This window comes from Macaca mulatta, chromosome 1 (genome assembly GCF_049350105.2).
Source record: "Macaca mulatta isolate MMU2019108-1 chromosome 1, T2T-MMU8v2.0, whole genome shotgun sequence".
Classification (NCBI taxonomy): domain Eukaryota; kingdom Metazoa; phylum Chordata; class Mammalia; order Primates; family Cercopithecidae; genus Macaca; species Macaca mulatta.
This window is the reverse complement of record NC_133406.1, coordinates 132,130,296-132,194,293: the sequence shown is the minus strand read 5'-3', so window position 1 is coordinate 132,194,293 and position 63,998 is coordinate 132,130,296. Positions and strand designations below refer to the sequence as shown.

At 40.6% G+C, this 63,998-nt stretch overlaps 1 protein-coding gene across 1 annotated transcript; it reads right to left on the bottom strand.

The window, feature by feature from the left end:
- Positions 1-18,286: 18,286 nt before the first annotated feature.
- LOC694928 (NBPF family member NBPF4) lies at positions 18,287-38,328 on the bottom strand. The gene is given in 14 exon segments (XM_077952261.1): positions 18,287-18,368; positions 21,313-21,527; positions 23,575-23,811; positions 26,822-26,994; positions 27,736-27,787; positions 28,809-28,978; positions 29,799-29,850; positions 30,827-30,966; positions 31,825-31,876; positions 33,356-33,567; positions 34,419-34,479; positions 35,534-35,748; positions 36,611-36,710; positions 38,124-38,328. Coding segments are annotated over 13 exon segments (1,848 nt in total). The 5' UTR covers positions 38,302-38,328; the 3' UTR covers positions 18,287-18,368; positions 21,313-21,321.
- Positions 38,329-63,998: the final 25,670 nt, after the last annotated feature.

Here is a 63,998-nt window from a genome sequence, read left to right as displayed (position 1 = left end):
TGAATGGGAGTTCACTCATGGTTTGACTCTCTGTTTCTTATTGGTGTATAGAAATGCTAGTGATTTTTGCGCATTGACTTTGTAACCTGAGGCTTTGCTTAAAGTTGCTTATCAGCTTAAGGAGTTTCTGGGCTGAGACAATGGGGTTTTCTAAATATGCAATCATGTCATCTGCAAACAGAAACAATTTGACTTCCTCTCTTCCTATTTGAATACCCTTCATTTATTTCTCTTGCCTGATTGCCCTGGCCAGAACTTCCAATACTACGTTGAATAGGAGTGGTGAGAGAGGGCATCCTTGTCTTGTGCCAGTTGTCAAAGGGAATGCTTCCAGCTTTTGCCCATTCAGTATGATATTGACTGTGGGTTTGTCATAAATAGCTCTTATTATTTTGAGATACGTTTCATCAATACCTAGTGTATTGAGAGTTTTTAGCATGAATGGGGCGTTGAATTTTATCGAAGGCCTTTTCTGCATCTATTGAAATAATGAGGTGGTTTTTGTCATTGGTTCTGTTTATGTGATGAATCACATTTACTGATTTCTGTATGTGGAACCAGCCTTGCATCCCAGGGATGAAGCCAACTTGATCATGGTGAATAAGCTTTTTGATGTGCTGCTGGATTCAGTCTGCCAGTATTTTATTGAGGAGTTTTGCATTGATGTTCATCAGGGATATTGGCCCATTTCTGTGTTGTGTCTCTGCCAGGTTTTGGTATCAGTATGATGCTGGCCTCATAAAATTAGTTAGAGAGGAGTCTCTTTTTTTCTATTGTTTGGAATAGTGTCAGAAGGAATGCTACCAGCTCCTCTTTCTACCTCTGGTAGAATTAGGTTGTGAATCCATCTGGTTCTGTGCTTTTTTTTTAGTTGGTAGGCTATTAGTTACTGCCTCAATTTCAGAACTTGTTATTGGTGGTATTCAGGAAATCGACTTCTTCCTGGCTTAGTCTTGGGAGGGTGTATGGGTCCAGGAATTTACCCATTTCTTCTACATTTTTTAGTTACTTTGCCTGGAGGTGTTTATAGTATTCTCTGATGGTAGTTTGTACTTCTGTGGGATCAGTGGTAATGTCCCCTTTATCATTTTTATTGTGTCTATTTGATTCTTCTTTCTTTTCTTCTTTCTTAGTCTGGCTAGCAGTCTATCTATTTTGTTAATCTTCTCAAAAAACCAGCTCCTGGATTCACTGATTTTTTGAAGGGTTTTTCATGTCTCTATCTCCTTCAGTCCTGCTCTGATCTTGGTTATTTCTTGTCTTCTGTTAGCTTTTGAATTTGTTTGCTGTTGCTTCTCTAGTTCTTTTTTTTTTTTTTTTTTTTTGGAGACGGAGTCTCACTCTGTCGCCCAGGCTGGAGTGCAGTGGCCGGATCTCAGCTCACTGCAAGCTCCGCCTCCCGGGTTCGGGCCATTCTCCTGTCTCAGCCTCCTGAGTAGCTGGGACTACAGGCGCCCGCCACCTCGCCCGGCTAGTTTTTTGTATTTTTTTAGTAGAGACGGGGTTTCACTGTGTTAGCCAGGATGGTCTCGATCTCCTGACCTAGTGATCCGCCCGTCTCGGCCTCCCAAAGTGCTGGGATTACAGGCTTGAGCCACCGCGCCCGGCTTCTCTAGTTCTTTTAATTGTGAAGTTAGGGTGTCGATTTTAGATCTTTCCCCCTTTCTCATGGGGGCATTTAGTGTTATAAATTTTCCTCTAAACACTGCTGTAGCTGTGTCCCAGAGATTCTGGTACGTTGTGTCTTCGTTCTCACTGGTTTCAAAGATGTTATTTATTTCTGCTTCAATTTCGTTATTTACCCAGGAGTCATTCAGGAGCAGGTTGTTCAGTTTCCATGTAGTTGTAAGATTTTGAGTGAGTTTCTTAATCCTGAGTTTCAATTTGCACTGTGGTCTGAGAGACTGTTTTTTATGATTTCCGTTCTTTTGCATTTGGCGAGGAGTCTTTTACTTCCAATTATGTGGTCAGTTTTAGATAAGTGCTGTGTGGTGCTGAGAAGAATGTATATTCTGTTGATTTGGGGTGGAGAGTTCCGTAGATGTCTATTAGGTCTGCTTGGTCAGGAGATGAGTTCAAGTCCTGAATATCCTTGCTAATTTTCGGTCTCATTGATTGGTCTAGTATTGCCAGTGGGGTGTTAAAGTCTCCCACTATTATTGTGTGGGAGTCTGAGTCTTTTTGTAGGTCTCTAAGAAGTTGCTTTATGAATCTGTGTGCTTCTGTATTGGGTGCATATGTATTTAGGATAGTTAGCTCTTCCTGTTGCATTGATCCCTTTACCATTATGTAATGCCCTTCTTTGTCTTTTTTGATCTTTGCTGGTTTAAAGTTTGTTTTAGTGCCCTTCTTTGTCTTTTTTGATCTTTGCTGGTTTAAAGTTTGTTTTATCAGAGACTGGGATTGCAACCTCTGCTTTTTTTTTTCTTTCAATTTTCTTTGTAAATATGCCTCCATCTCATTATTTTGAGCCCATGTGTGTCTTTGCACGTGAGAAGGGTCTCCTGAAAACTGCACACCTATGGGTCTTGAATCTTTATCCAATTTGTCACTCTGGGTCTTTTAATTGGGGCATTTAGCCTATTTACATTTAAGGTTAATATTGTTATTTGTGAATTTGATCTTATTTGTTATTTGTTATTTGTGAATTTGGTCGTTATGATGCTAGCTGGTTATTTTGCAAATTATTTGATGCAGTTTCTTCATAGTGTCAATGGTCTTCACATTTTGGTATGTTTTTGCTGTGGCTGGTACCAGTTTTTCCTTTCCATATTTAGTGATTCCTTCAGGAACTCTTGTAAGGCAGGCCTGCTGGTGACAAAAATCCCTCTGCATTTGCTTGTCTGTAAAGGATTTTATTTCTCCTTTGCTTATGAAGCTTAGTTTGGCTGTATATGAAATTCTGGGTTGAAAATTATTTTCTTTAAGAATGTTGAATATTGGCCCCCATATTCTTCAGGCTTGTGGGGTATCTGCAGAGAGATCCACTGTTAGTCTGATGGGCTTCCCTTTGTAGGTAACCTTACCTTTCTCTTTCGCTGCCCATAACATTTTTTCCTTCATTTCAACCTTGGTGAATCTGACAATTATGTGTCTTGGGGTTGCTCTTCTTGAGGAGTGTCTTAGTGGTGTTCTCTTTATTTCCTGAATTTGAATGTTGGCCTCTCTTTCTAGTTTTGGGAAGTTCTTCTGGATAATATCCTCAAGTCTTGTTTTCCAAATGGTTCCATTCTCTTAATCACTTTCAGGTACACCAATCAAATGTAGGTTTGGTCTTTTCACATAGTCCCATATTTTTTGGAGGTTTTGTTCATTTCTTTTCTTTCTTTTTTCTCTAGTCTTGTGTTCACACTTTATTTACTTAAGTTGATCTTCAATCTCTGATATCCTTTCTTCTGCTTGATCAGTTCAGCTATTGATACTTGTGTATGCTTCATGAAGTTCTCGTGCTGTGTTTTTCAGCTCCATCAGGTCATTTATGTTCTTCTCTAAACTGGTTATTCTAGTTAGCAGTTCCTGTAACCTTTTATCATGGTTCTTAGCTTCTTTGCATTGGGTTAGAACATGATCCTTCAGCTCGGAGGAGTTTGTTATTATCCACCTTCTGAAGTCTACTTCTGTCAGTTCGTTAAACTCATTCTCCATACAGTTTTGTTCCCTTGTTGGAGAGGAGTTGTGATCCTTTTGGGGAGAAGAGGCATTCTGGTTTTTCAAATTTTCAGCATTTTTGTGCTGATTTTTTCCTCATCTTCATGGATTTATCCACCTTTGATCTTTGATGTTGGTGACCTTTGGATGGTGTTTTCGCATGGGCTTCCTTTTTGTTGATGTTGATGTTTTTGCTTTCTGTTTGTTAGTTTGCCTTCTAACAGGCCCCTCTTCTGCAGGTCTGCTGGAGTTTGCTGTAGGTCCATTCCAGACCCTGTTTCCCTGGGTATCCCCAGCAGAGGCTGCAGAACAACAAAGATTACTGCCTGTTCCTTCCTCTGGAAGTTCCATCCCAGAGGGGCACCTGCCAGATGACAGCCGGAACTCTTCTCTGTGAGGTGTCTGTCGACCCCTAGTGGGAGTTGTCTCCCCGTTAGGAGGCATGGGGGTCAGAGACTCACTTGGGAAGGCAGTCTGTTCCTTAGCAGAGCTCCAGCGCTGTGCTGGGAGACCTGCTGCTCTCCTCAGAGCTGGCAGGCAGGGATGTTTCAGTCTGCTGAAGCTGCGCCCGCAGCTGCCCCTTCCCCCAAGTGCTCTGTCCCAGGGAGATGGGAGTTTTATCTATAAGCCCTTGACGGGAGCTCCTGCCTTTCTTTCAGAGATGCCCTGCCCAGAGAGGAGGAATCTAGAAAGGCAGTCTCGCTACAGCTGCTTTGCCGCACTCTGGTGGGCTCCGCCCAGTTCAAACTGCCTGGTGGCTTTGTTTACACTGTGAGGAGAAAATTGCCTACTCAAGCCTCAGTAATGGTGGACACCCCTCCCCGCAACAAGCTCGAGTTCCAGGTTGACTTCAGAGAACTGTGCTTGCAGTGAGAATTTCAAGCCAGTGGTTCTTAGCTTGCAGGGCTGCTTGGAAGTGGGATCTGTTGAGTAAGACCACTGACTCCCTGGCTTCAGCCCCCTTTCCAGGGGAGGAAACGGTTCGGTCTCACTGGTGTTCCAGGTGCCACTGGGTTATGAAAATAAACTCCTGCAGCTAGCTTGGGTGCCTGCCCAAATGGTCGCCTAGTTTTGTGCTTCAAACCCAGGCCCTGGTGGTGTAGACACCCCAGGGAATCTCCTGATGTGTAGGTTTTGAAGACCGTGGGAAAAGCATAGTATCTGGGCCGGATAGCACTGTCCCTCAGGGCACAATCCCTCAAGGCTTCCCTTGGCTAGGCAAGGGAGTTCTCCCGCCCCTTGCACTTCCCAGGTGAGGCGACACCCCACCCTGCTTCTGCTAGCCCTCCGTGTGCTGCACCGTCTATCCAATCCCAATGAGATGAGCCGGGTACCTAAGTGGTAATTCAGAAATCACCCGCCTTCTGTGTTGGTCTTGCTGGGAGACCAGAGCTGTTCCTATTCAGTCATCTTGCCCCACAAAAGATCTCTAGAAGGATAATTTTATGGTGCAATAAATTTTGAATTTGGGTGTCCTAGTAGTCTTTAGTGAAACAATCATTTTAAGTTTTGGCTCACTTACATCACATTAAGCTAATTGGAAATTCCATCAGGTTTTCCAATTCATTTAGGAAATGGAATTCCAGGTAAAACACATTCCATCTCTTGCTCTGCCTATCTACTAACCCCATTCCATCCTCCAAAATAAATGCAAGCAATTCTCAACCACAAAAATGTGGCTCTTAGTTACTGGAAAATTGCCATCATCACTAAAATATATAAATACTTCTTATTTCAACATAGTTGTGTTAAATTCAAACTGCCTTAAAAACCACATACCTCAGCATTTTGAAATGATTAAAAAGACTATACTAAGACTGTTTCTAGATTTTCAGAATTTAAATTATGTCCTAAAGATTGATATATCTAAAATTTAAAAATGTACTTCCAAGAATCAATAATCATGGAACTTGAATTGATATTTTACACTTATTTTTTATGTATAAAGCCCCCACATCCCTACTTTCCTTCCTTCCTTTCTTCCTTCCTTCCTCCTTCCTTCCTTACTCCTTTCTTTTTTCCTTCCTTCTTTCCTTCCTTCCTTCCTTCCTTCTTCCTTCCTTCCTCATCAGATTAAAGTCATTAGGCAGGCTCGAATGAGAAAAGCTGCTCAACCAGAGTCAGAACTCAGGGCTGAGAAGGGCAACAGCCTAATAAGGCTGAGGGATTGGTTATAAACAAGGGGATTGAGCAAATAAATATGGTGAGGATATTGAGAGCTAAGTCAGAGAAGTGAGTTACAAATATGAAAAGAGTTAAGATAGAATGAATCCCATAGTGTTGGATTATAATTAGTAGTTTTGGTGTGAGATCATGGTTTTAAATATTTGTAGATGTAGAAATATAAAGGGATGTGTGTGTATGTGTGTAATGTGTATGTATGTATGTACACACTTACATACATATATTTTCTACCTCTGTCCACTGACAGGGCCTAGTAGCAATGAGCACATCCAGTACCCAGATCTTTCTTTCTAGATATCACTCTCTGAAAGAAACTAGGGACCCTTGGAGAAATAGCTGATTCCAGGATAGGGAGAACAAAGGTGCAAAATAAGCCCAGAACATCTTGTTTCACCAGATAGTAAGTGCTCTAAGAATGGAGTAGTGTCGAAAGGACACAGAGTCAGCTCGAAGGGGCTCTCCCTGGAAAAACCTAAGACAATTTGCACATCAAAATAAATAATGTTAGCAGATTATATCACAGTAGATGAAACAGGAATCATCAATCCACATAGATGTCATACAAAGGGGATAAAAGAAATTTCTTCTCTAAAGTTGAATGCCAACTAATAAATGTTAGTGGAATGATGGAATTAGGATATCACCATCTGGTGATCATCATGGTAAAAGTAATTAATTCAGGCAAAAAACATCAAAAATTGCAAACATTCAGTGGGTAAGAGTTGAATAAGAAGTGTGATATTTACCTTGTTTCAAACTGTCTCAATAAAATATTATACATTACAAATGGAATAAAGAATTTATAGTGAAGAAGCTTAGCAAATACTTGCTTACTCAAATGACCAAATTTAACATCACCAGTAACAGGAAAGAAGATCCTGGGTCATGTGATAGAGAGAATATCATTTCTGTGATAGTCCCAACAAAATGCATAACATGAATCGAATCATGAGGAAACATCAGAGAAAACAAACTTGAGGATATTTTACAGAATAACCAGCCTGTAACCTTCAGATATGTAAAGTCCCCAAAGATCAGGAATGACTGTGTTGTTCTGAGTTGAAGAAACTGAAGAAATCTGACAAGTAAGTGTAATAAGTTGTTGGGACATTTGGTGTGAAACGTGGATGGAATCTCTGGGTGAACATATATAGGCATTCCTTAAAGTGTGCTTGCAACTTTTTTGTCAATTAATTTTTCTTATTGTACAAACTTCTAATGCCCTTTAAAAAGCCCTCCCTAACTTCCTCAAATTGTACCACTCCTCAGGTTTGCCTGTGATATATTTTCCCCTGCAAACTGCCTCTGTGTGATCTAAACAAAACCAACCTATAATACTGTATCAGACCAGCAGTGCACTACAGCAAAAGTGGTCAAAGTGATGCTAGACTGATGGAATACCTGCCGTTGTTGCCTAGTTTCATGGCCATGACTGAAGTTTATCAGGGGAACCTGCCACCGATAGTTAACGTGGGTTCTTTTCTATTTCCCTAAGTGTCAGCTGGTTTGAGAAATAAAGGGAAAGAGTACGAAAGAGAGAAATTTTAAAGCTGGATGTCCGTGGGAGACATCACATGTCCGCAGGTTCCGTGATCCTCCCTGAGCCGTAAAACCAGCAAGTTTTCATTAACAATTTTTAAAAGGGGAGGGAGTGTACGAATAGGGTGTGGGTCACAGAGATCACATGCTTCACAAGGTAATAAAATATCACAAAGCAAATGGAGGCAGGGCAAGATCACAGGACCACAGGATGGGGCGAAATTAAAATTGCTAATGAAGTTTCAGGCATGCATTGTCATTGATAACATCTTATCAGGAGACAGGGTTTGAGAGCAGACAACCTGTCTGACCAAAATTTATTAGGTGGGAATTTCCTCATCCTAATGAGCCTGGGTGTGCTATAGGAGACCGGGGCTTATTTCATCCCTTTGGCTTTGACCTTAAAAGATGGCCGTCTCCAAGGGGGCCATTTACAGACCTACCCTCAGGGCGCATTCTCTTTCTCAGGGATGTTACTTGCTGAGAAAAAGAATTCAGCGATATTTCTCCTATTTGTTTGTGAAAGAAAAGAAATATGGCTCTGTTCCGTCTGGTTCACCGACAGTCAGAGTTTAAAGTCTTATCTCCCTTGTTCCCTGAACATTGCTGGTATCCTGTTCTTTTTTCAAGGTGCCCAGATTTCATATTGTGCAAACACACATACTCTACAAATAATTTGTGCAGTTGACGCAATCATCACAGGGTCCTGAGGTGACATACATTCTCCTCAGCTTATGAAGATGATGGGATTAAGAGATTAAAGTAAAAAACAGGCATAGGAAATCACAAGGGTATTGACTGGGGAAGTGATAAGTGTCCATGAAATCTTCACAATGTATGTTCTTCTGTCATGGCTTCAGCAGGTCCCTACATTCAGGGTCCGTGACTTCCCTCAACAAAGTTACAGCAGATAATTTACCTTCCTGCAATCTCTCCACTTGTGATGCCCTCTCTGATGCTGCTAGCATCACGGAGAATGGGTTAGAAAGCTGGCATGAAGACGGCTGCAAAGGTGAGTGGAAGCAGTGATTATTCCATACCCACAAAGGTCACTAAGGGAAAAGGGAATTGTATACTAGGTGCATAGCATATGATCCATCCTTAACCAGACAGAATCACAAGGTAAGATTATGCTGGCATTCGTCCCAAAAATTCCCTCTGGAATACCTTCCTTCTGCTTATTTTGGGGCCAAATGTGTAAAAGAAAGGGTGAACAAAGAATAAACCAAATTCCCGTAATACTCACATTTCTTCCTATTTGTGTAGGAGACATTTCAAATAAGCACTGGCAAGATGCAATGTATGTAATGGGCACTGAGCTTATTTGATGTTGTTTCTTATATACTTTGAGAATATATTCTATGGAAAAAGTTCATAAAGACTCCAAACTTTCCCAGCTTTCATTTGAAGATATCATGTGCCAGGAGAAAAATGTGTTCTATTTGTTAGGTGATACATGGGGATAACACCTCATTCATATGAAGACGGAATTCTCAGCTCCACACAAAGACTGTGCACTGAAACCCTGATTTTTGGTTCTTATTCGGAGACATATTCAATTTTATTTAATATCTGGCTCTTGTCATATTTGCTTAATTGCTTTCCAGCAGAAGAGCAGAATCATAGCAGGAAAGCCTCAAGGGTAGCTGGGGAGAGGTCAGGAACGTCTGAGCCAGGCACAATGACAGAAGAGACTAGTGTGTGGAGGAAGAGCTAACATCCAAGCTAGAATTTCATTACAACACAAGGCAATCATAAATATTAAAACAAACAGAAAGCTTAACTTCAAAAAAGGCTAATTATTATCTACATTCTTTGCTTGAGAGGACAGGGGAACTGCTACTACATTAATTAAAAGTTTAGATAGGATTATTTAAAGAGAAGCACAGTTACATGAATTCTCTTATATAAACTACCTTCCCCCAATCATTTTAGATGTCTAAAGTTTTACAAGAAGAGATCCAAACACTGAAGAGTTAGGTACCATATTATAACAATGGTGATCAAAGTTCTAAGAAGAAAAGGGCTCTAAGTAAGATGGAAATGAAAGGATAAATCACAAGTGGTTCCATAGTAAACTCTTCTGTGCTTTTCAACACGCAAAGCAGGTGTGTGTAGACATTTCTTCCTACATACTTTGTTCCTTCAATTATTAAATATTTATTGAGTGTCTACTATGTGTCATACGCAGATCTTCATATAGGGGATGCAGCAGTAAAGAAAACCAACACAATTCTCAGTCTTCCTACAGCATATAATCTAGTCAAGGGTCACACTTAAGGGTTTTATAGCTAGAAGAAATTTGGGTCATATAAATAACAATTAACCTAAGAATCTATAAAAATTGTTCCCCTAACATTCATTTTAACAGCTAACACATGCTGCAGAGAAGAATTTTAAATGCACATTTCTTATTTTGAAGTATCTATTACTCATTTTTAAAGTAGAACTTTTTGTTATTTTCCTTCATGTCTTTCTGCTAAAAACACTCAAAAGCTGAATGTCCTTTACATTAAAGTCTGATTGTATCTTCAAACTCATGACTACTTGTTTCTTTGCAGTAATGTGGCTGTAAATGTATAATTGTAATAAGTTTCAAATAGTTTGAGAGCAATTGGATTTGCAGAGAGTTCATCTCTGTAGTGCATTGTCAAAATATTATTTTGAAAATTATATTTTACTTCTGGAAAAAAGGTACCTACTAATGGAAAAATGGCCACAACGTAATGTTGCTAACAGCTCAGCAGAGGGTGCTGTAACTGAAAGCTGAAGAATGGCTCTGGACTAGATTATTAAAGCTGAAAGGTGAATGCAGGCTGAGGGGGTAAGAGGAAAGAAAACTAAGTGGATCTTTCCTTTTTTATTCATCACTACAGTTATAGAGCCTTAAAATACACCAACAAACAATACAGAGCTAAAAATATTATGATTTAAAACCTGAGCGTAGCACTTTTTTTGTTTTAAAAAATATTCTCTGTCCATATTCACTCACTGTGCACTTCAGTATTACTAAAAAAAAGAAAAGAAATGTAACACATTTATATTTGAAAATTATATTTTATATTGCAAAAACGATTACATCAGCATCCCTCCAACAATAATAAAATTAAAGGTTCATATTGAGTCAGGACTTTTGTAATTCCTGTAAATGATTTATCCATGACTCAGTCATCTATTTAAGCCTGAAGTGTATAATGCAATTTTATGCTGCAAAAATGACATAAGATGGTTAAAGTTAGTTTTCTTTTCTTTTCTTGTTTTATTTTATTGAGACAGTGTTGCCCAGGTTGAAGTGCAATGGCATAATCATGGCTCACTGCAGCCTCAAACTCCTGGGCTCAAGTGATCCTCCTGCCTCATCCTCCCATGTAGCCAGGACTACAGACGTGCACCACGATGCTCAGCTAATTTTTAATATTTTTTTGGTAAACACTGGGTTGCACTATTTTGCCCCATCTGAGCTCTAACTCCTGGGTTCAATGACTCCTCCCACCTTGGCTTTCCAAACTGCCTGGATTACAGGCATAAGCCACCATGCCTGGCCTTATTTCTTAATTGTGGTAAAATGCACATAACATAACATTTACCATCTTAACCATTTTTAAGTGTACAATTCAGTGGCATTAAGTACATTCACACTAGTGCAACCAAACTCTAAATCTCTTCATCTTACAAATAGGAAACTTTGTAGCCATTAACACTAACTCCTTATTCCTCCCTCCTGGAAGCCCCTGGCAACCACCATGCTACTCTATTTATGAATTTCACTACTCTAAGTACTCATATAAGTAAATCATACAGTACTGGTCCTTTTCTGACGGGCATATTTCATTTAGAATAATGTCCTCAAGGTTCATTCATATTGTAACACGTCAGAATTCCTTTCCTTTTTCAAGTGGAATAATATTCTATTGCATGTATACACTGCATTTCTTATCCCCTCTTCATGACAGACACAAAGCTTGATGCAATTGTCACAGGTTTTGAGGACACAGTGAAATAATTAAGAAAGGTCAGCTAACAGTTCTCACAATAAAGTGAAAGAGAAGCTGCTGCCTTGGGTGAGTTTCTCACTCAGTTTGTTGAAAGAAAGAATATATGAATTTTTCTCCTGTACCAGATGTGGACTGTGCAAGACAGCCATGGTGGGGTTGTCTTGGATTTTTTTCTGAAGAGAATCTTCTGGAAGAAATACAGATTTCAGCAAGGGAAAAAATGTTGAGGCACCATCAGACGTCTAGGACCTGAAAAAGGAGACATAAGTGACCAGCCAGGGAGGAGAGAACCTGATCCCCACTAAGAAACTACATGAGAGATCCATAGTAATGGGTGGGGTAAATCTCCACATAACTCCCCAAAAAGAGTCATAAGAGAAAGAGAGGGTTTTAAAAGCTCTCAGGGCAGAGAACGTAGTGCAGCTCACAATTGTATGAGTAAAGTGAGAACCTGCTGACTGCCCGCTTCCTCTCCTCTCTACCCTGTTGTGACTCTGGTGTGGTTAGAGAGCCAGAGAAGGAACAATCCTGGAAGGAAAAAAAAGAAAAAGGCAACACATCCACTTTCTCCGCTGCAGGCTTTTGATCTGCAGCTAGCCTGAGTGGAAGGAGAAGAAGTTTTAGCTTGAAATTGAGGTTGAAGTTTTGATGACCACCCTGGGTCTCACATATGAATTCCTTTTTTGAAGAACCTTTCATTAACTGGAAGTGATAAGTTGTAGGAGTTGCCTTTCATCTAGAGCAAGGGAAGAATTTATCCCACAGGAGAAATTCATGGTGACCCAGGGAATCACAGTTAAAATTGTCTATAATTGCATCCCCCAGTCATGCTTGTTTCCATGCTTAAAATATTCAGCTACAACTGTCTCCTCAACATGAAGATATTTAAGAGAAATGAATGGAGATGGCTGTTAAAGAAACATCCTAAATTCTAGATGCTTAACATGTATTATTCTTATTTAAGTCTTATAATATTTCAAAAAAGATGGAATTAATAACTTTTTTTTTCATATGTGAAAACTGATTATCAGTGAGATTGAGTGACTTTCCCAAATAACAGAATCATGACTCATATCCATGCTTGTCTGGTTCCAACCACCTTGTCCTTTCTGAATATCATCTTAGTTCACATTTCCTTCTGTTAGACATCTTCAACTTCAGGCAAATTAACTGAAAATCTCTAAGTTCCAGTTTCCTTATGTACAAGACCAAATTCATAATGCCGGCTCCGCCATCCTGCAAGGAGTATTGAAAGAATCCTGAGACCCACACAGTACACTCTAAAGTACTACATGAACTCAAGAATGTTATTATTGGCAGAAGAGAGTGATATCTTAAGTCCTCACTCTTCTGCAAATGGAAGAATTATACTGGAAGCTACAACATGTGTTTGGGGACCAAAATTCATAATCGTAAATTGTTTAGAATATACTATCACACTAAAGGCCATTATGACCTCGGAAAAAATACTTAAATACAAGCTTAAGTTGGCCAGATTTGGTGGCATATGCCTGGTAGTCCCCGCTACTCAGGAGGCAGAGGTGACAGGATCACTTCAGCCCAGGAATTTGAGGCTGCAGTCAGCCATGATCACACTTCTGCATTCCAGGCTGGGCGACAGAGTGAGACACCGACTCTAAAACATTTTTTTTATAGTTAAAAAAATGTGTATTGGTCTAAAACAATAACAGTTCTACCAAAAAAAATAAAAGTAGAGAAATGAAGACCATTGCTCTTCATTTGTGTCACTGAATCTAAAAAACTCTTCGGATTATTAATATTATTTTTTTGAAACAGAGTCTTGCTCTGTCGTCCAGGCTGGAGTGTGATAGCACAATCTCAGCTCATTGCAACCTCCGCCTCCTGGACTCAAGTGATTCTCGTGCCTCAGCTTCCCAAGTAGTGGTAATTACAGGTATGCGTCACCCTACCCAGTTAATATTTGTATTTTTAGTAGAGACTGGGTTTCACCATGTTGGCCAGGCTGGTCTTGAACTTGTGTCCTCAAGTGATCCACCCACCTTGACTTCCCAAAGTGCTGGGATTACAGGTGTGAGCCACCAACCCGCTCACCTATTTGGTTTATTAAATCATTATCAACTTAATGATGACTTGGCTACAGTAATCCAGATTGCACATGCATGAATTGGAGTACTGGCCACTACGTGCACCCATCAGAATTTTATTTAGCCAAATTTATGTGTTAAACCTCAAAACTTCCTGCTACCCACCAAACATCTTTCACAAACTTCCTGGTAGCCTTTTGCGACCCGACAGGATGAATCAATGAACAGCATTGTAAACAATACTTTGCTTGCATTGAAATATTACCGTGCTCCCCCTCGAAGAACATAGGTTATTTATGAAAGCAATGGTGACTAAGAAAATCAACTCTTATAAAGTTACTAAGTTTTAAAAATAGATTAAAATACACTTGTTTTATACTGATTATATGCTGTCTAAGCAATTAATCTTTAAAACAAAACAAAGAAACTATATTAGCTAACTGGGTCATATTAGAATGAGTTTTTTCAGCAATCTTAAAATTATCTCTTTCGTATCAATTTCTTTTGCTAATTTTAAATGATCTTTGTAATTTCATTTCTGATTATGAAACTGGCACGTATTTACCATATAGAAAATATAGGAGATCACAGAGGAAAAAATACTCATGATTTCACTATCCAGAGATTTAAGTGTGTAAGTTGAGTATCCCTAATCTGATAATCTGAAATACAATTTATTGTTAAGTACTGATCTCATGTCCTGTAACCCTGATAAACTTACTAATTCTACTAGTATTTTAGTACACTCCTTGAGGTTTTCTACATATAAGAACATATCATCTGCAAATAAAGGTAGTTTAACTTCTTCTGTTCCTATCTGGATACAATTTTTTTTTTTCATTCTCTTATCTAATTGTCCTGGCTACAATCTCCAGTACAACATTGAATGGAAGTGGTGAGAGTGGACATCTTTGTATTATTCCTAATCTAAAGGTGAAAGCATTCGGTCTGTCCCACTAAACATGATGTTAGCCGAAGCTTTCTGACAGATGTCCTCTATCAGGTTGAGGAAGTTCCCTTCTATTCCTTGTTTGTTGAAAGAATATTGAGTTTTGTCGTATGCCTTTCCTACGTCTATTAAGATGATCAGATTAGTTTTGGTTTATTTTCTACTGATACTACATTAATTGGTTTTCAGATGTTAAACTTACCTTCTATCCCTGGGATAAATCCCACTTGGTCATCATGTATAATTTATGCAGATGCTACTGGATTCAGTTTGCTAATATTTTGTTGAGGATCTTGCGTCTGTATTTAAACACGATATTCATTTGTAGTTTTCTGGCGATGCTTACAGTGTTTGAGTACTACTGGCCTCATAGAATAAGCTGGGAAATGTTCTCTCCTCTATTTTTGGAAGAATTTGTGAAAAACTGATATCAACTCTTCTTTAGATATTTGGTAAGATTTAGCTGTGAATCTGTCTGGGCCCAGGCTTTTCTTGGCCATTAGTTTTTTTGATTGCTAATTCAATCTCTTTAGTTTCGGAAGTCTATTCAGATGTCAGTTTTTATGGCTTTTTTTTTTCTTTTTTTTTTTTCAGTGTATAAAACTATTACAAACTTCCAGTTTGTAATGGTTCTGATAAGAAATCGAATGTCATCATTACATTTAGTCCTCTGTTTGTAATGTGCTTTTTCTCCTTTTATTCCTTTTAGGATTTTCTGTTTATCACTGGTTTTGATCAATGGAAGTACAGTGTTCCTTGGTGTAGGTTTCTTCATGTTTCTTGTCCTTAGGATACACTGTGTTTCTGGGATATTTGGGGTTTATGACTTTCATTGACCATCAATGACAGACTGGATAAAGAAAATATGGTATATATACACCATGGAATACTACGCAGCCATAAAAATGAATGCCTCATGTCTTTTGCAGGTACGTCGTTGAAGTTAGAAGCCATTGTCCTCAACAAACTAATGCAAGAACAGAAAACCAGACACCACTCTTTCTCACATAAGTGGTAGCTGAATGATGAGAACACATAGATACATGGGAAAACAACACACACTGGGGCCTGTCAGAAGTGAGGGGTGAGGGTTGGGGGGAGGGAGAGCATCAGAAAGATTAGCTAACAGATGTTGTGGTTAATAGCTAGGTGATGAGATGATCTGTGCAGCAAACCACATGGCACATGTTTACCTATGCAACAAACCTGCACATCCTGCACATGTACCCCGGAACTTAAAATAAAAGTTGAAGGAAAAAACTAAACAAAGATTTAAAAAATCCACTTAAACCTCCATACTGGCATCACAATTAAATCAAAATTAATTACAGAACTAAATGTAAACTGCAAAACTAGAGAACTTACAGTAGAAAACATAAGAGAAAATCTTCACAATGTGCAGTTAGGCTAAGTATTCTTAGTTATCACATCAACAAAACAATTAAAGAAAACATTGATCAATTCAACTTTATACACATTGAAAATTCTTGGTCAGCACAAGACACTATTTATAGAATAAAAAGACATGCTACAGATTGGGAGAAAAATATGAAAATCACTAATATGACAAAGAACTTGTGTGATGATTAATTGTGTATTAATTGTGTGTGTCACTGTGACCGAGCCCCAGGGTGCCAGGACATTTGTTCCTATGTTATTCTGTGTACTGGAGGGGGATCTGGATGACATTAACACTGGAATGGGCAGTCTACGTGAAGCAGATTGCCCTCCATAAGGGGAGTGGGCCTCATCCAATCAACCAAAGACCAGAGGAGAAGAAAAAGGCCTAATAAGAAGGAAATAGTTTCTTGGGTACCCATCTTTCTGTCTTGGGAATTTCAGCCTCCAGAATCTCATGTCCAAACTGTCTGTATACACACACACAAACACACATATAAACACATACACAAAACACACACACACACGTATATGCCATATGCATATACATACATATATATTAATATATTCGTATACACACACACACACTCTTCATAGGTAAGTAGGAAGGATTGCATTTTGTAAAGCTCAGCCATTCGATGATAATTGTTGAAGTCGGCCGTGATTATGGGGATGTTGTAGTATAGGATTCTGTCTCCTTTTTTATACTGTTGAAGTTCTGCATTTGAAGAAGTAGGATAGAATAATAGCTGAATTTCTACACATACACTTCAAAGCCCTAAGGATTAACACAGAGTCAAAAAACCACCCATACTCCTGAGCACTGGGGACCCCAGGTGATTTTATTTAGCCAGGTCTGGGAACCACATAACAGCAGAGGGAGAGGAAACACCAGACAAACAGAGGCCAGCACAGCAGTGAGGGCCTGTTAATGACAAAACACAGGTAAAATATTCCTCAGAAAGCGAGTGTGGAGAAACACAGATGAGGCCTGAGACCTGGTGGATCAGAACCCTGCTACTGGGCAATTGAAAACCTTTTCAGTGCAATGTTAAACGGGAGCTATACAACTCTTCCTAAATAACAAACCAAAAGCACACACACACACACAAACACAAAAAGAAAACAACATCAACAAAGAAATACAGTAAATACAATCTACAACATATGGTAAACATAGACTAGAACATGGAGGAGTTTAGAATGAAACAGGAAAATAAAAATGGTTTTATTAATCTAAATTCTTATACACCAAAATCAATCATAATAATAAAGCTTAAAACATTATCCATAAAAAATCCAATAGTCCAGAGTGAGAGGCAAAAAATGTTTTAATGAAACAGATTTAAAACTTAAACATTTTAACCGATGGACTAAAATTAATTTTGGAGGCAAGTTAAAATTGGGGCAGAGAATATTCTTTTTCACAACAGAATGCCAGCAAAAAGAAATTAAAATTAATTTTGGATGAAAGTTAAAATTCGGGCAGGGAATATTTTTTTTTTGTGAAGAATGCCAGCAAAAGCAAGTATAAAGTGAGATTTTGAGATAGAAAGTTTTCAAAGTACAGACATAAATATAATAACTGACACAGGCAGGGGTGGTTAATGATAAAATGTTCAGAGGAAGATCGTTAGAATACAGGATATTGATACTATTTCAAACCGCTTTACAAATTAATTATAACCAAGGTGTCTTTACAAGGGACAGAGCTCCTAGACCCCTCCTTTACCAAGTGACCATCCTAGTATCACAACAATGGGGATGGACACACTGGGCCTTCTCTGCCTGCAGATGTACTGAGGTAGGAAGCTCACAGCATGGACTCTGCAGAGTTCCTGGCAAAATGTTTAGGCTGAATTTAATCATGAGGACATTTTCAGATAACTTCAGAATGTAGACCATCGAGCCACACAGCTGACCTGTCCTCTACAAACAAGTCCATGTCACCACCATCAATGACAATAACAAAAAGACGAGAAGACGTTTGGGGTTCAAAATGACTAAAAAGGCACAAGCTACACTGTCTTTTTACACTTTTTGAGCCCAAAATGTCTCTTCTCCTTTTTGTTGTGTTCTTGGTGGTGACATGGACTGTTTGAAGGAGACAGGTCAGTTGTCCTGTTCAATGTTCTACATTCTGCAGTTGTCTGAGGGTTACCTCCTATGAAACTCAGGCTAAGCGTTTTCAGCAAGAACATGGCATTGTTCATACTCTGCCCTGGCAGAGTTCCGGCTGACGTGCTGTCTCCTGCCAGCGGCTCCTGACTCCTGTTCTCTACACGATGGGAATTGAGAGGAGCAGGGCTAAGGCCTGTGAATGTTGTTTGTCCATCTGGGCATTGGTCTCCCTAGGCATTGATTACAATTGGAGGGGGATGAACTGTGACTTCTCAAATCAAAGGAGCGTAATGGGTTGAAATAATCAAGAGTATTCTGTGTCTAAAATTCAATCCTCAGTGAAGGACCCCTGCAGTATTGTGTTTGGACTTGAACTTGCTTTGCTGTTTTTGTTTTTTTCATCAAGTGTAAAAGCTACTTTTTGTGACATCCTTTCTTCCTTTGCATCCTTCCAGTAGTATTTGGTATCTGTAGGGGCGAGAGAGAAAAACTCAAATGAGCATTTTTGTCAGGTCCTCCCCGTGGTTGAGTCTGGAGAGACTTCTAAGTAGTGATATCTCAGGGGCAAACGGATCTCCTGCTGGGAGGATGAGCTGAAAGGTGAGCCCTGGGCTGGCTGAAGGGGGAAGCGCCATCCACAAGTGAGAACAAAACATTCCTGAACTTCCCTGAGCTTCCAGTCAGCCTTGGGTGCAGGATATAAGGACCGCACCTATGCACAACCAGCAGCGGGGAACATCAGCCCCTTTCCTCCTGATCCCCTCTGTCTGGAGCAGAGTGATGGCTTTTCCTCCATGTGAGGATGTGCTCAGCATCAATGATGCCTGCCAAGAAACAGAGGGGAGCAGAAGGAGAGAACCTTCTGCAGAGAAACCCACCCCTTTACAACTCCCTGTCCTAGTCTTCTAGGGAGGAACGTGAAGGCCCTGGGAAGAACCCTGGGTGTGAGAAGCAGCAGAAACCTCAGACAATATCCACGTCCAGTTCCATCTTTTACAACAGAGGAGTGGTGATGCCACAGAGGTAAGATTGAGCTAAGGCCACATGACTTGCTATTGACAACCCAGGAATCAGAATCCACCCACTAAGACCCTTTCAATAAAGATTGGAGAAAGTGAGAGGAAAGGCTCCAATCTGGACGTCTCAACAGTCATGAGAGGAGGTTGGGTCACCTTGGCAACTGCAGGAATAAGATTTTACAAATAAATATGATGTTGCTGCTGCTTCTTTGGTTGGTTAAAAAGAAAAAAAAAAGATAATTATAAGTATTTGTCCAAAGGGGATCAGGAAAGAAAGGAAATTTTTAAAAAGAGACTCAAAATGGAGTTAGTAAAGAGAGAGTGGGGACTGTAACCACGGCCTAACTTATTTTCTCTAATGCCCTGAAGTTGATTCCACATCTGGTTCCACCTTAAGGCATCTCTGGAAATATTCTCAATATCTAGAACAAGAAAACTCTGAAGTACAAAGTGAAACGGATTAGTGTGTGTTTTACTACATTCTCCTCTACCACTTACTGTTTTCCTCAAGTACATTTTGGGAAAGGTTTCTTTTTAATATTTTATGCCAGTGTGAAGAGAGGCATTAAGAAGTATTCATATAAAATCTCTTGCAGAATTTCAGTCTTGGTTTGTTATTGTATTCTCTTCAGGAAAGTGAGACCAATGAGTTCTCTTTGGGGATTTTGTGGAAGGACAATAACTGACCAAAAGTAAAATTTTCACATTGCAGTGGTGATTCCATGAGTGGGCTATAAAATGGGTGTGGGGAAATGTAAACTGGAAGTTTTCTTTTAAAATGCAAAAGAAAATACTAAATTCCACTATATGTAATGTGGGAGGTATTATTTCTGTAAATTAGGTGTTAATATAATGACTATTTCTTATCTTTTATTCAAAACTGAGCAAGTATGCTTCAAGCAGAGGCTAAAAGTCTAATCTATTAATTTTCTTGTTTTTCCTATTGATTTTTTCTATGCTATACAAACAGTACTATTGGGAGGGGAATACAGATCCCATCAAAGACTGATGGATACTCAGCCTTTTCTGTGGAGTAGCCACACGTATGTGACACTTCCATGTTGGTAAGCTGAGGTCATAGTAGACCAGAGGTCCTTGTCACCTTTAGCCACATATTAGAATCACATGGGAGCATTTTAAAACTACGGATGCTCAAACCACACCCCAGGCCATGTAAGTGAGAATCCTGAGGTGTGAGTTGAAGGGATTCATCTTAACTGAAATCTCACCAGGTGCTTATTAAATGGCAGCAGGAATGTAGAGATACTAAATGGACCAGCCCAATTTCCCATCATTTTCTTCCCTTTCCCCATTTCTCTCATGATTGGCTTTGTTCCCAGTGGTTCCATGGATTGTAGCCTTCTCCCTGACAATTTCAGTTCAATCTCTCTCTTATCAACAGGGCTGGGCCAAAGAAAAGATTGTCCTGTAGACAGATTCCTGTCTGTCATCTTGCGTATGCATAAAGCTGGTCCTGGAGTCACTTTTCTCAAAGTTAATTCATAAAATGCTCTCTCATATACACTGGCCTCAAGATGTATCTGACTTGCATTTTAGACCCTTCACTGGACTTGTAGAAGTAGAAATGAGAATAAAAAGGAGAGAGGTTGCAATGATGAACCTCATGATGTATGCAGTTTTGAAGTCCTGCCCTCTGCATGTACTTTTGGAGTGATGTCCCTTTAGAATGTCATAAATGTTCTCCAGTTAACGTCAGCTCAAGCGAGTCCATGAGGTGAGAACACTGAGACCCTGGCAACCCCACCCATGTTGGCACTAGGCTGCACATCTGGGGCTGAAGACAAACCTGACTCCAGGCCAGTGGGGAACTCCCGCCTGTGACCCTGGTTCTAATTTAGTTTCCTAAGTGGGGCTCTTTGTGCTTAGTTTTAACACTTCCCATTCAGAGGAACAAGTGATGATTAAGAGTTGACTTGGTTGGGTTGCTCAAAGAAGATTCAAGGGGAAAATCGATGTGTAAATGATGTATTAAAGCAATGATTTCTGCAGAAAGAGGCAATGGAGTTGGGGATGCAGGGAGGAAAGCTAAATTTCCCAAGAGAGTGTGTGATTCCAGGCAAACGTCCTTGTGTTCAGCAGCTTAACCTATGCACTTGGATGAGGACAAGGAGGCCTGGCTCTCCTGTGGCCATGAGAGGGACTCTCAAGACATTAAAGAAGGAATAGAGCAGAGTTCAGAGAGCAAAGAGGACATGGGGGTAGAAAGGGCTTGTCAGGGTGGGAACCCAGGGGACACAGAGGTAACACCAGACAGAGGTTACAGCTGCTGTTGGAGAGAACAAATGGAAGAGAAAAAGCAGTGGGAGAATGAGGTGTCACCATACACAGAGAAATAAGAAGTGAGTGCAGCTATCAGCCATAGATGTGATTACCTCTGCACCCTAAGCTTGCAGGCCAGGGAATCTGCATGCCAGTCTCCACTTGCTGAGTGGTAGTTTTCTTTTGATGATCTTTGGTTTCGGGACACTGGAGGCATGAATCTGGCCAATGACTTGACACCCTTGTGTGCTGTCTGCTGAGCCTTTAAGTGCATCATCTTCCAGCTGGGGAGGGTTCTTCATCCCCAGGGAGGGCTCCAAAATGAGCTCTGAAAATAAAACCACAGCCAATGGGATCCACTGGCACCCATGATCTTACTGTGACTTTCTTTTCCACCCAGAGGACATTAAATCAAGAAAGGGGCCTTGGACAAGAAAGTCCAAAGAGTGAGGGGAAGCCAATAGAGTCACTTTAATGTTTTCTTTTTGTTTATCTTTCCTACATTGCTCAGTAATGACAAGATTGCCAGGAGCCACAGGCACTGCCAATTCACAGCAATATTCAAGAAACACAAGATTAAGAAACACAAATAGCTTCCAGGTAGATAAGGCAAAGGCAAGGATATAAAACTCTATGTAGGCTACACTTTGGGGAGAGCTGAGATTATAAAAATCAAAGTTAAATCAGAGCTGTGTTCAAACAGGAGATGGGAATGGAAGGGCCTGGCAGGGTGGCAGCCCATGTGGCACCGAGGTGAGATCAGACAGAGGTGACAGCAGCTAATGAGAGAAAAGAACCAGGAAGACTAAACCTAGAGAATTTATAAAAGTTGCATCATTATACGATCTGCTACATATATATACACCCTATATAGCATACACACCAGATATACATAATCACACATAATAGGACAAATGATATAAATGCATATATCTGTACATGTTAATTTAGAGAAAAAATATTATATAGGGATTTGGTAGAGATTGAATGTAACAGTATCATCACTATTCAGGTCCATTGAAATGGGAAAAAAAATAGCAACATGAGAAGAATGAGAAAGAAAAGGTGTGGGAGAAACAAATGACCTGGTAGACAGCAGGGAGAAATCACCAGGTGAAGGAAAATATTAATGAAACAAAAGGCATTCACTCTGTCCTCTTACCTGGTGCCTGGTTCAGGCTCTGGACTGCAGGGAAAGTGAGCAACAGGGAGTGTGTCTGAGCCAGTGGGGTGAGTCTTGGCTGGGGGTGTGAGAATCCACAGAGAAGCAAAGGAGAGTCCAGTGGGAAGAAATCAGTTTAAATAAGTTTTCACGGCACGTGTCAGGGACTGCGTATCCCCCGACACTCCCTGAGCGCCTTCCATGTGTCCTCTCCTCGGACCCAAATGGTGCTCGTTATCTCACCCAACCCTCCCTCCTCTTGAGGACAGGGGTCCCCTCATTCCTCAGCGAGGGCATCGCCTGACAGATGAGCACCAGGCAGCCCCAGGGGCTCCAGGAGGAGATACTGAGTGGGAAGAGAGTGAGAATGAACACGACCCAGGGTTTTAAGGAAATCTGAGCACAAGTGGATCCCTGTGAGACAGAAACTGAGGACATGGCCATGGACATGAGTGGAGAATTTGAACTAAATGGAATTTCATAAAAGATACTAATGTGAACACTTTCCATGTGAAAGTTGCCCTTTTATTTCCAAAAAAAAAAAAAGCAGAAGAAAAAGAGGAAGCTGGACATGTCAGGAGACTGAGTGTGGGCCGAGGATTTACACTGTTACTCAATGTGCCTCATAGGTTGTTAGTGAAAGTGCCCGATAGGGGAAAATTGGCTTCATGAGGGATGGGGAAGGACAGGACGAAAACTGGCAGAAGAGTCTGTGTGAGAAAGGAGAGGAGGAGGGGCCCTAGAAAGCAGAGATCTTCATAACTGCTCTATCTCAGAGGAGACATCATCCGTGAAGTCACTTTCTAAGTGTAAATTGAGCAGAAAGATAAAAGGATTAGATAACACCTATTCATAGGTTTATGGGGCAATTCTTATGGAATCAGACCCTTCAGAAATTATAATAATAAATATTCCCAACAATGATTGCAGGTAGATATTATTTTTCAGGTATCTCAGATGAGGGAACAGAGATGTAAATAGCAAAAAGACAAAAACCTTGGCCAAAGTCAACAAGCAGAAAGTGGCAAACCCAGAACCTGAGAGCAGATTTGGTTCTAAGCCCCAGACCTTTGCTCATCTCACTGGGTTGGAGCATCATGAATTTCAACTTGACCCTGAGGAAGCACAGAGTGGTCCCATTCTCTCCTGCACCCACAGCACCGTGACCACCAACACCTGGAAGAGAGCTTCATGACTCTGTTTCTTTCCCTACCTTGGAAGGGCCGGTGGTTCCCAGAATCAGCATTGGCTGAGAAGCTGTAGGTGGTGGAGGAAAGGCCCCGCCTGGCCAAGCCGTTCCCACAGTGGAACCCTTGATCCAGCTGTAGTCGCAGACATTTGGGCACTAGGGTGCTTGGTTCCAGCTGTGCCTGTGAAGCCTGCACCTCTGACAGGTGGTGGCTCAAGTCTCCACTCCAAGTCCCTTGGGGACAGGCCACCTTGGTGGGAGCTGAAAGGAGAAGGGGCTTCAGTAGAAACAATCTGAGTTTTCCCTTTGTTAAGCATGCCCAGAACACGCATCCCTGATGTCCCTGCTTTCAGTAAAGCCACCCAGTGACCACGCCACACAGACAGACATGTCAGTGCAGGCGACGTCACCTTTCCTGTCTGTGTCTGGGTGCACCGACACAGCAGGGGCCCAGGCTGGGGTGTCCCTGAAGTGAAAAACCTCTGCTTCAGTCCAGTGGGCTTTGGATCGTCTAACAAGACCATCTCGATTATTCTGTTATTATTCATCTCTTTCCTGTGCCTAGAGGGAAAGTTCTAGAGAGCCCTCAGAGCACAGGAGAGGAGGAGCTGTTTTTCTCCATACACAGGGCTGTAAGAACAGGCCAAGAGTTAGAGCTGCGAAGCTTTGAGAAAGAACCACGAGAAAGGGGGCTGGGATGCTGCAGACCAAACACTAAGTGAGGCAAAATTTCTGGGTTCTGGGGCATTTTGAATTTCCCATTGCCTATAATGGTTTGACCCCCTGCCCACACATATCCATCCTATTGCCATATAGTGGGTGTCAGCAGACAGAGGCAATGTAGGAGAGGAACCAGTCCCTTCCCGGAAATTCAGGGGCCACAAGAGCCACAGATCAGCATGTGCGGTTCCTTAGGAAGGCAACAGAGGACATGATCCTCACATTACCCACTGCTCCAGTGGCGTTCGGGTGGCACCCCTTAAACAGATTATTTCCATTTCCACAGGGAAAGGAATACACATTCTGAGTGGACTAAGAAAAGACTTCCAATGACCTCATGCAAGTCCAGGTCAGGCTCAGGATGGGGACGGGGCCTGCAGGGCCGGATCCACGTTGCTGTGGGCTCCTGTCTCTCCTCCCCTCTCCACATCCTCATTCTCTGCAAGGTTTTCTAAGTTTTCTTAAATATGCCTCAGTGACCTCAGCTCCAACATGGAGATGCCACTGCCCACTCACAAGTGTCCCTTGAGCCCTGAATGGGTTATAGCAGGACAGAGCTTGCTTGCAAAGGGGCAGGGCATACAGCAGGTGCAAGGACAGTGTGTATTTTAATTGTCTCATGAATCACTGTGATCCTAGAAAAGCATTTGCTATTTTGAAACTCAAATGCAAAATGGGAAAGGTGATGGTCCCAGTATGAAAGGCACTTACTGACCAAAATAGAATAGAGGCCAACATTTTTGTTGCTAGTTTCTTTCTTTGTGTGTGTGTGCCTGTGAGTATGTGTGTGTGTGTGTGTGTGTGTTTGTGACACAGGGTCTCACTTTGTTGCTCAGGCTGGAGTGCAGTGGTGAAATCGTGGCTCACTGCAGCCTCAACTAACCAGGCTCAGGTGATCCTTCCACCTCAGCCACCCAAGAAGCTGGGACTACAGGTGTGTACCACCATGCCCCACTAATTTTTTCTGTGGAGACAGGGTTTCACCATGTTACCCATGCTGGTCTCAAACTCCTGAGCTCAGGCGATCCATCTCCTTGGCCTCCCAAAGTGCTGGAATTACAGGCGTGAATCACCACACCTGACATTTTTGTTAATTTCATTACATCATAATTCAATATACTGAGGGGCAGCACAGAGTTACTTGCTCTTACTAGAAGACAATGTAATGGGTAAAACCCCCAAAAATCTACATGAAATTCCCAGAATAGAGGTTAAAAAAAAGAGAGAGAATGAGCAAGAAGAAATGAAAACTGGATTTTGTTTTTACACGTCCTGTGAAGCTGCTATCTCAAGGGGCACTTGCTCAGAGAAAGGCCTTTTGGGACATAATGGGGACAGGAACCACTCTGCTTTGCTCATCGGTTACGCCAGAACCTCATGAGGGACACTAGTTGTGGATGGTTTTCATGAGAATATAGCACTGAGCCCAAAACTTGATTGAAACTAGAAACCCACATGTGGAGAAAACCACTGGAGCTCTGCAGAGGATGCAAGCCTGGCCACACACAAAGGAAGGGATGCTGGACTGCGTCAGTGGAGGGAAGACCCCCTCGGAGGAAGTAGAGCCGCAGTCCCCAACCTTTTTGGCACCAGGGTCTGGTTTCATGGAAGACAGTTTTTCAGGGACCAGGGTAGGGAGAATGGTTTTGGGATGATTCAGGCACATTATATTTACTGTGCACTTTATTTTTATAAATATTACATTGTAATATATAATGAAACAATTATACAACTCACCATAATGTAGAATCAGTGGGAACCCTAAGCTCATTTTCCTGCAACTAGGTGGTCTCATCTGGGGGTGACAGTCACTGGGAGCCAGTGACAGATCATCAGGCATTAGACTCTCATAAGGAAAGCACAATCCAGATTCCTGGCATGTGCACTTCACAATAGGATTCGAGCTCCTGTGAGAATCTAATGCCCCTGCTGATCTGACAGGAGGTGGAATCCAGGCTGAAAAGCTCTCCCACCGTTCACCTCCTGCTCTGCGGCCCAGTTCCTAACAGGTCATGGACCCATAATGGCCCATGGCCCTATGGCTGGGGATCCCTGAAGAAGAGAAACTAGCTTGGGACACAGGAATCATGAAACAGGCCTCCAAATAATTGGGAAAAACTCCCAGCATATGTGGATGGCCAGAGAAGAGATAAGGGCATGTAGTTAGCAACATAATTTCAGAAAAGACAGATGCCCTATCTTAAAGAAGGAGGTCTGTTATATAAATTTCTCCAAGAGAGCTACTATGGCCAAGAGTTTGCAATAAGCCCTCATCACACCCCTCTCTGGCCTGTTTTGACAGCCACAGCCTGCTCTTGTGAGAAGGATCCAGGTGACAAAGGAGGCACTTGGAACAGGAGAAGAGGATGCTTTACCCAGTGGATGTCTGTCCTTAAAACTGGATCCAAGAGCCAAATTCAAAACAGGCTCAGTGTCTAGGGCCTGCCTGCAGAGGTGGTCTGTCTGAGTTGCACAAGTTGCAGAAACAAAACATACAGAGGCTGCCTGGGAGGACAGCGAAGGTTTGTGACCTCCAGGCTGGAGTACTCACAGGCTATACCCAGAGGAGTGCAGGCAAGTTGATCCTCCAGTGAGGACAAGGTGCTGCTATAAGGCTGGTGGCAGTCAGATAGGTCACGGTCAACTAAAGGAGTCAAGTAAACTTCATCCACGGAGTCCTCTGGGATTTCCTCCTCCTTTACCTCTGGCAGCTCCTGGCTGAGCCTGGAGTAAAGAAGACAGAAGATAAACACCAGAGAGAACCAAGACCACTGCGCCCAGCTGGTTCTATAGGGAGGGCCTCAGGAAGGCCCAGAGGAAGCAAAGTACAGTCCCCTCAGAGAGATACAACCATGCTTCCATGTCTGAAGCAGGAGACAGAGTGTGACGGGCTCTCAGTGCACTGGGCAGGCAATGATCTGGGGAGAAGGAGATGGAGTGATCCCTGTGGGAAACTGCCAGGACACAGTGCATTGGGTACTTTTGCATACATTTTGTTGAAATTAGCATCAGTAGCCAAATGAATACAGACTCTTGAGTCTTCCCAGACAGAGTTCCTGTATCCTCAACATCTCTTGCTCTCAACATTGTAGAATGACAGAGTTATTTTCATTCACTTTCGTGCTGTCAAATACTTGTAAACATGGTAATGCCAAAGAGGCAGACATCAGATGTGCAGCTCAACTTCACTTAAGCAAAAAGGACAGAAAAGGGAACTGAAGAAAATGTCTGTGATTGATCAGTTCAATAGAATCAACTGAATGCAGATTAGTAGAAATGAAAGGAATTAATAAGGAAGAAATACAAATACAGGTGTACAATGAAAAGAGTCAACCTTATGAATACGGCTATTTCATGGTTGGCTGAACAGATGGAACAGGTATATTCTGCACACTCTGACTTTCCCTGCATCTGAGACTCCTCATATCAACACTGAATTAACTGTCCATGATTCCTCAGAGTTACCTGGGGCACGGTGGGTCTTGATCTTCTAGCTCCTCTTGATCCTTTTCAGTTTCTGCAAATAAATTCAGACAGAGACAGACACATTAAGCAGGTTCTCCTACACACACAAACAATCCACTGTGCAGTCCTAACATAGGAACATCAGCTTCCTCAGTGGGAGAACAGGACCATGTGAGAGAAACATTCCAGGAGGCCTGAGGTCCTGTCATGAGAGAGATGCCTTGGTTTTCTTCCCTGAGCCTAGGAATGAAATCTCCCTGTTCTGGTAGATCATTATCCCAACATCAACCGTCCTGATTTTGTGCAAATAGTTATGCAATTTTTTCACACCAATTCAAGGCAAACACCCCAACTGCTTTCTAGAGGGAAAACTACACTATTCAGCCTTCAGTCATCAAATACCCACATTGTTCAAGGTTGCAAGGATTTTAGACACTGAAATTAGAATGAAGGAGAGAACGTACAGACCCTGCAATCAAAATGAAACTTTGGTACTACAAAGAGACATTGGTTGTTTGTGACATCTAGGAGTGACAAGGCCCAGTCTTGTTTCTAGAAACGTAACAAAAGCAAATGTACTGCTCACCTAAAACAGGCTAACATCAGAGACACAGACAATGAGACTAGGTTCTTTGAAATGTGGGTAATATCTTTACCAAAACATAGACAAAGATGTCACAGGCCTTGGGCAGGGGTAGAATCTCATAGGACTTGGTTGGGGAAAGAAATTTGTAAGGAACACAATAGGTGGCAAGATGAATCTTATTCAGATTAAGAGGCCTGACAGATACCTGTTGGGCACGTGCTACGTAGGTTGGTGTGAATTTGTCAATGTCGTGGCGGTGGCCCAGGGTGACACAGGCATGGTCTGAGATGAGGAGGAGAGCAAAGCTCACTGACCCACCCCATGTCTGTGCTTCCAACTTGATTTTCGATTCTGATGCAAATCATCCTATTTCTGTGAGTCCTGCTCACACTAATGACACGTCTCTGTCCAGCCAGGGGTGAAAGGAATTCAAACTCTACCTGGGATACCAATTGGAGATTTATCGTGTTCACAATGGGGTACTCACTGTCTACAAGAGCCAAGCTGACTTACTTTTCTTCAAAACAGTACAAAGTGCTCCAATAGGGGTGGTAGGAGTGACGTAGGTCAGAAAGGATGGAAGGAGTCAAGCAACATCCATCCAGTGACTCCTGGGGTACTTCATGCTTGTCCCCCCTCAGCGGTCCCCTGCTGAGCCTGTAAGGTAGGAAGGAGTAAGGATTAATCCAAGGAGTTTCAGAGCCCTGCTGGATTCACGTGAGGCAGGAGGGAGTGATGGCAGAAAACAAATGGGGCAGCCCATTAAATAGTTCAATATTCTTCTCTTCTTGGTGGGTCACAGTGTGGTTGCCATGGGGTAGGTTGCAATACAGAGAGAGGGAAAGAGAGAAGAGAGGGAGAGAAGCAACAGGAACTCAGCGAAGTGGCCAGATCACGATTTTCTGAGGAAGGAGACTGAGTGTCTCTGTATGGTACAGTCGTGACTCACTGAATATCATGTTCCATAATTATGGCTTCATTACTTTCTTTTAAATGGTATTAAATTTTATGTGTAGTGACCAAGTAAACATAGCATTTGAGGCATAATAATGTTCTCAAAATCTCATGCCATCAAGTCCTTCTTCTCTCATTACTATGTGTGGTATAATAATAATTTTTTTCTACCTAATTTCCTTGCCTTGAAATGCTTAGCACTGTGTTAATGCAAAGCCAGCAGAAAGCAGATATGAATCTCAGGCTGGTTGAAAACATAAGAAGTTAGCTGCTTTACGGAAATCTCTGGGACTGTTTAGTTGTTCAGAAGATCAACTGGTTTTATGTACTGAACCTGAGAAGTTAATGCAAAATGGCCAACGATGCAAGTATCACAATGAAAATGTAAAACATGGTTAGAAAGGATTATTTCTGGTTGGATGAAGGGATTAATTTGGTATATTTAGGACTTTGCGGGTTTCTGTGGATATGAGTTCCAAAGGTATCACCCCTGAATTGACAGCCCCTGATTTTTTTTAATTACCTGGGATCAACTGTTTCTTTTCCTTTCACCTCTTCAAGATTATTTTGCTTTTCTGCAAGGAAATTAAGAAAAGACCAGTCACATGAACTTTATCCCATTCAAACGGGCACAACCTTGTGTGCAAACCTACCTAGGGGTATAAATAAACTCGGTGTGATAACAGGCTATTGTGAGAGAAATTTTCCAGGAGGCCTCAGGGTGAGCCTTGTGAGAAGTCACTAGGTTTGCTTTCCTGAGCCATGGACCAAATCTCCCTGATATGACAGGTCATCATCACAGTCCCTTCTGTCCTGAGTCACAGCAAAATGTTAACCATATCCTATTTACTGACAGATCCCGGAAATCTACTTAAATGTTTCCTAGCAGGTTACTGCAGTATTCAGTATGTTTCCATCTGATAACATGTTTTCGGTGTTTTTGTAGAATGTACATTTAGAAGGATAGATTAAATCAAATGATTCTCTAATGCTACATGGAAACATAGGCCTTTCATGAGGCAGGGAGTTCCAGGGCCCAGCCTTCTTTCAGAAACATACAACATCTAATAGTGGTGTCATGTTCTGGTACTCAGAGACCTCTTAGCTAAGACAAGCCTGCTAAAAGGGGAGGGAGTCTAGCCTGAGAGAAGTGAACGAGGGTAATGACAGGATATACATAAGGCTGCCAGTGGCCTTGGACAGGCAGAGAAACTCAGGTTGTTTGGGAGGGAAAATTAGAAGATTTCATGTGAGGTGACAGATGAAATCTAAATCAGGAGGACTGGTGGATACATCCTGCACCCAGGCTGCAGAGGTGGGTATGAATTTTTCAGGTCAACCTTGGGTACAGTGATTTGCCAATGGGGCAAAGATGAAAGACAATGTGTGGTTTTGGAGGAGGATGGAGCACAACTCTGACTCCTAGGATGCCTTCCTACAAACTTAATCCTAAAGCCTGGTTCTAACCGGTATATAAGCATCGTGTCTTCCTGAAGGTATGACATCTATCATTATGGACAGATTGTGGGGTGCAAAGAATATGGAGTCTACCTAAGAAGCCAAGTGGCGTTTCATCCTGTTTGGAATTGGAGTAATCCCTGGCAACATCCTGAGCAGAGCAAACTTTCTCTTCATCCAGCGCCAAGAAAGTGACTTCATGATGCAGGTAAGAGTTGGATATATCATGGTGTCTAGAATGAGAAAAATCACATTCCTCTGTTAAGTCCTGCAGGACTCCCTTCTCTTCAGACTCCTGCAGCTTCCTGATGAGCCAGGTAGGATAGGAACGACAGCAGATTAGATCAAGACAGACTCAGCACCACAGCACGTCATGTGATTTCATGGGACACAAAGGGAGTGGCCACAGAGAGCAAAGGGGGCATCTCCTCCAAGAGAGAAAACCCATCCTTCTAAATGTGGGGTGGATGTGATTGTCCTGGGGACAGAGCAACGCGAGCAGCAGGTGCTCAGTGCACTTGCCACAAACGAGCTGCTGCAGGAGACCCAGACTCTCCCTGTAAACTAGCCGCATGACTTGCCTCCGAGAGATCTAACATGGGGCTTCACTTCCTTCACAAAAATTGTGTTGACATTTACATGCAGCATCCAAGTGACCAGAGCTCTTGGGGCATTCCAGACACACAGATGCTGCTTTATGGTCCCCCTTTTTCAATATTTTGACATCATATGAAATTTTTATTTTTAATTTTCTCTCTTGCAACTAAGTAGTTGCCAACATGCTGACACAAAACACACAGAAATCATATATGCATCTCACTCTGGATTAACCACATGGGAGACCACAGGTGAGATCAGGAAATCCCTGAGTTTAGTCAGTTCACCTGGCTCAACTGATTGTCAGTTCCCATGCTTGAGAGAGATTAAGAAATTGAAAGCTATTCAAGTACCACAATAAAGAAGACAACATTGTTAAAGGAGTAATTTGCAGTTGGATGAATGGAGGAGACAATTCGTCGCTTCCTATTTTCCCTGGATCCCTGGTGTCCAGGTGTCACTATTGAACTAACAATCCACGAATCCACAGTTACCTGGGGAGCACTGGTGCTTTCCCCTCCTCTTCCTCATGATCATTCTGATTTTCTGTAAACAAATTCAGAAGAGCAGGTCACAGTAAGGAAATCACACTTCACACAAGTCGAAATCAGTGTCCAGTGATAGCACAAGAACATAAATATCCTCAGTGTAAGAATGTGACATTTTGTCAGGAAGGTTCTAAGGTGCCCTACATTAAGTGATGTCAGAAGTAGATGAGCCTTCTTTCCATACCCATGAAACAAAATCTCCCTCGTCTGGCAGATCATAATCACCTCTCCTCTGACCTAAGTCTGTGCCAACAGTTAAACAAAACTTGTCTCACAAGAATTCAAAAATGGCCCTTACTACCCTCCAGAAGTGTTGTTGCAATACCGATTTATCTCATCATATATCATGGTCAATGAATGGTTAGAGAAATTTATATAGGAGACTGAACTGATGGATAAATTCTAACAACCCTTGCATAAAAAAGAGTCTGCGATGCTACACAGAAACATTGGCCACTCATGGGGTGAAGAACTCAGGGCTCAGCCTTGTTTAGGGAAACTTATAAGCAAGATAAAGGTAGAGGTGTTTATGTCCTGCTTTCAAGGTGACTGCTTAACTGGGACAAGCTGACCTAAAGGAGACCCAGCCTCGGTCTGAGAACAGTGAATCCAGAGAAACAACAGCTCCAAATACACAGGCAAGACTGTCAGTGGCCTGTGACAGGCATAGAAACTCCATGGACATTGTTCAGGGACACTAATCATTATTGCATGTGACAAGAGACATAGGAACCGAGCCAGGAGGCCTGACAGCTACCTCCTGTACACAGATGGCTATGACTTTGTCACACCTGCCTGTGGTCCAACATGCTGACATTGGGGCCAGGAAGACAAAGTGATGCCATGGGCCAAGGAGGAGAGGAAAGGTCTCTGACTCTCAGATAACTGTGTGCAATATTCCATCATAGTTCCTTCCTTCCTTCCTTCCTTCCTTCCTTCCTTCCTTCCTTCCTTCCTTCCTTTCTTTTCTTTCTTTCCTTCCTTCCTTCTTTCCTTCCTTCCTTCCTTCCTTCCTTCCTTCCTTCCTTCCTTCCTTCCTTCCTTCCTTCCTTCTCTGTTTCTCTGTCTTTCTTTATTTTTCTTTTTTTCGAGACACGGCCTCTGTCTGTCACTCAGGCTGGAGTGCAGTGGTGCAATTATGGCTCACTGCAGTCTCTGCCTCCTGGGTTCAGGTGACTCCCCCGTCAGCCACCGAGGTAGTTCCAGTGGCAGGCACGTACCACCATGCCTGGCTAATTTTTCATATTCTGTGTAAAGATGGGTTTCACTACATTTCCCAAGCTGCTCTTGAATTCCTGAACTTAAGTGACCCACCCACCTAGGCCTCGCAAAGTGCTGAGATTACAGGTATGAGCCATTGCACCCAGCTCTGTCTTAGTTTGTAAATCAAACCAATATGTATGTACGCAGCCTGTCCTCAGAATTGATCTTCCTCAGCCTAGACAGAGGCAGGAGGGACAAAGAATAGAGAGGCTACCTGGGAGAATGTTTAGAGCTTCCTTCTCTTCATCATGAGAGGGTTCATTCTCTACAACCAGAGCAGAGTCGACTTTGTCTTCCTCAGATGTGATTTTGGTGCTCCTGTGAGGCTGGTTGGAGTCAGATGGGTCGTGACTCTTTGAACAAGTGACAGCACATTCCTCCAGTGAGTCCTGAGGGACTTCCTTTCCTTCAGCCATCTGCACCTCCCTGATGTGCCCGGTGGGATAGAAATGACAGAAGATCAAACCAAAAGGCATTGGACCCCAGGAAGTCCTACTGGTTTTGACAGCAGGCATAAGAGAGTGGTCTCAGAAAGCAAAGGGGAGTTTCCCTTTAAGAAGGAACAGACAATCCTCTCCTCTCTGCAACAGAGCAGAGAAAATCAGAGAGGAAACAGCAACTAGAGATCATTGCACTGCGTAGATAGGAGCTGAGGACGGAGACTCGGCTCTCTCTGTATGGTACAGTCTTGAGAGCACACACAGACTAAAAACAGCTGCCACACAGTGTGTCTAACCTGGGTTGTAGTTAACACATGGTGGCCACGGGAATACAGGCCTTTGAGCCATTGTAGACTCCAGAGATGGTGTGCCTTCTATTTTTTTTTTAAATTTTAATATTGTGCTGTGAAATGTAAACTTTTTGTCTAGGTGCTTTTCTTTGTGTTCAACTTTGCTAGGTACTTCCTAATTCCTCTGCTTGTTGCCTCTCTGCTATTTATCTTTCCTTAAAAGAACATAAAGACAACCGTGTAGAAAGCAGCTTTGCACCTCCTCCTGGCTTTCACTGCAGAGGAGAACATGTCTCCTTTGTGTGTGCAGGAAGTCCCTTGGGCTGTGAGTTCATCTAGGGTCATGCTTAGAGGTACCATGAAGACAATGGACAAGCATGTTAACAGGGCTATTTCCTTGCTGGGTCAGTGGATGGAATCAGTGGACTCTGCAGCTTTATTTATCCTGCATCTGGAATCTGTGACTACCTTCACCCGCCTTGGGTTCTTTCTGAGACCCTTTTCATGTTTTACCACCCATTACTTGCTCCTGATTATACAGTGTTACCTGGGGGCAGGTGATTCCTGTACTTTCTCAATCTCCTCATCTTTCTCATCTTCATCCTCATCTTCATCATTCTCTGCAAATACAGAAGTGTCCATTCAGATATTTCCCACTTCACCTATGCAAGCACAGTGAGCCCTATGTGCACGGAGACATGAACATCTATATGTATGAGTCTGCATTGTACTGAAAGCTCTCATGTTTTATCTTTAAGAAAATGCCCTGGAATGGTTTCCTGATGCATGAGGCAATGCGTTTCTGATCTGCAGGGTCACCATCAAGATGTGGCCAAATATTGAAAAGATCTTTTCCTCTTCATATCACTGAAGACTTGTCCAGCCTCTCTCTGAACTTCAGCAGCTGTCTCCCCAATCCTGCCACACATCTGATTCCCAGGCACAGGCTCTGTGTCCTGTCACAGCTCGCATTTAGAACCTGTATCTTTCTCTTACAATAGGACAAACAGCCTTGTCCCACAATACTCCGTACATCAGGGACTTCATGGGCCCTCCAGGTGTCTTACACTTCGTTATTTAGGGACGTTGTCTCCATGGGGAGTGCTCCAGCCTCAACCACTTCCTACCACCAAATGCCAGCACTTCAAGTGCCTTCTCCAACAGCACACAGCGAGGGGCTTTATCTCATGTGAAATAGAGTCATAAGTGTTCCCATATTTGAATGCCAGAGACAATTTGTTTGCCTTTACAGATTTAGAGACAGAAACCTAGGAAGGATAAATTAATCAGTTGGTCACAGTTGCTAAAGACATTGCTGAAGACAGAGCCTGGGAACCTTCACTCTTAGGCTGGGCTCTTTTCACTCTAATAAGCTGCCTCCTGTCACAGCCTCCTTCCTGTCCTTTAAAACTGGATGAATGCTGCCTCTTGCTCCAAAGACCATGTTCCATCAAGAAAGGAGGAGACCTTTGCAATACTGTGACCTCCAGCCCAATGGGTTTCCCATCTCTGTTTTTACACAGGAAGTTCTGGTCATGTCACGCCCACAGATGTTTACTGGAAAGATAAACTACCCATAAAATTGTCATTGTGGAGGTGTGGAGGTATGGGGACTTCCATAAGCCTAGATCTGTGTGTCATCAGGGCCCGTGGCCACCTCACCTGGGTTCAGCTTCTGGAGAAGGCGCTCTGCCAGCCGGCGCCCCTCAGCCAGTTGCTCTCGGAGATCCTGACCCTGGGACTTGTCAAGGTCATCAGGAGTGAGGAGGGCCTTGAAATGCTGATTCAGTGAGCGGGAGGCATCTCTCCCTTCCTGTAACTTCTCCCGTAACTGGGTCAGCTCTCGTGCCTGAGAGTGAACCAGGGCTTTATATTGCCTAAGGTGAGATAGTAGAGAACATTTAATAATGGAAAGGGATGAGTGATCAGTTCTAATACTGCAACAGAGGTTTCTGTGAGAATGTCCTCAAGGAGCCTTCCAAGCAGAAGGTCAGCACATATTTGGGGAAATGCCTTTGGCCAAGAGAAAAATAAAATAAAATATATATATATTTTTTAAGTTATACATATGTATATATTTTTAAAGGCTTCCTCTACATAAGAGAGTGCTCCTGTAAGATCCTCCATGATGTTCCATTCATCTTTCTTTTCTGTAAACAAAAGCCGGTGTCTTCCTAGATCGGTTCCAAAAGGATGTCCTTTCAGTTCTTCACTTTGGCCATGGACATTTCTATATGGAAATTCACACAGTGCATCTTGCAGTGACTTGAACTAAAGCCATGCACAGAAATGTGACCAGGTGCAAATGGGGTGAATTGGAAAGATGTAGCAAGAAAAAAAGGACAGGGTCAAGAAGGCAACATTGATTGAACGAATGACATGCGGCAGTCAGGAGGTGATTCTAACTAAGAGTAAATGGGGTGGTGATCACACACCATTTGAGTGTGCTAAATGCTGCTGGGTGGTTCACTTTCTTTTAATTAACTTTGGTTATGCAAATTTCACCTCAACAATGCCTTGTTTTAAAAAGAGAAAACAAGGTTCAAGAAACAACTGCAACCCATAACTTACTAAGATGACTGTTCTCTATTTTATAAATATTTGTGTGACATATGCCTGCCATGTAAATGCCTGCCCTTGTCCTGGCCCAGCTTAGCTCTTAGTTCTCCCAGCTGAGTTGCTGCACTTCAGAGATTCACACCCCTGCCCATCTGCCTGCCCCCAACGGGGCCTACTCACCCGAGCTCCTCAGCTTGTCTGAGCTTCTCTGCCAGCTTCTCCACGAACTGCTGTTCATCCCTCAGCACAGAGTCTATGATGTCTTTGTACTCTTCACACTCTGAGAAAAGACAGACACACCTGCCTCAGTGCAAGGCTGAACAAGCTGCTGGGATCACTGCCTACAGGGCAGGCAGCAGCATCCATCCCAAGGACGAAAGCAGCCCCAGTACCAGGCTCTAGGCAGGCATTTCCACATCTTTAGTTATCAACCTCCCAACTTTCTGGCATCTGATACTCTTCAACTTAGAGATGGGGACAAAAAAACTCAAGGGCACATCAAGTAACTTGACAAGATGATTCACCTGGAACAAGGCAGAGTCAGAATTCACAGCCCCTGAGGTCTGACTCTGAATCTTGGGACACTTTCCCAAGCCTTGCAGCCTCTCCTGTAAAACACTGCGCTGGGGCATGAAGTAATAATATCCTGCACAGTCGGAAAGACCCTTAGCACTATGGGACTCATGGTTTCCCTGGTACTGGAAATTTTAAGCACAAGTATGTCAAATATGTAAAATATCGTATCTGAATATAACTGCATAAAATATGAGGCATAACACCCTGAGGCTTTAGTGGAAATATGCCCAAATACTAATAAACTTTGAATTAAGTTAGACCCAGTAGAATGAAGAACTAATAGAGAGTGTTTTCTCTGTGCCAAGAACTGTTCTAGGAGATTGAGAAGAAATGGATCATGTAAGTCATTGCGGCAGTTTTCTGAGGTACGTATTACTGTACAACCCATGTACAGATGAGGAAACCTAGGCACTGAGAAGATAGGCAACTTGGATGGAGCCCAGGAGCCCAGGGTCCCTGCTCTGTACACTACACTGCTACCTCCACAATGTCTTATGTGCCAGCTTTCTTCCTCTTTAGGAATGAGAGCCTGTGCCCCAGGAAGCAGGACTTCCCTCTCACCATGGTACTCCTTGCTCTTGATGCTGTCACTTATGGCTGCCGCAGTTACTATTAGGAGTAGTCTCCTCTTTAAACTCCTTAGTGCGGGTGCTGTGTACTGTCACTATGTTTCCCCCAGGGTGCCCAGAATAGAGCTTTGCCTACTGGGCCTCAAAGAAGTTTGAAGTGAGTGGAAGTTCATTAGTCCCAGATGTTTAGACCAACAGACTAGATGTTACCTGTCTGCAGCATCTTACATGGTACAGAGAGGATTCTCATAAACATGATTTAGCCTCTTGCTGAGAAGAACAGGTGGTTCTGTGCCTGTGTCAGCAGTCAATATGTTGGATTTTAACTCTCCTCTCACCTCACACCAGACTGCAAATGTGGAAAAGTTGCTAAATACTTTGTGCCTGTGTTTTCCATCCTTAACACCATGAAGTTAAAAAACCCATTTCTATTTTCCTAGAAGTATGGGAAGGATGACATTAATTTTGATGAAGAGACCGTTCAGTTTCTCAGAGAGAAGACAGGTGGTCATTCATCACTTTCGTGATGGTGAATCTATAGAACTTACTGTATTTCTTCAGCTGGTTGGCCAGGGAGTAGGCAGTAGCTTGAGTTATAAGGAATTTCTCTTTGAGGTCTCGGAACTGCTGATTGCTCTCTGCCAGCTGGGAGCGCAATTCCTGGTTGATTTCTAGGATGTTCATCTCTGCCCTCTCACTGGACAAAGGGTCGGTAGATACCACCATGCTGATGTTTGTGGCAGAAGAGGTAGAGTCAGGGACTGGGGAGAAGAAACCCAAACACATGATGGGTCAAAAACTAGTGAAATCAGTTAGGTTTCATCAGGACTGAGAGATGACAATAACTGCAATTGTTAACTTACAGTTGAGAAAAACTTGATCAACACCCACAACACTTTAGAGTCCTTAACCACAAAAACAGGGTCCAGGATGCCTGAGCTCAGAGGTGAAGGCACTGCCTAAAGCTCCGACTCTGACAAGAGTGAGGGAGGTAGCAGCCAGCGTGCCAGGTAACGGTCTGCAGTTGCAATAACAGAATTAGAAGGTGGGGGTGCCATGGAATCTTAGGAGCCCTGTATTCCAATTGCCCAGCCTGTGCTGAAACACTTGGCTCCCTGGTCTCACCTGAGGGTCACTGATGGGGACCATTTCTTTAGCAGTCACTCTCAGTATTAGTGCACCCTTGTGACAATGCTATAGGCCCACCTCTTTCCCAATACATCTAAGCCTATTCCTCATTGCTCATCTCTTGTGTGTATAAAATCATCAAGGTAGAGATAGTTTCCCATAAGGTTGTTTTCTTACTGGTAGTCACAAAGTCACCCCGTCTTCTTTTTAAGGTAAAATGATCTCAATGCTTTTCTGCAAGTGAAAGATACCAAATTTTAGACTGCTATGGTATCCTTTGGGTCTTCTGCAGTTTTTTTCTGTGCCTACTGAAAATGAGTGAATAATTTATTTTTAAAAAATATTTTCTATCCTTTCTCAGTATTCTTGATGCATCCCATTGTTATGTTGGTTTCTTTTCTCTTACTGGGGAAGCATCTTGTCCTTTCACTACACTTAAGACCAGTTTCACATCCCTACATCCATAGCTCTTCCTCTATGCGTGGATTGGTTTGCTTTTTTAATGTCACTGAACACTTCGTTTCATACTTATCACTTACAAAGATCATTCTGGTTCCACAAGAGTTCTTTTCAAGGTGTCAAGTGATGAAAATCATTTGTATATATCCCCTGAAAGCATGTGTGACCATGTATCTTGGGAAGTCTTGTAAACCTGTAACTATTTTCATTTAGTTTTCCCATATATTGAAAAGAACAGGGCCATGAACACTTCTTATGGAACACTGTTGGATATATGTATACATTTTGATTTGCTCTAAACCACTGATGTGTGGTTGCATTCCAGTAACAGAACCTGGCAAGATCAAGCTCATGGTCAGAGGTGGTTGGTGATCCTCAGTGTTCCTGTGCAATAGAAGGTGAGTTTGAGATGAGAGGGATGAGTAGGGGAGCGTGATCCCCTGAACCACCTCCTCACTTTCTCAGCTTTCATCCCCACCTAGATTTTGTGATGCTAGAACTTGGGAGATTGTCCTGTAGCCCAAGTCTCCTAAGTTTGGCTGCTGGACTTGCCTGAGTTGAGGTGTGATAAGTGTGACCACGGGCTACTCAGCATTCATGTGGAAGTGAAGGGAGGAGGACTGGATCAATCCCATTGTAAAGCGTGCCTCTCAGCAGCCTGCACCATCCTCCAACTACACTGTGTAATGACAGTGCTTTGAGAGGTAGCAAAGGCTGTAAATAAATCTATTTTCTGGTGTGTGTGAGACCTGATATTATATGGGAGGAGGAAAAATTTGCAAAATTTCTTCATTTTAAAAATGGTGAAACTGCAGATCAGAAAGATCAGAAAGTTATATGGCTTACTTGAGGTCACACAGGGATGAGTCTTGAGCATTGTCAATAAAAGCAATCACATTTATTCAGTGATTATGCACAGAATCCATAGAATTCAGTGAATATTCATATAATTATGAATAATATTAATCGACCAATTTGTACCAGGCATTTTCCCCAAAACTGCACATATTTAGACTTTGTATTTTCATCATAATCCTTAAGGTAATGTTATTATCTATAAGAAACAGGTATGAAACCTGAAGAAGAGGATAGCAAATCATGTATTTGGTCATATTTCCATTTTTTTGTTTCTGTGATTCTGGCAGAATGACCATATTGAGTCAAGGGAATAGTATTCACTACTGTATCATTTTCCAGAACAGAGATGTGCCTTACTAGAGTATTTGGGGTCAAAGTTTAGAAGTGTCTGCAACCTTGCTTTAACAGTATGGGAAATAACCTCTATTACCTGGAATTTCAATGGAACTTCCTAATATACAAGAGAAGTATGACACTTGGCTCTTCCGTTGGCTGTATTTAATTCACTCTTCTATAGAATACCAATTATTCTCATTAAGATTTTTGCCTTTTTGTAACCATGATATATATTTTTTATGGAGAAGATTTTATACTCTTAACTCTATTTAGAAAGAATAAATATAAGCTATGGCTTAGGTTTTATGCCCTGGACTTAATAGTTTTCTGATTTCTATTTTGAGGTTAAATTCTCATGTAAATAGAAAAATACTCGTTATTACTTATAAGAGCAAATTAGTTATTGGTTTGAGTTTCTGAAATTGAAGCACAAACTTTTGTTTTTAATCTTTGTCTGTCCCCATCAGCACCACTCATTGTCTTTCAGTATGACCTGGCCGTGTCCTGCACTTACCCTCATCCTGCTGAACCATTTACATGCACTGTCCAATTGCACCAGTGATTCAGGCTCTTCTCAAAGCTCTCTGAAATGGGTCCAGGTCTCAGGATGTCAGACACTCTCCAGACACAAAAGCAAACCATACTGTAGAGTGGGCAGCTGTGTTCCAACCTCCCTGAAGTTGGCAGGGATGTCCTAGAGCAGGAAGGAATGCTTTCCCTTTTTAGGGGGTCTTTTCTTCATGTCTCAGTGCTTCTGATCTAGTGAACACAATTGTCCTGAATGAAAAAGAACTTGCTAAATTTCTGGTTTCTTGTTAGGCGGCTAGAACAGATTTATAAGACTTACTTACCCAAGTCTGCTGAAGTTTGAAGTCTTACCAGTACGATTCCTTTTCTTGTAAGTTGAGCAGCTTGGAGAAAGTTGGCCCTGTTGCCATGCAAAAAGATGTAAACTTAACATCTACTCAAAGCAAGCTTGAATTTGAAACTAGGGCTTCCACTGTTCCAAGGTTGGACTGTCACTGCCTCAGGCATGTGTCCCGAAGGGCTCGTGTCTCTGCCATACTCAGGATAAAGTTAAGATGGAGCCCAGCAAGGCATGTCTCCTTCACTTCTAGGTTCCCCCAACAGTTTTCTCCTCTTTAGAGACTGCATTGAATACATTCTTGTTCTGCTTTTGTGTTTTGGCTTTGGAATGATGTGATGGAGCTCAATGATTCCTACCCGCAAGTTGACCAGAGTAAGAAACACCTGGAAGGTCAGTGCAAATAGAAGTCCAGTGTCCTCCTTGCAGGGATTCTGATTCAGTGCCCTCAGGTGGGGCCTGGAATGTGTTTGTTAACATGACTCAGATGTGCAGTCAGTTTGGGGACACTCTGATACCACGGACCTTACAGTTTATGGGATGATTCTGTTTTGCTGATGAAGAAACCAAGGCACAGAGAATCTGTAACTTGCCCAAGTTCCCTTTGCTGTAAGCACTGGAGCCCGATGTCAAGAAGAGTCCCCCTTCCCCAATCCCCTTTCCACATTTTCCAATTCAGTTGTGTAGGTGCTTTCCAAGTAGGTGTTTCTCTCCCCCGTACCTCATTTCTGCAAAACAAGCAAACACACATTAAAACAAACAAACAAAAAACAAAACAAAACAAAAAAATTCTTGAATTCAATTTGTTTCATTTAATATATTTCCTTACAACTTGCAGTCAGCATTATTTTCTGGCCACTTACTATTAATGTGAGATGCTTGTTTTTCTTTTTTTGTTTTTTTTGTTTTTTTTGTTTTTTTTGTTTTGAGACAGATTCTCATTCTGTCATCCAGGCTGGAGTGCAGTTGTTATTAGAGCTCACTGCAACCTCGAACTCCTGGGCACAAGCAATCCTCCTGCCTCAGCTTTCCAAGTAGCTGGAACTCTAGGCACGCATCACTATTTCTGGCTAATTTTTTGTTTTTAAATTTTTTGTAGAGACGAGGTCTTGCTATGTTGCTCAGGCTGGTCTTAAACTTCTTTCACTCAAGAACTTTTTATTGAAAAGTCTTTCATTTCCCCAATGAGAAGCACTGGTGTCTTTGTTTTTAAAAACTTTAAATAACTGTATATATGTGAGCATAATGTTTGAGTCTGTATTCTTTGTATGTTGATATACTTCTATATACTTACACTAGTACCATAGTTTTTAAATTATTGTAGCTCTAAAATGAGTTTTGAAATCCAGCAGAATAACTCCTACAACTTACTGCTTCTTCAAGACTGACTTGCCTGTTCTAGGTTCTTTGATTTTTCAAATACATCTTGAAATTAGGTTTTACATTTCTCTAAAAATTCCTACTAGAAACATTAATCAGAACTATGTTGATGTAATATCCTAACAAAATTGAATCTTCCAATCCATGAATGTAATATATTTCTCTATTTAGTCTTCTTTAATTTCTCTCACCAATAGTTTTCAGGGGCTTTGTACCTGCTTCATTATATGTATTCTTAAGCATGTAATGATTTTGGATATTAATCTCTATTATTTTTTATTGAATTTCATTTTCTAGCTGCTAATTGCTAGTATGGAGATATTAAGATGACTAAATCAACGTTATAAGGATATTTATTAGGTACAATAGACTGCACCACTTTAAAATGAATAATCCAATGCATGTTTACAAAGGTATACACTAATGGAACTACTGCTACAATCAAGATATAGGAATTTCCATAAGCCCAAAGTTTCTTGTAACCCTTTGCAGTTTATCAATCTTTCAACCCTCAGGTCTGAGGAGCCACTGTCACTTTCTGGCAGTGCATTTTAACCACTTTCTATAAATGAAATTATACCTGTGTTCTTTTGTGTCTGCCTTTTTTCATGTGTTATATTAATTTTAAAATCCATCCATGTGAGTATTTTCAGCAACAGTTAATGCCTTGTAATTGCTGAGTAGTATTCCTTTGCGTGGCTATACCATGTCTGTTTATACATTCACTTATTGCTGGACATTTGTATCATTCTAGGTTTGGGCTATTTTGAATAAAGCATCATGAGCATCCACATACAGATCATTGTGTGGATATAGTGTGTAAATTCCTAGGAGTGGAAGGACTGTCCATCTGATCTGTACACGTTTAGTCTTACAGGAAACTGTTAGCCAGATTTTCAAAGGAGTTGTACCATTTTTCATTCCCGCAAGTATAAAACTTCCAAGTGCTTTATATGTGGTATTTTCTGTCTTTTTAATTTCAGCCGTTCTCATGGATAAGTAATGGTATCTCATTGTTGTATTGATTGATCTCCCTGATGACTAAAGAGTTGAGCATCTTTTCATTTGCGAATTGACCATTTATGTATCTTATTTTCTGAAGTATCTATTCAAGTCTTTTGAGAAATTGTTTCATTGTGCTGTTTATCTTATCAGACTGCATTATATATACATACTATTAAAAAATCCTTTGTTGGAGATAAATATAATTTCTCCTCTATTGTGGCTTCTTTTTATGTTCTCTGAATGTTACCTGCTTTGAAGATAAAGATAGATAATCATCAAAAGGTGATTATGTATATATACATATAACTATGTTCATGTCTAAGAATCATTTATTAGACATATACATAAGGATCTATTTCTGAATTCTCTTTTGTCTTATATTGATATATGTTCTATTTTTCAACAATACACATTATCTTGATTTCCATAGCTGTATAGTAAATCTAGAAATAGGGAGTGAATACATTCACCATTGTTCTTTTATAATATTGCTCTCTTATTATTATTGATCCTTGACATTTTCATACAAATCAGCTTATAAATTTCTACCAAATTACCTGTTGGAATTTTTCTTAGAATTGCATTGCATCTGGAGATCAATTTGGGTAGAACTGACTTTTTAACTATAACAGCACTTCTGATTCATGACAAGGTTTATCTCCCCACTAATTTAGTTTTGTTTTTTTTGTTTTTTTTTTTTTAAATAATTTCTCAAAGCAGTGTTTTGTAGTTTTCAGTGTTCTGGCCTTACATAAATTTTGTTGATTGTTTCTAAGCACATCATGAATTCAGATGTTACTTTAAATGAAATTGTATTTTTATTTTATTTTCCAAACACTCATTGCTAATATACAGAAATACAACAGACTATTTATATTAAACTTACATTCTGCAACATTGCCAAATTCACTTAATAGTTTTGGTAAATTTCTGTATATTTCTGGAATTGTTTACATACATAATCATGATCTGTGAAGAAAGATAGCTTCAATTCTTTCTTTTCAATCTTTGCAATGTTTCTATTTATTTACTGTTCTTACTTTATTGCAATGGATAATATCTCTAGTATAATGCTGGATTGAAAGAGTAACAGCAGATATTCCACGTTTTTCTCTATTTAATAGAAAGCATTCAATCTTATTAATGTTACCTGTGGGTTTTTCAAATATGCCCTTAGTAGAGTTGGAAGTGTTGCCTTCTGTTCTTATCAAGCTGAGAGTTTGTTTTCTTTAATCATGAAAAAAGTTTTCAATTTGCCAAATGCTTTTTCTGTGTATGTCAAGGTAATCACATGGTTTTTCTCTTTTGTCCTGATAATATACAGAATTATATCAGTTTTTAAATATAAAAAGATTTATTAAATCAAGCTATGGCAGTTTTAAAATAATATTTTAAACTTTTAGCAATTATATTGAGATATAACTTACATGCAAAAAACTGCACATAATTAAAGTGTTTAATTTTAAAAGTTTGAGCATCGTATACATCTGCAATCAGGATAGTAAATATATACAGGCATGGTGGCTCATGTTTGTAATCCCAGCACCTTGGGAGGCCAAGGCAGGTGGATAGATTGAGCTCAGGATTTCAAGACCAGCATAGGAAACGTGGTGAAACCCGTCTCTAAAAAATATACAAAAATTGGCCAGGCATGGTGGCATGTGCTTGTAGTCCCAGCTACTTGGGAGGCTGAGTTTGGAGGATGACTTGAGCCCAGGAGACAGAGGTTGCAGTGAGCCAAGAATGTGCCACCACACTCCAGTCTGGGTGACAGAACCAGACACTGTCTCAAAAAAAAAAAAAAAAAAAAAGATAGTGGATATATATACCATTTCCAAAGTGTCCTTGCATCGCTAGTAATTCCTCCCTCACCTTTCTACCCCACCTCAGACAACTACTGGTTGGCTTTCTATCATAATAGATTAAGTTTTCTATAAATAGAATTATACACTATGTAAATTATTTTGGTTTGATTTTTTAATTCAGAATAATTATTTTGAGATGTAGCCATGTTGTCATGTGTATTAATAGATCACTGTGTTATACTGCTAATATTCCATGTGATGAATATATAACAATTTATTTTATTTATTCATCTGTTCATGGATTTGGATGGCTTCTGGTTATAAAACTAAAGCTTTTGTCAACGAATCTGTATGGACATATCCTTTCCTTTCATTTGGGTGAAATAGCAGTATCATATGGTAGGTACAGGTTTACTATTTTAAGAAGCTGCTAAACTGTTTATAAAGTGCTTGTAAAGTTTCACATTCCCATCAGCAGTGTATGAGAGTTTTTGTTTCCATACATCTTTGCCAATATGTGGAATGGTGATTCTTTTAACTTTAGTCATTTTACTTGGTATACAGTGGTTTAAATTTGCACTTGCCTAATGACTAATGATATCAAATACCTTGTCATATTGTTATGTGCCTTCCATATATCTTCTTTGCTGAATATCTCTACAAATCTTTTATTCACTTGAAAATTTGATTGTCTCTTTATTAATAAATTTTGAGAGTTCCCTTAGTGTTGTAGACAGAGGTCCTTTATCAGATCTATAATTTCCAAACATTTTCTCCTTAAATATGGCTTGTCTTTTCTTTCTCTTACCAATGTCTTTGAGGAGCAATTTTTTAAAAGTGTTATTGAAGTGTAATTTATTGTTTTGTTCTTTTACCAGTTTTTAGGGGGAATGCTTCCAGCTTTTGCCCATTCCATATGATGCTGGCTGTGGGTTTGTCATAGATAGCTCTTATTATTTTGAGGTATGTTCCTTTGGTGTGTAGTTTGCTGGGAGTTTTTTTAACATGAAGTGATGTTGAATTTTATCAAAAGCCTTTTCTGCATCTATTGAGATAATCATGTTTTCAGTTTTAGTTCAATTTATGTGATGAATCGTATAATGTATGTTGAACCAACCATGCATCCCAGGAATGAAGCCTGCTTGCTCATGGTGCATTGGCTTTTTGATGTGCTGCTGGGTTGGATTTCCTAGTTTATTGTTGAGGAGTTTTGTATCTATGTTCATCAGGCATATTGGCCTGAAGTTTTCTTTTTATGTTGTATGTCTCTGCCAGGTTTTGGTATCAGAATGATGCTGGCCTCTTAATATGAGTTAGGGTGGAGTCCTTCCTCCTCAAGTTTTTGGAATAATTTCAGTAGAATTATTAGCAGCTCTTCATTATAGAAGAATTTAGCAATGAATCCACCTGTTCCGGGCCTTTTTCTGGTTGGTTGGCTTTTTATTATCAATTCAATTTCAAAACTCTTTATGGTCTGTTCCAGGATTTCAGTTTTCTCCTAGTTCAATCTTGGGAGAATGTATGTTTCCAGGAATTTACTCATTTCTTCTAGTTTTGTTTTCTGGATTTGTTGAGCTTTTTTAATGTACTTTCACATCTCAATTTTATTCAGTTCAGCTCTGATTTGGTTTTCCTTTCTTGTGCTAGCTTTGGGGTTGGTTTGCTTTTCTTTTTCTAGTTCCCCTTGGTCTAATGTTAGGTTGTTAATTTTTTTTCTTTGATTTTCTTCAGCACAGAGTTGTTGATTCATAGATTTTTCATTTGAGCTGTTCCTAACGTCTACAAGAATGCCCACTTTTACCATTCTTATTCAACATGGTACTGGGAGTCCTAGCCAGAGCAATCAGGCAAATGAATGAAATAAAAGGCATTGAAATACAAACAGAGGAAGTCAAACTATCTCTCTTTGTTGATGATTTAATTCTATACCTAGAACACCCCATTTTTTTGCCCGACTATCCTTTCCGCATTGGGTGTTATTGGGGTCACGGTCAAATGTAGTTGACTGAATGTCTTTGCCCAAAGGCTCCTAGAAATGATAAGCAACTTCAGTAAAGTTTCAGGATATAAAATCAATGTACAAAAGTAGTAGCATTTCTATACACCAGTAACATCAAAGCTGGGAGCCAAATCAAGGATGCAATCCCATTCAAAATAGCCACAAAGAGAATAAAATGCCTAGGAATACAACTAACCAGGGAGGTGAAAAATCTCTACAACAAGAATTGTAAAACACTGTGGAAGGAAATCAGAGACAAGACAAACATTTAGAGAAACATACCATGCTCCTACGTGAATTAATGCAGAAACAGAAAACCAAATACAGCACGTTCTCATATATAAGTAAAAACATTATTTGTGATGGACATTTAAGTTGTTTCCATATCTCGGCTATTGTGAATAATGCTGCAATGGATATGGGAGCGCAGATATCTCTAGTAGGTGCTGATCTCATTTCTTTTGGATATATACTCAGAAGAGGGATTGCTGGGTCATATTTTTAAGTTTTTGAGAAAACTCCATGCTCTTCTCCATAAGGACTGTACCAGTTTACATTTCTACCACCAGTGTACAAGTGTTTCCTTTTCTACACACCCTTGCCAACACTTCTCCTTTGTCTTTTATACAGTTGCCAACCTAACAAGTGTGAGGTGATATCATGATTTTGACTTGCATTTCCCTGATGATTAGTGATATCGAGCAACTTTTCATATACGTGTTGCCCATCTGTTTGCTCTCTTTGGAGAAATATCTATTCAGGTCCTTTGTCCATTTTTTATTTATTCGGTGATTGAGTTCTATCAGTTCCTTATATTTTGGATTTAACCTCCTTAACAGATATATGGCTTGCAAATATTTTCTCCAAATCTATAGGCTGCCTTTTCATGTTGTTGATTGTTTCCTTTGCTGTGCAGAAGCTATTTGGTTTGATGTGGTCCCTTTTTTTTTTTTTTTTTTTGGCGGAGTTTTGCTCTTGTTGCCCAAGCTGGGGTGCAATGGCACAATCTTGGCTTGCTGCTACCTCCACTTTCTGGGTTCAAGTGATTCTCCTGCCTCAGCCTCCTGAGTAGCTGATATTACAGGCTTCCGCCACCATGCCTGGCAAATTTTTTTGTAATAGAGATGGGGTTTCATCATATTGGCTAGGCTGGTCTCATACTCCTGACCTCAGGTGATCCACCTGCCTCGGTCTCCCAAAGTGCTGGGATTACAGGTGTGAGCCACCATGCCCAGCTGGTCCCATTTGTTTGTTTTTGCTTTTGGTGTCCTATCCCCTGCAACTCCCACCCCACCCCGCAAAACAAAAGTCATCACCAAGACCAATGCCAAGGAGTCTTTCCCCTTTGTTTTCTTCTTGGAGTTTTATGATTTTAAGTCTTACACATAAGTATTTAATCCATTTTGAGTTGATTTGTGTGTGTTTTGTATATGAATCCAATTTCATTCTTTTGCATGTGGATACCCAGTTTTCCTAATACCTTTTATTGAAGAGACTATCCTTTCTTCATTGTGTGTTATTGGGGGCATGGTCAAAAAGTAGTTGACTTTATGTACTTGGGTTTATTTCTGGGCTATCTATTCTGTTCCTGGTCGATGTGTCTATTTTAATGCCAATCCCATACAGTCTTGATTGCTATAGCTTTGTAATATAATTTACAAATAGTAAATTTAACCAAGGAGGCAAAGATCTATCCACTGAAAATTATAAAACATTGTTAAAGAAATTGAAGGTACAAATAAATGGAAAGATATACCATGTTTATGGTATGGAAGAATAAATATCATTAAAATATCAAAATTCCAATAGCATTTTTCACAGAAATAGAAAAAAAAAACCTCTAAATTTGTATGGTGTAGTATATGCAAATCAATGTGATACAGAATGAAAGATGAAAACCACATGATCACCTCAGTAGATCCAGAGAAAGCAGTGGACAAACCTCAACATTCTTTCATGAGAAAAACTCTCAACAAATAAGGCATATACTACACCAAACTTATACCCCAGGGATAAATTCCACTTGGTTAAGACATATATTCTTTTTGATGTGTTGTTGAATTTGGGTTGATAGTATTTTATTGAGGAATTTTGCATCTATGTTCATCAGAGATATTGACCTGTAGTTTTCTTTTCTTCTGGTGTCTTTGGCTTTTTGCTATCAGAGTGATGCTGGCTTCATATTTGTTATTGGTCTGTTCAGGCTTTCTATTATTTCTTGATTGAATCTGTATAGGTTGTATGTGTCTAGGAATTTATCCATTTTCTATAGGTTATCCAATTTGTTGCTATATAGTTGTTTATAATAGTTCCTTATGATACTTTTTATTTATGACGCATCTGCTGAAATACCTCCACATCATTTCTGATGCTATTTATTTGACTCTTCTCTTTTTTTCTTAGTCTAGTGAAAAGTTTGTCAATTTTATTTTTTCAAAAAATTAACTCAGTTTTGTCAATTTTACTAGTTTTTCTATTCTTTGGTTGAATTTTTCCTGCTTTGATTTTTATTATTTCCTTCCTTTTGCTAACTGTATTTCATTATTTTCCTAGTTATTTACGGTATAATGTTAGGTTACTTATTAGAGACCCTCTTTCTTAATGTGGGTTTCCTTTTCTTTCTCTTTCTTTCTTTCTTTTCTTTTCTTTCTTTCTCTCTCTTCTCTTTCTCTCCCCCCTTCCCTCCCCTCCCATCCTTCCCGTCCTTCCTTCCTTCCCTCCCTCCCTCCCTCCCTCCCTCCCTCCCTCCCTCCCTCCCTTCCTTCCTTCCTTCCTTCCTTCCTTCCTTCCTTCCTTCCTTCCTTCCTTCCTTCCTTCCTTCCTTCCTTCTTTCCTTCTTTCCTTCACAGGATCTCACTCCATTGCACAGGCTGGAGTGCAGTGGCATGATCTTGGCTCACTGCAACTTCTGCTTCCTTGGTTCAAGAAATTCTCTTGCCTCAGCCTCCTTGAGTAGCTGGAATTACACGTGCGTGCCACCATGCTGGGCTAATTTTTGTACATTTTGGGTAGAGATGGGGTTTCACCATGTTGGTCAGGGTGGTCTTGAACTCCTGACCTCAAGTGATCTGCCTACCTTGGCCTCCCCGAAGTGCTGGGATTACATGCATGAGTCATTGTGCCCAGCCAATGTAGGCATTTATCATCATAAACTTGCCTCTTAGAGCTGCTTTTGCTGTTTGCAAAGGTTCCATTATGTTTGTTTTCATTTTTGTTTGTCTCAAGATATTTTTAAATTTCCCTTTAGATTTGTTCTTTGACCCATCAGCTGTTCAAAAGCATGTTATTTAATTTCCACTTATATGTGAAATTTTCCAGTTTTCCTTCTGTAGATTTTTAGTTTCATACTATTGTGGTCCAGAAAAATACTTGATGTGATTTCAATCATCATAAATGTGTTTATGATCTACTTTTCATTAATGTTTTAATTGATGTATAGTAGTTGTACATGTTTTGGGAGTGTGTGTGATAATTTGATAATTGTATATAATGTGTAATGACCAAATTAGGGTAATTAGGATATCTATCACCTCAAACTTTTATATTTTCTTTGTGTTACACACATTTCTTTTCTTATAGCTATTTTAAAAAATATACAATAAATTATTGTTAACAGTAGTCTCCCTACTGCACTATTGAACACTAGAACTTATTTCTTCAACCTAACTGTATGGCACAGCATAACCTAACCTAATGTACCCATTAACCAACTTCTACCCTCTCCCCACTCTCATTCCCAGCCTCTGATACACACTAATTTTTATATATGGAATGACACGTGAATCTGATTTTTACTTATTTTTATATGCACATAGATGTCATGTCCATTTGTTTAAAAGAAAATCCTCTACCATTTGTTGAAAGTTTATACATTTTTAAATATTTTTCTTTTTCATGTTTGTCAAATATCTTTTTCTCCATATATGCATTGGTTTATATTTGGACTGTGTATTTTGTTCCTATTTTACTAATTTTTTTTCTTTTCTTTTTTTAAGACACAGTCTCATTCTGTCACTCAGGCTGGAGTGAAGTGGTGTGATCTCCACTTCCTGGGTTCAAGTGATTCTCATGCGTCAGCCTCCCCAGTAGCTGGGATTACAGGAGTGTATCACCATGCCTGGCTTTTTGCACTTTTAATAGAGATGAGGTTTCGTCATGTTGCCCAGGCTGGTCTCGAACTCCTGAGTTCAGGCAATCCACATAGAGGGATTGCCTCAGCCTCCCAAAGTACTAGGACTACAGGCGTGAGATCATATCCCAGTACCATTCTGTTTTGATTACTATAACTTTATAATAATTCTTCAAATCAGGTAGAGCTAGTCCTCCAAGTTTGTTCTTCATTTTACTAGCATTTTGATTATGCTAGTTCATATTAATTTTGGAGTCAGCTGATCACTTTCTACCAAAGATGCTCACTGAGATTTTGAGCGGAATTGCATTGAATTTATAGATCAAATTGGGGAAAATTTACATTTCAACAATATTAAGTCTCTTGACCCACGAACAAAGAATTTATCTCTAGTTTTTAGGTATTCATTATGTTCTCTGTGAAACATTTTGTAATTTTCAGTCAGATTTATCTCTATGTATTTTATACATTTGACACTATTGGAAGTGGTATTGCTTTTTACATTTCAATTGTGCATTGGAATTACATAAAATAGAATTGATTTTTGTATATTGATCTTGTATCCTGCTAGAAACAAATGCTTTTCAAATTGAAGTTACATTTGGCAGTGACAACATCTTTGCAGGCGGGGGAGGGGGGGGTCCTGCGTATTTACCAGGTGAAAAGAATCTTTTTCATTTTACTTGGAGCTTTATCATCAGCCCAAGGAAGAGGAATGTCCCAATCTATATTAAGTTTTGAGGCTGGGCAGAGTGTGTACCTTGTGGACCAATGCATGTGAAATGTTCTGTTATGTTCATCAATAGGTTTTCCTTAAGAGTGCTCATGCAGTTGATGAGACTTCCCATGTGCCTGTCTGTTTCTGCAATGTTATCCCTTTTTTAAAATTTAGTATTCAATAATTTATCCCAGCATTATGTAGTATCAGGGACTTTGTGATGGTCTTCAATGATATATCTATCAAGTTATCATGAGTTTGTACCGGATCCTGACTATTCTTATTTCTGGTGTGATCTATTATAAAATGAGACCAAGGCCGGGCGCGGTGGCTCAAGCCTGTAATCCCAGTACTTTGGGAGGCCGAGGCGGGTGGATCACGAAGTCAGGAGATCGAGACCATCCTGGCTAACATGGTGAAACCCCGTCTCTACTAAAAATACAAAAAACTAGCCGGGCGTGGTGGCGGGCGCCTGTAGTCCCAGCTACTGGGAGGCTGAGGCAGGAGAATGGCGTAAACCCGGGAGGCGGAGCTTGCAGTGAGCCGAGATCGCGCCACTGCACTCCAGCCTGGGTGACACAGCGAGACTCCGTCTCAAAAAAAAAAATAAAAATAAAATAAAAAAATAAAAAATAAATAAAATGAGACCAAAAGCTTTAAAATAACTAATAATGTTGGGCTGAGGGGATTTCTTTGTGGGATACTCAGCCTTAGGAGACAGTAGATCGTATTACACATCTGAAGTAGGAGCCCACTCACTTCGGTATGTGAGCATCAGGACCCTGATTCTGCAGTCCCCTGCTGTATCAGCTTCATTCCCTCAAGGGAGAATGAATGGCCTTCAGTTTGTTATGTCACAGTTGACATGTGTAGCACATTTGAGTACCTCTTTAGTTATTGACCTAGGTTTATATCCAATCATGTCAAGTTTGCTCACCTGGGTGACTCACAAGGTCACATTCCCAGTGGGTCAGTTGACTGTGTCACAAAAAACAAAAGCATTCATTTGTCATTATGTATCTCTCCTATAGTTCAAACTTGATAGGCTGAAACATGGCTCACAAACAGCTTTAAAGGTGGTTTCTTAAATGTTTGTCTGTGGTTTACTAAAGTCTAGTTACTTAAATGAATTTATCTTATACTCCAGTTTTTTATTTCTCAATGTTCTGCCTCTATGACAGAACCCAAGAGCCAGTACAAACATAGATTTAATTCCACTGATTTATAATCAATCAACAGTTTGTATATTACATATGAATCTGTACACTGGGTTGTCAGCCTTCTTCCTTCTTTTACCTGTTTCCTGTTGGATGTTCAGATGATATGGGCCGAAGGTGATGGCTCAAGCTTGTGATTCCAGTACTTTGGGAGGCTGAGGTGGGAGGATCACTGGAGTTCAGTAGTTTAAGACAAGCCTGGGCAACACAGTGAGACCTCATCTTTTTTTTTTTTTTTTTTTTTTTAAAGAGGATGTAATGTTATTTGCCACTTTTATTAACATCCCTGGACTACAGTTCTACCATTTCTTTTTTTAGAAAGCATATCTTATTATCATAAGATGTGCCTAAATCTTCATATTTGTGAGCATCATTAATATTATTAATAGTTAAAATCTATAATGGTCAATTCTTTGGTTAGGTCAGAGACTAAAATCTGAAAATTAGAAATTCACTATTTCTTTCAGATGTGTGTGTGCTATTGTGCTAATCCCTCACCTCTCTCAGAAAAGTAATTGTAGGCCCAAGCCAATAAGTAGATAGTCTGTGAAAGAATGAATGCAGATCCTAGAATAAATATGTAGTGCCCACTGAGTGGAGGAAAATTTTGCAAAAGTTGTTTTTCTACAACTGTGCAATGTTCCTCTAAGCCAGTTCACCTGCTGCTTCAAGGCCCCAAATAATTTTTTCATCATCTTATGGCCATTGTCAAACTCCATTCTGCCCCTGCCTATGTCACCTACCATGCAATCTGTTTCACTGCATGGCCCTAGAGGCACACACATTTTTTCCAGTTTTAAGTGTATTAAGGTTCTCCTGTTTCTGCAAGATAATGGAAGTTAGTGGTTCTCTTTTTTGGTATTTAAGTCCATCATTAGGGTCAGTTGGGAAATATGTTTTCTCCAGAAGCTGTGAGATGCTGTTCAGTGCAATAATTTTTCACTTCTTACACTATAATTGATCCCATCTATGCATTATAGTTCCTAAAATCACTTTCTGAGAAGGCCCTTGATCACTTTTTTAAAATCGACAGCCCACCCAGCAGCATTATAATATCTTTTCTAATCATTAGAAGGAACATCCTCATGCTCCTTCTGCTGATGTTCCTACTAACAACGTGTAATCTGTGAAATGAAACAGAGGGAGGAGACCCATGCCACTCTGTGACACTCAACTATGACAGTTGGCAGATGGGCACTCTCTGCAGAACATTCTCCTGAGGTTGTTTGATCAGAATCCTTGGGAGGTTGAAAGCCCAGCCGTATCAGAACCACCATCACAAGGCCAGGTGTGGTGGCTCACGCTGTAATCCCAGCACTGTGGGAGGCCAAGGAGGGAAGACTGACTGAGCCCAGGAGTTCGAGACCAGCCTGGGCAACATGGCAAGACACTATCTCAAAAAAAAAAAAAAAAAGAAAAGAAAAGAAAAAAACCCACCATTTGTTATCATCTCCCTTTTACCAGAATAAGCCTGTGGGTGTTGGCTATTGGTTTTCTCACAACCCAGGCTGAGCTGGGCACAGATACCCAGTGTAACCAGCACAGAGCTTTACTCACAAGGGCTCAGGAAATGCATTTGCTGAGCTCAACAAATTGACAATCCAAGTTATCTCGATAAGCAGAGATTTTGTAGTTTAGAGAATTGATTACAGTAAGCAGAGGAACAAAACAGAATGTCATTTTAGTTTGTTTCTAAGAGTACAAAAATCATAATCATCAACCTCTTGGGAATCCCAAGGCAGAATTTTATTCCCAGATCCCCCAACATCCTCACTACATACATGGAAGTTGCTTTACTCCTTTCTACCTTAGTTATTTGACCTATAATTAGAGGATAAAGTACAACATTCTAAAAACCTGGTAATACAGCAGATATATAATTTTATTTTTGATGTGGGTGAGAGTCTTGAAATCTGGAAAGCATTTAAGTTATTAAAAGACAGATCATCGGCCGGGCGTGGTGGCTCAAGCCTGTAATCCCAGCACTTTGGGAGGCCGAGTCGGGCAGATCACGAGGTCAGGAGATCGAGACCATCCTGGCTAACACGGTGAAACCCCGTCTCTACTAAAAAATACAAAAAATCTAGCTGGGCAAGGCGGCGGGCGCCTGTAGTCCCAGCTACTCGGGAGGCTGAGGCAGGAGAATGGCGTAAACCTGGGAGGCGGAGCTTGCAGTGAGCTGAGATCCGGCCACTGCACTCCAGCCTGGGCTACGGAACAAGACTCCATCCCCCCCCAAAAAAAAATAATAAATAAATAAATAAATAAATAAATAAATAAATAAATAAAAGACAGATCATCATCATCACTCGCCATCAGAGAAATGCAAATCAAAACTACAATGAGATACCATCTCACACCAGTTAGAATGGCAATCATTAAAAAAAATCAGGAAACAACAGGTGCTAGAGAGGATGTGGAGAAATAGGTACACTTTTACACTGTTGGTGGGATTGTAAACTAGTTCAACCATTGTGGAAAACAGTGTGGTGATTCCTCAAGGATCTAGAACTAGAAATACCATTTGACCCAGCCATCCCATTACTGGGGATATACCCAAAGGATTATAAGTCATGTTGCTATAAAGACACATGCACACGTATGTTTATTGTGGCACTATTTACAACAGCAAAGACTTGGAATCAACCCAAATGTCCATCAGTGGCAGACTGGATTAAGAAAATGTGGCACATATACACCATGGAATACTATGCAGCCATAAAAAAGGATGAGTTCGTGTCCTTTGTAGGGACATGGATGCAGCTTGACACCATCATTCTCAGCAAACTATCACAAGAACGGAAAACCACATACCGCATGTTCTCAGTCATAGGTGGGAATTGAACAATGAGATCACTTGGACACAGGAAGGGGAGCATCACACACTGGGTCCTATTGTGGGGAGGGGGTAGGGGGGAGAGATAGCATTAGGAGACATACCTAATGTAAATGATGAGTTAATGGGTGCAGCACACCATCATGGCACATGTATATATATGTAACAAACTTGCACGTTGTGCACATGTACCCTAGAACTTAAAGTATAATTTAAAAAAAAAAAAAAAAAGATCATCACTGATCATTATGGCAAGGACAAATTGAGAAGACTTATTAAACTTACCTCTGTGGGGAGGGGCCAAGTTGGCCGAATAGAAGCAGCTCTGGTCTGCAGCTGCTGGTGAGAGGAAGGAGGAAGGTGGCTGATTTCTGCATTTCCAACTGAGTTGGAAACTGATACCCAGTTCATCTCATTGGGACTGACTAGATGGTTGGCATGACCCACAGAGAGCGAGAAGAAGCAGGGTATTGCTTCACCCAGGAACTGCACAGGGCAGGGGGACCTCGCTCTCCAGCCAAGGGAAGTGGTGAGGGACAGTGCTACCCACCAAGGGTACTAAGCTTTTCCCACAGATTTTTGCAATCCGCAGATCAGGAGATGCCCTCAGGAGCCTATCTCAGCAGGGCCTCAAACACAAAACTGGGTCTCAAACACAATACTGGGCAGACCAGTGACAGCTGCTTTTGTTGGCAGCTGTTTGGGCAGGTGCTGAGCTGCAGGCGTTTTTGTTTTTGTTTTTGTTTTTTTGAGATGGAGTTTCGCTCTGTTGCCCAGGCTGGAGTGCAGTGGTGCAATCTTGGCTCACTGCAAGTCTGCCTCCCTGGTTCACATCATTCTCCTGCCTCAGTCTCCTGAATAGATGGGACTACAGGTGCCCGCCACCACGCCTGGCTAATTTTTGTATTTTTAGTGGAGACGGGGTTTCACCTTGTTAGCCAGGATGGTCTGGATCTCCTGACCTTGTGATCCACCGGCCTCGGCCTCCCAAAGTGCTTTGATTACACGCATGAATCAGGGCGCTCAGCCGAGGAGTTTTTACATACTCCCGCAGCACCCAGAACTCCAGTGAGGTAGGAGAAATGTCCACTTCAGTGGAAAGGGGGCTGTAGCCAGGGAGTCAAGTGGTCTCGCTCAGACGGTCCCAATTCCACGGAGCCCCACAGGCTAAAATCCACTGGCTTGAAATCCTTGCTGACGTCAGAGCAGTCTGGAGTCCGCCTGTGACAACTCATTTCCCAGGGGAGGCGCGACCATCATTACTGAGGCTTTAGTTGGAGGTTTTCCCCTGACAGTGCTAAGGAGACTAGGAGGTTTGGATTGGGCGGAACTCCCCCATAACACAGCAAAGTGGCTGTTGCAGATCATGGCCAGACTGCTTCCTATGTGGGACCCGAAGCTATCCCTCCTCACCAGGCAGGGGATCCCTGCAGGAATTCCAGCAGCTACAGTCAGGGGTTTACAGACAGAACTCTTATCTCCCTGGGACAGAGCACCTGGTGGGAGGGGCAGCCATGGTCTCAGGTTCAGCAGACTTAATCTTTCCTGCCTACTGGTTCTGAAGAGACCACCTGATCCCAATGAGGGCTACTCCTCCAGTACAGCACACCAGCTCTGCTAAGACACAGTCAGTCTGCCTCCCTAAGCAGGTCCCCGATTCAATCCTGTGCTTCTTGACTGGGTTAGACCTCCCATCAGGGGTCTCCAGACACCTCATGCAGGAGAGTTCTGGCTGACATCAATCAGGTCGATGCCACTCTGGGAAGAAGCTTCTGGAGGAAGGAGCAGACAGCAATCTTTGCTGTTCTGCAGCCTCCACTGGTGATACCCAGGTGAACAGGGTCTGGAGTGGACCCCCAGCAAACTGCAGCAGACCTGCAGAAGAGAGGCCTGACTGTTAGAACATAAACAAACAGAAAGTAACAACAACAACCACAACATCAACACAAAAGACCCCTCAAAAACCACATCCAAAGGTCAACAGCCTCAAAGATCACAGGTAGACAAAACCATGAAGATGAGGAAAAACCAATGCAAAAACACTGAAAATTTCAAAAGCCAGAATGCCTCTTTTGTTCCAAACAATCTCAACCCTTCTCCAGTAAGGGCACAGAACAGGGCTGAAGCTGAGACTGATTAACTGACAGAAGTAGGTTTCTGAAAGTGGGTAATAATTAATTTCACTGAGCCAAAGGATTATGTTCTAACCCAATACAAGAAGTTAAGAACCATGATAAAAGATTACAGGAGGTATTAACTAAAATAACCAGTATAGAAAGGAACATAAACGATCTGATGAAACTGAAAAACACAGCACAAGAACTTCATGATGCAAACACAAGTATCAGTAGCCAAAGCAACCAAGTGGAAGAGAAGATATCAGACCTTGAAGACTATCGTGCTGAAATAAGGCAGGCAGACAAAATTAGAGAATGAAGCATGAAAAGGAACAAGCAAAACCTATGAGAACTATGGGACTATGTAAAAAGACTGAAACTATGACTGGAGTACCGGAAACAGTTGGGGACAATGGAACCAAGTTGGAAAACACACTTCAGGATATCATCCAGGAGAACTTCCCCAACCTAGAAAGACAAGCCAATATTCAAACTCAGGAAATCCAGAGAACCCCAATAAGATACTCCACAAAAAGTTCTACCCCAAGGCACATAATTATCAGGTTCTCCAAGGTTGAAATGAAGGAAAAAGTGTTAAGGGCAGCCAGAGAGAAAGGCCAGGTCACGTACAAAGGGAAGCCCATCAGACTAACAGTGGACCTCTCAGCATAAACTTTACAAGCCAGATAAGACTGGGGGCCAATATTCAACATTCTTAAAGAAAAGAAATGCCAACCCAGAATTTCATATCAGACCAAACTAATCTTCATAAGCAAAGGAGAAATAAAATCTTTTTGAGACAAGAAAATGCTAAGGGATTTCATCACCACCAGGTCTGCCTTGCAAGAGCTCCTGAAGGAAGCACTAAACATGGATAGGAAAATCACCTGCAAAAACACACTGAAGTACACAGACCAGTGACATGATGAAACAACTACATTGACAAGTCTGCAAAATTAACTAGCCAGTATCATGATGACAGGTTCAAATTCACACATAAAAACATTAACCTTAAATGTAAATGAGCTAAATGCCCCAATTAAAAGACACAGAATGGCAAGCTGAATACAAAGCCAAGAGCCATTCGGTATGCTGTATTTAAGAGACATATCTTATGTGCAAAGATGCACATAGACTCAAAGTTGAGGGATGGAGGAAAATTTACAAAGCAAATGGAAAGCAGAAAAAAAAAAAAAAGACAGGGGTTGCAATCGTAGTTTCTGACAAAATAAACTTTAAACCAACGAAGGTCAAAAAAACAAAGAAGGGCATTACATAATGGTAAAGGGATCTATTCAACAGAAGAGCTAACTACCCGAAATATACATGTACCCAATACGGGAGCACCTAGATTCATAAAACAAGTTCTTAAAAACCTACAAAGAGACTTACACCCCCACACAATAATAGTGGGAAACTTTAATACCCCACTGTCAATATTAGACAGATTGTCAAGACAGAAAATTTACAAACATATTCAAGATTTGAACTCAGCTCTAGACCAAGTGGACCTGATAGACATCTACAGAACTCTCCACCCCAAAACAACAGAATATACATTTTTTTGGTGTCACATGGCACTTAATCTAAAATTGATCACATAATTGGAAGTAAAACACTCCTCATCAAATGCAAAAAGAACTGAAATAATAACAGTCTCTCAGACCACAGTGCAATCAAATGAGAACTCAAGATTAAGAAGCCCACTCAAAACCACACGACTACACGGAAATTGAACAACCTGCTCCTGAATGACTCCTGCGTGTGTAATGAAATTAAATCAGAAATCAGGAAGTTCTTTGAAACCAATAGGAACAAAGAGACAATGTACCAGAATCTCTGGGGTGCAGCAAAAGCAGTGTTAAGAGAGAAATTTATAGCACTAAATGCCCCATCAAAAAGCTAGAAAGATCTCAAATCAACACCCTAACATTACAACTAAAAGAACTAGAGAACCAAGAGGAAACAAACCCCAGAGCTAGCAGAAGACAAGAAATAGCCAAGCTCAATGTGAAACTGAAGGAGATAGACATGAAAAACCCTTCAAAAAAATCAACAAATCCAGGAGCTGGATTTTGAAAATAAAAAATAAAAAAGTCAATAAAATAGACCACTAGCAAGACTAATAAAGAAGAGAAGAGAGAAAATTCCAATAAACACAATCAGAAATGATACAGGGGATTCATGTGCCTCAGCCTCCCAAGTAGCTGGGACTACAGGCATGCACTACCATGCCTGGCTAATTTTTTACCCTGTTGACCAGGCTGGTCTCGAACTCCTGACCTCAAGTGATCTGCCTGCCCAGCCTCCCAAATTGCTGGGACTACAGGTGTGAGCCACCGTACCTGGCCTGTTTCATTAGTTTCTACTCCTATCTTTACTATTATCATGCTCCTTTCTTTGTGTTTCCTGTTTAATCTCCTGGGTTTGAAGTTTAGGTCATGGGTTGGCAAACTTTGGCCTGAGGGCCCAATCTGACCTGCCACCTATTTCTGTAAATTGAATTTAATTTAACACAGACACTTCCATTTGTTTATGTATTATCTATGGCTACAAGGGCAGAATTGAGTAACTGCGAGAGATCACATGGTCTGCAGAGCCTAAAATATTCACTCTCTGGACAGTTACAGAAAAAGGTTGCTAATTCCTGGCTTAAATAATTGACTTTTTTTTTTCTTTTCTAGTATATTAATTTAAAGTTTTAATTTCCCTCTAAGTACTGCTTTCCCTACACTCAATAAATTTTGGTATGTACTGTTTTCATTATTGTTCATTTCAAAATGTCCAGTTTCCATCGTGATTTCTTTTTGACCCATCAGTTATGTAGCAATATCTTGCTTAATTTACAAACATTTGGGGATTTTTCCAATTATCTTCCTGATGGTGAACTCACGTTTTAATTGCACTGCCATCAGAATGTGCTCTGTATGATTTCTGTTCTTTGAAATAAATGGATTTTGAAGTTGTATTTTGTGTTCTATATATGTGTTCTATAAGATCAATTAGTTAAATGTGTTATCAAATGTTTTAGATTATTATTAATTTTTTTGTCTGCTTTTCTTACTGGCTACTGAAAAAGGTAAATCTCTAACCACGTTTATATCTCTAACCATGATTGCAGATTTCTCTATCACTCCTCTACATTTGCCACTTTAGCTTTATATATTTTGAAGCTGTATTATTATGTACACACAAATTTAGGATTGACCTTTTTATTATTATAAGATGTCCTTCCTTACTGCTTGTAATAAGAAAGAAAGTCACTGCTTCAAGTTATGGGAGGGCAAACAACGGGACAGCAAACAATGCAAGCAAAACAAAGAGAAGAAAAGTACACTGACATAAGAACTTCATTCACCCTGTTTTTTTCCTTAGATATTTAACAAATTGCAGCTTAGGTGAATAGGGTCCATGTTACTGGACATATGGTAACTATTGAGAAAGAAAACAAAGATGTTATTAAACTGAGGAGACAGTAAATTGCACAGCCTCTCCTATGAAGTATTTTTGCTCAAATTGTTTTTTACTACAATCTGACCATGTCTTTAGAACTGTAGAAAATACAGGCGATGGAGGAACAAGTTAAATAATACCATTAAGAAACAATCAAACAAATCATGATTGTGGAATATTCCATAAGACAGTTGGGCTGGGTTCTTCAAAAAGTCATTGTTGTGGGAAAAACAGTATTGGTGGTGGACTGGTACCAGTCTTGATTAAGAGAATAAACATTATAAGGGCAATGGGTAAATTTATTTGGATATTAGTTTGAAAAAATCTGTAAATGGCATTTTTGGGGACAATTGGGAAAATCTGAATATAGAATAAGTATTGATGGTATAGAGGTTATTTATTTGTTTGTTTATTTATTCATTTATTTTTAAAGAGACAGGACCTTGCTATGTTGCCCAGGCTGGCTTCAAACTCCTGAGCTCAAGTGATCCTCCTGCCTTAGCATCTCAAGTAATAGAGAATTATTTTTAAATTTCTCAAATATCATCATGGCATTGTGGTTACGTAAGCTAATGTCCTTGTTTTTAGGATATGTCCAAGTACTTTATGGTTAAGTGTCATCATATCTGTAACTTACTTTCAAATGGCTCAGATAGACACACACACATTTATATACATGTTTAAGTAGAATGGAGAGAGACAAAATGTAATTACGGCAAAATGTTGCATTTTATAGGTGGTGAATATATAAATGTTCATTGTGCTATCCTTTCTAGAGTTTACAGTTTTCATAATAAGTTGGGAGAAAATCAATGGGCAAAGTAAATTCAACAGTAGAAAAAAGTAAGAAGTTTCCAATTTCATTACAAAACTATAAAAACTGGAGGGGATGTTATTAGTTTCTGATTAAAAAAACAAAAAGATGCATACAGCAACAGAACATTTTCCAAGAAATTCCATGGCAAGTAATATTTTCTAAATTTTCAAGGGATCTTCTCTACATTTTAGAGGAGTTATTTAATTTCTTGTAGGGGTGGGCGGGAGGGGGAAACAGAATGTTTAGACTAAAACGAACAGTGAAAGACTTACTTTTCAATTGTCTTGATTTTACTCTATTTAGCTACATCAATTTTGGGAACATAATATAAAGATTAGAGAGAAAAATACTAGGATAATATAAAGATTAGAGAGAAAAATACTAGCTATTGTAATTTGAGAATTTAAGGTAGCCAGGTACTGTGCAACAAGCCAAGCACATGGTATTTGGGTGAGCAAAAAGAGACCCTGCTGTTATAGAATTGATAGTCTAGTAGGGAAGATAGAAATTAATTAAAAATGTATACAAATATCTAGTTATAAACTGCGATTAAAAGGGAAATGTCATGGATACCTTCTACGTTTTCAGTTGCAGAAGCTATATGAATGGTGCAGTCATTCCCTGAAAAGTGAAACACAGAATGAGAAACATACATATATTTTTTGTTGTTTTTGAGTTTGAGATGTTCTTAAGACATGAGAGGTTGAATGAAGGTACCTGTGTATGTCTAGAGAATTTTTTAAATTGTAACTCCACAATAATCATAAGTAGATTTCACTATTAGTGGACAGACTTTGTTCCTAAAAGGAAGGAAAAATAAATAGTGATGATCATCAAATAGTTCCATGAGAGCCTCTGACTATAAACTATAATTAACTAGAGATTTTCCCTTGGGGATCCTTGTGCAATAATTTATTTAATTTTATTTTATTATCTGTTTTAGCATGTTTTAACTTAACATTTAAGAAAGCTAAAATATCAAATTAATTGGTCTTTTCCCTTCCTTTGCATTCTCTAGCCATGATATGAGCCCCACAGCTAAATATGATCAGCTTATTTTGTCAAATTTATAAAAGGAGTGGAGTGACAGGGTTTTCCAGAGGCGTGACTCCAAGTTCCTTAAAGTTTCTTATGTCAGTGTGTTGTAAACTGTGTGGTTTATGAATCAGCAAAACTGCTCTTGGGAATATTTTAGAAATGAAATCTTGAGACTGGGCGTGGTGGCTCACACCTGTAATCTCAGCACTTTGGAAGGCCGAGGTGGGTGGATTACCTGAGGTCAGGAGTTCGAGACCAGCCTG